This window comes from Dreissena polymorpha, chromosome 1 (assembly GCF_020536995.1).
Source record: "Dreissena polymorpha isolate Duluth1 chromosome 1, UMN_Dpol_1.0, whole genome shotgun sequence".
NCBI lineage: Eukaryota > Metazoa > Mollusca > Bivalvia > Myida > Dreissenidae > Dreissena > Dreissena polymorpha.
In genome coordinates, this window is record NC_068355.1 from 129,187,318 (window position 1) to 129,259,406 (window position 72,089).

At 33.7% G+C, this 72,089-nt stretch overlaps 1 protein-coding gene and 2 long non-coding RNA genes across 5 annotated transcripts; all 3 read right to left on the bottom strand.

Moving 5' to 3' along the window:
* Window positions 1-29,164: 29,164 nt before the first annotated feature.
* On the bottom strand, window positions 29,165-41,359 carry LOC127849555 (uncharacterized). 2 transcript variants are annotated; one of them, XR_008034909.1, is made up of 4 exons: window positions 41,229-41,359; window positions 39,419-39,502; window positions 38,811-38,846; window positions 29,165-29,223 (listed from the first exon to the last, which is right to left on the bottom strand). It is a non-coding gene; the product is annotated as an uncharacterized LOC127849555 (long non-coding RNA). The 2 variants fall into 2 exon arrangements; XR_008034910.1 differs by lacking the exon at window positions 38,811-38,846.
* LOC127849551 (uncharacterized) lies at window positions 32,509-37,313 on the bottom strand. 2 transcript variants are annotated; one of them, XR_008034905.1, is made up of 3 exons: window positions 36,630-37,313; window positions 32,832-32,893; window positions 32,509-32,599 (listed from the first exon to the last, which is right to left on the bottom strand). It is a non-coding gene; the product is annotated as an uncharacterized LOC127849551 (long non-coding RNA). The 2 variants fall into 2 exon arrangements; XR_008034904.1 differs by lacking the exon at window positions 36,630-37,313 and having other exon boundaries at window positions 32,832-33,693.
* Window positions 41,360-42,262: 903 nt separating the features above from the next.
* LOC127851470 (tetraspanin-9-like) lies at window positions 42,263-58,491 on the bottom strand. Its single transcript, XM_052385306.1, has 4 exons — window positions 58,306-58,491; window positions 44,595-44,669; window positions 44,177-44,296; window positions 42,263-42,358 (listed from the first exon to the last, which is right to left on the bottom strand). The coding sequence occupies exons 1-4, from the start codon at window positions 58,390-58,392 to the stop codon at window positions 42,263-42,265; spliced, it is 378 nt and encodes a 125-aa protein (XP_052241266.1). The 5' UTR covers window positions 58,393-58,491.
* Between the last annotated feature and the right edge of the window lie 13,598 nt (window positions 58,492-72,089).

Genomic DNA, 72,089 nt, shown 5'->3' on the forward strand with positions numbered 1-72,089 from the left:
TCTATATTCAATATTCAAAAATTTAAGATCCTTAAAATCTGCACCAGGAAGTGTTCTACAATGGTAGTTATGAATAAAACGTAGCACTTTGTTTTGAGCCACCTGCAGTTTCTCTTTCAACGTTTGTGTAAGACCATAGAACCAGGAAGATGATGCGTAGTCTAGATGGCATTGTATTAAGGAATTACAAAGAGTTTTCTTAAGAGACTTATTTTTAAAAAACTTTGCTGACGATATAAAAATTTAGTTCTTGAATTAACTTTACCTAAAAAACTATCTACAATAGATGTACCTGACAAATCTGCATCTAGAAATGAACCGAGATATTTAACTGTACTTGTAGATTTTATTTCTTGGCCATAACATGAAATAGTAAAATTTTTGATTTTGCTTAACTTTCTCTTGGATCCAAAAAGAATACATTCTGTTTTCCCAAGATGCAAAGAAAGTTTGTTATCAATTAGCCATTTACTACAATTTTCTAGTTCGTTGTCTAGAACATGACTGATGTAAGATGGATCTTTGTGAGAAAACAAAATGGCACTATCGTCTGCATAAATAATAATTTTGCCAAACGAACTAATGCTTGTGCTCATATCATTTATATATGCCAGGAACAATAAAGGCCCAAGAATACTGCCCTGTGGGACACCGCAAACAACCGACCGGAAGTCCGACCATGCATCATTAACGTGAACAGACTGAGTCCTACCAGACAAATATGAGCGGAACCACTCCACCGACTCCACGCCCATCTCCAGGAGCATTCGACAAATTATATCATGGTCCACGGTGTCGAAAGCCTTCTGGAGGTCAAGCATCATCATACCCGTTAACATACCCTTAGAGGTCTGTACACGAATGTGATCTGTAAGATGGATACGGCAGGAGTCGGTAGAGTACCTCCCTCTAAACCCACTTTGATATCGTACAAAATGTTGTTTCTGACGAAAACAGACTCCAGCTGGTTGTATACGGCGCGCTCAAGAATTTTTGAAACTATCGTTAATATTCAGTGCCCCAGATAAGCTGCGTATCAGCGTCTTTCACCCTATTAAAATGTTTAAAAACGCAAAGAAATACAATATCATGCGTATTGAAAACGCACCCGATTTGCCTTTTACGCACATTCGTCTTATTTGATGCGTACGATACAATAGCTTAGATCGAAAATACTTTGCTAATTTTCGGTATTTTTTGTGATTATTTTCATTACGCGGCGACGCTTTTATTCAGCAAGCGCCTGGATGACGGAGCAATAAAACAGTCAAAGCTATTCAAACGCTCTGCGGACTAGATTTCATAGTTAAATAAAGCGGCTGACCAAATTATTAACGACGACATACATGTGTTTTCAATCTGACTTAATCCGTCGTTCATTGTGCATGTATTTGTAAAGTGTCTGTACTTTCAGTTTCTAATACGATGCGTAATAAAAATGTCTAAGAGAAAGACGTCCGCAATTGTTGCGCCAAAATATTAGTCGATCGCCTACTTTTTCGAACCAAGAAAGCAAGAGCCAATAAGTGCCGAATCATTCGTGTTATCGATTTTTTTTAAGTTTAAAGTTTATATTATTGACAGTTTCAAGGATTAAAGATGTTATGAAACATCAGGTTATTAAAGTTAATTATATAAGTTTACAGTTTTATTGAATTAATACAAGTGTGTGCAGCTTCAACAGAAGTAAAGCAGCAATTGTTTTACTGTATGCATCTTATAACTCATTTCACCCTATTCCAAGAATGAAATCACCCTATTTTTCAAAATCAGTGGGTGAAAACCCTATTTCCGAAATAATTATCTAGGGCACTGTTAATATACTAACTGGTCTATAATAAAAAAACATCAGACCTATCATTCTTTAAAAAAAGAGGCTTAACTTTGGCACTTTTCATAGCTTCTGGAACAGAATAATTTACAATAGAGCTATTTATTAAGAAAGTAATATGAAGTTTAATAAAAGATGATGAGTCTTTTAAAAATCGAACAGGTACATCAGCTAAACCCGTTCTTTTCGAACAATTTAACTTACGTAAATCCTTGTAAACAAATTGTTCGGAAACTGTACGCAGTTTAAATGACTTTGACTCAGGATTTTTTGTGTGTAAAAAGCTTTAAAAGCATCAGAGGCTACATGAAAACAATTTGGAGCAGCTGGAAGTTTGCCGCTACCGTATATATTTTTAGCTTCAAAACAAAGACGGTCATATATTTTGAGGAAAACATTTGGTGAAGATTTTCTTGTGTCACTTTATCCTAACGATTTTAAATGAGCCCAGAGTGATTTGGATTTACTTTCTTCTAGCTGCTCGTGGATATAGGTTGCGTTTGCCTTTTTAACTGCCTTTTGGACTTTATTTCGATAAAATCAAAATTGTTTATAAAAATCTTTTTCACCATATTTTTGTATTTATAAATAAATTGATCTCTATTTTTATTAGATCTAAAATGTTTGAGTCAACCCAGGGTTCTGTTCGTTGTTTTAAGCGCACTTCTTTAATTTGAGCAATCTTATTCAAAACTGATACAAAAGTGTCTCTAAATATTATCCAAGACTTTTGTATGGATTCAGAAGTAATTATTTTATCCCAATCCCTTTGTTTCAACTTTGTATGTTTACTTTCAAGATAAAGAAACGCAGATGTGAACATTTGATTTTTGAACAAAAATCAAGGAGTTCAGAAGTGCTGGCATCAGTGCGACTTAAAGATAGAGGTAACGTTGAAAAATGCTGGTCCTCTGAGGGCAAAATCTACGCGCTTTTCAAAGGAAACCAACACGCCACACAGATAGCTTACGCGAATTACAAAAACTGGTTAACAAAGCCTTGGCCACGAAAGTCTCAATCTCTCAACACCTCCTCCCAGGCGAACTCTAGACGGCCAACAAAAGGCAATAATTGACAGTTTAAACCGATGTGAATGATATATTGATGTCAAATGAATGTATAATTGCACTGAATTTATGAAAATGTAATCTTTTGCATTCTTTTTCTCAAACAGGTGTTACGTTCATATTGAACGAAAATCAAGTATAGTTATAAGCTGTTCTACTATACATAATGCGGTCGTCTTTTTGTAAAATAATAAAAATATAATTCTTTCATTTTTTACCAATTGCACTTATGTTGTAGCTATGCCCTAGCTTTCCGAGCACTACTTATCAACACCGTAACTTCCCTTGTAATCAGACGTGTCAGATTATCATTAAGTTATTCAGTATAAAAAATTGATGATACAATTAATTATGTTTCTTTTATAAACAAATACTGCGTTGTTTGCACTCTACGTTTTTCTCTATCTTGTTATATACAATAAGCATGGTCAAAACACAAAAATATACTTGTAAATATGTACATTTACATATTGGATTTTTCGTATAAATATTGATCACAACCCTGTATGTATTGAGTATTGTTTTAGGTGTTAATTTACTGGAAATATAAACAGGATCGGCTGCCTCTTGTTGTTTCCCCTCTCACTGTTTAAACATGAGGCAGAAACAAATAATTACTTTTCTAGTTTATCTGTATTATATTATATAGATATATCATGTAAATTCCCGTATATACTTGTGTTTTAATATGTATTGATATCAAATTTATGATATTTAAAATGCATCATTCATTAACATTTTGCCACAATACTGCTTCTTTTTGTCTTCCGTTTACAGGGGCGGATCCAGGATTTCTGGTTAGGGGGGCCGGGATATTGAATGATTTGCTGGGGGTCCAGGGGCCGCTAGGGCCCCTGGTGGGTGCAGCGCAAAGCCCTGCTAGGGAGTCTAGGGGGGGGGGGGGCGAAGCCCCCGTAAGCTCCACCATTTTAGTGATTTTGAAGGCTTTGAAACCACTTCTCGAGCATGTCACGCTATGGCAAGCGGTTCGACGCATAATCCCAAGAAACTAGGTTTCTCATGAGAACCTAGGTTCTCAGAATGAGAACCTAGGTTCTCATTTGAACCTAGGTTTTCAAATGAGAACCTAGGTTCTCATGAGAACCTAGGTTTTCAAATGAGAACCTAGGTTCTTTTGAAAACCTAGGATACCAAACGAGAACTTAAGTTCTCAGAATGAGAACCTAGGTTCTCATGAGAACCTAGGTTCTCATGAGAACCTAAGTTCTATGTGTCTATGAGAACCTAGGTTCTCATGAAAAACCTAGTTTCTCATGAGAACCTAGGTTCTCAAGCGTAAACCAAGGTTTTCAAATGAGAACCTAGGTTCTCATGAGAAACCTGGTTTCTTGGGATTTCATAAACCTTGGTTCTCATGAGAACCTAGGTTCTCATGAGAACCTAGGTTCTCGTGAGAAACCTGGTTTCTTGGGATTTCAATAACCTAGGTTCTCATGAGAACCTAGGTTCTCGGAGAACCTAGGTTCTCAGAGAACCTAGGTTTTCAGAGAACCTACGTTCTCTGAGAAACCTAGTTTCTTGGGATTATGCGTCGAACCGCGTGCCATAATTAACCTCCAGTTGTCTCCCATTGCTTGGTACACGCTGGCGGCATATGTGTAACATGAATAGAAATAGGCGTGAAACCGTGAATGTTTCTCCCCAAGAGCATTTTCTGAACAATGTTCAGACAATGCTCAGTAATATTCTACGAAACTTATCTGTTGAATATTTGTGACCACCGGCATTAGCCGTCAGTGACCGCCTCTTGTTCATGTTTCCGTGCATGGGTGTTATTTAGGAATGAAATTAGTAAAGTAATCGGTCGACATTGGTCTGAACACGTTAATAAAAAATTGAACTGTTTATGGAATACATCTTTAATTGTAAATATTATTTTGAGACTAAAAATTCAGATCAATCGTTACATAATATATTGTTACAGCATTAAATGAGTTTCAAATATTAAATTCCCTTGTTCGGGCCTCAAACGACTGTACGGTACAGTTTTCTATTTTAAGTATGTCTGTGACCTACATGTAGGAAGCAATCATTATGGTATAAAATACAAGTTTTATCCCTATTGATTATGTGTAATAATGTATTATTCAATAGTAAGATATCGGCAACACTGCAAGAAAACTTTATGCGCTAAAGACTTTGCAAACATATTTCAATAACTTGAGATATCTGCAAAAATAAAGTTCTTAACGGCGTGTTTTCATTCTGTCCAGCCCGTGTGTAATCATATGTGAACCCCATTGATCCTGCGCCCTGAATAATATGTGTCCCGTATTCCAAACGAGCAAGTTTACGCCGTCCGACGCGTAATTATGAAAACCTATGTTCTCTGAGAACCTAGGTTCTCAGAGAACCTAGGTTTTCAGAGAACCTAGGTTTTCAGAGAACCTAGGTTCTCAGAGAACCTAGGTTTTCAAAGAACCTAGGTTCTCAAGAGATCCTGGGTTCTATGAGAATCTTGGTTCTCATAATGAGAACCTAGGTTCTCATGAGAACCTAGGTTTTCTGAAAACCTAGGTTCTCAGAGAACCTAGGTTCTCAGAGAACCTATGGTTCCCAAATGAAAACCACGGATATGGCAAGCAGTTCGACGCATAATCCCAAGAAACTAGGTTTTTCATGAGAACCTAGGTTCTCATGAAAACCTAGGTTTTCAAATGAGAACCTAGGTTCTCATGAGAACCTAGGTTTTCAAATGAGAACCTAGGTTTTCATGAAAACCTAGGTTCTCGTTGGAAAACTTTGGTTCTTGACGCCATGTGCAATCTTCAAGCGAAAACCTAGGTTCTCATTCTGAGAACCTAGGTTCTCATTCTGAGAACTTAGGTTCTCATGAGAAACCTAGTTTCTTGGGATTATGCGTCGAACCGCTTGCCATATCACGCCTTATATACTTTCATCAAAGTACCTTCTTATAATGCCAAAAAAGTTCAAAGTTTATCGTTTAGGGGGTCCGAAGCTTCACGACTTTAATTATTTTGAAGGCTTTGACAACCCCTTTTCGAGCATGTCAAGCCGTATATATTTTCATCAAAGTACCTTCTTATAATTCCAAAAAAGTGCATAGTTTATAGTTTTGGGGGTCCAGGGGGGCAAAGCCCCCCGGAAGCTCCACGATTTAAGTGATTTTAAAGGCCTTGACAAGTTTAAATAGGTGATTTAGATCTAGTTAAGTGTGAAACACCAAATGAATTGACTTTACTTTGGCGCTTTTAGGGGTGGGGCGTACGCCGCGTCCGACCCCCCCCCCCTGGATTCGCCTATGCGTCTATGTAGTTTCAAGTAATCAAGAAAGAAATATAAATTCTATTTCTATTTAGTATGTAATGCAGAACATGTAGAGTCTGGTTAAATATTGTTGAAACAAAAAATACACAATCAAAGCGGCGCAATAGGGGGCATTGTGTTTCACAAACACAGCTCTTGTTTAAACTAGTTTGGTATGCAGGCGTTTAAAACTTTATGTGAACAGCTCATACATAATCAAAGCACTGAAGGCACTGAAGTTGTTCGCTGTTGTCGTACATGATTAGCTTGTGCGCATTGCACAGGCTAATCAGTGTGCACAGGCTTATCTTATTTGAAATGTATTAAACCCCGTTTTCCCTGAAAGCAGCTTATATGTACAGATTTCAATGATAAACACTAGACTGGCCAATGTCGTCTTACAAGCTGGTAAGTACACTCACTGAGTAGTAGAGCAGACGCTCCTAAGCATTCTTATATGCAGTGCAGACAGACAGCGGTAATCGTTCCAAGCATAGTGGGTTACGGTTCTTAGCGTAGCTAAGGCTTCTAAGCACATACTGATTTGCACAACATGGTCTGTACATTTAGTCGGCCGCTAACGCGACCAACTAAAAACATTCAATCTTTCCTATATCAGTAGTTTATTAACATAACGCCCAATAAACGATAACATAAATAACATAAATGTTTGTGAAAACATATTGGATTATATACTTCATTCGTGTAAGTACTATTCGTCAGGACTATTTTGGGATAGATGTCAAAAAATATTTATGATTTTTTAAGATACTTTAACTGTAATAAAAAGTAAACGTAAACACAAGCTACGCTAAAATATGTACAAGTACTATTTAAAGCTGTACTGACAGTTTTTTAAAGCGGGTATATACGATTTTGTCAAATATCTATGAATTTATATAAACTGTGTAAAAAACTTATTATAAATATATTTCAATATAAATTAAAATAAAAGTTAAGAAGAACATATGTCGAAAAATGCAAAATAAGCCAGATATTTAATTCTGAAATTGAAAACGGCTGTACAGCCGAATTCGCCAGCATGTATACCATACATGTACGATGTGCATCTAAACTTAGTTTAACGGTTTATTTGAATTCCTGCAACGATATCTATTCATACGACACACGAACACTATCTCCGATCCTAATACAAAGACGAATGCTTCGGTTATTGTAGGAAAATATGTACGTCACTATCGGCTCGGGGCGCTAATTTGTCTTTGCTGCATTTTATGAAATTCGGCTTTAATGTATAATTTTTCTTGCCTATTTTGTGTTATTGTAACATATTTTATCAATATATTACAATTAAACACATATAAAAAATCGTATATACCCGCTTTAGCGCCCCGAGCCGATAGTGACTTACATATTTTCCTACAATAACCGAAGCATTCGTCTTTGTATTAGGATCGGAGATAGTGTTCGTGTGTCGTATGAATAGATATCGTTGCAGGAATTCAAATAAACCGTTAAACTAAGTTTAGATGCACATCGTACATGTATGGTATACATGCTGGCGAATTCGGCTGTACAGCCGTTTTCAATTTCAGAATTAAATATCTGGCTTATTTTGCATTTTTCGACATATGTTCTTCTTAACTTTTATTTTAATTTATATTGAAATATATTTATAATAAGTTTTTTACACAGTTTATATAAATTCATAGATATTTGACAAAATCGTATATACCCGCTTTAAACGCACGGTACATCAACCAACAATTATGTACTCTTTCTATTATCTAGAGTAATAAACCGTTCACAGCTAACGGTTAAAACAATCGGAAGTCAGGGAATATGCGAGCTTTTATTATGAGACAGTTGAATGCAAACAGTTGATAATATAATGGGTTATGTGGATCCGTTGGGTAAAAGCATTGTGCGTCTGGTTATAAAACACACGACAGTTGACAGTTGTTATGCTTTGTTTTATGTTTGTGAAATAGTTATATTTTAGTTGTGCAAATAATTTCTGTATGTATATTCTTTTCTTAATTTTGCGACTATTTAGAAAAACAATGTATTTGAGTTTTTTTTATTTATTTATTATCATTTTACGTATGGTACAAGTGTCAGTACAAACCTTTAAAACATATAACTAAAGGAAAAAAAAGTATATGTAAAATACTTAAAGTTTGAACAAATATTATATGAACAAATGTATTTAATTGGTACTAAAAAAAATACCTTAATTATATCTTGAGCGAATGCACCACTCAGGCTGTATGAATATATTACAACTGTAGTTATGCACACATTGTTGTTGTTACGGCTTGTACGTGTTTTTACTTTAATTGTTGCGATTGTAAGAACACATTATTTTTTGCTATATTAGATTATGTTTTATGTAGATCTACAGTAGTCGTGCCAAATTTAATAGTATACTATGTAGTGCAATCCTATTAGATATATAAGATTTCAGGAGATGACAATATGCTATTAGCCCTCAGTAATGATACATTGCATATTTTTTAACAGAAATGGAATCGAATTAAATTTTCACAATGCTTGTCCACTTAAATATACTACTTTTAATGTTAGTTTATCATTTCATATATTCTTTTTATTTTTTTTAGCTTGTCCACTTACATATACTTCTCTCTTAATTTTAGTTTATCATTTCATATATTGGTTTTAGTTAGTTGTTTTTTTGTAATCTTATTACATCATTGATTATATATATATATATATATATATATATATATATATATATATATATATATATATATATATATATATATATATATATATATATATATATATATATATATATATATATATTAGAACACATCCTGTTCTCACTGATAGAAATGAAACAAACCAAGGTCTAAAACATCATAAGGCATATTTCTGTATAATTTGTTAAAACCATTGTTTGCATATGAAAGACATGCATGAATACAATATATACTTTAAATTGAATAAAAAAATTATGCTATTGAGCGTATGCATGTTATAATAAACACAGTCATACACAATTAAGAGCACACGCGCACACACGCGCGGACACATACACGCACTGCCATTTTTGTAACATACATAGACACATCAACTGAACATATTTTTGTAACATACATAGACACATCAACTAAACATATTTTTGTTACATACATAGACACATCCACTAAAAATAGGCCATTATGGCTGTCTAATCTTTCGATTTTCGTGTTTTAGACTGCCAAAGAGTGGCATCTCTTAATACATATTAAACAGTTATAATTATTTTCTTGTTTTGCTTGGTAACCGTAGCGGCAATCTAGCTTGCACTAGGTTGCCACAATGTACGGGATTTTTTTATGAGTGATATTATGGGCATCTAACAGTATATGCTATGCTTATAGGTGTATATCGCAACCCTTGTTTATTTTAAGTGTTTTCACTTCATATACACTTATTTTTGTTAATTTAGCATCAACATACTAAAACAATATCCCGGAAATAGAAAAAATAATTCATTTGAATATCAACCGTACTTTCGTTTTGACAACTGACGACAGAAATTATTCGATGTACGATGTGAGTCAAAATGTAGTTTTCATGCAGATTCGTTCATACGACACAAATACACACTTTTGTTTTACGGATCATTTCGGCTTAGAGGACTGGGTGAGTCATGTAAAATATCGATTCTAACACGGCACGTGACTTGTTTTCTAAAGACAAAGAAGGAAATCAAGCGTGGGTTATTCTGCAATAACTTATGGGCGGAGCTTAAACACTGAAAGCACGCGCTGTAGCAAAACAAAACATGCCGATTCATTTTTCTCCAGCGTAATAATCCGGTATTTTATGAATGTTGTTCACGTGACAAAAGGCGGCCCTGACAAAATACTACGCTATGAACAGAAATGCGTAAAATTGACCCAATTTCCCACGGTGTTTGTCTGCTGCTTCGATACTAAAATGGCTGAAGTTCGAATCGGAGCAATGTGCTCTTATCGCGGATTTTCTTGTAGATGTAACACTCTGGCGTTAATTTAAAGTGTACAATGAAAATAGTTTACGCAAGTTGTTCTTGTTCTTATTTAACCAAACGTGACAAATGAAATGGGTTTTTTTCCATCCAGTTTGGCTGTTATTGAGGGCGGAGATCTGATCGACAGAACAGCCGAAAGCTATTTTTATGGGCGGAGCTTCACATAAAAAAGTATGCAAGAAAAATAAGATACATTCTATAAATCTTTCGTAAATATCGTGTTAGAATCGAAATAATTCGTGTACGTTATAGTTTGTTGTCGAATAACCCACGGCCGGAAGTTTAGATGCGTGGTTTCAAATCACTCGTGCTTCGCACTCGTGATTTAATCCCTACGCATCTAAACTTCCGGCCGTGGGTTATTCGACAACAAACTATAACGTACACGAATTATTTCTTAAATATAATATATATATTTTGTAAACAGGTGGTAGCAAGATGTGTTGTAGATAATTGGTCAGTTACCACATTTTAACTAACTCTTTTGACCTGTTAATTCTTTTCAGCTCAATTCAACAGTGAAAAATGCCCATAATATCATTTTAATGAAATAAAGTTATGCACACATGCATAAACACACGAACATAAAAAATACACTATGATAAATTTAATTGTTAAAACTTCAAATATTACTAAAAAAAGAAATAAATAAGTATATGGTATCTTCAGTTGTTTGGATTGAATATTATCTTGAAATAGTGATTTATGATTATATTTAATGACTTGTATATGGTATTTTTATTCGGTTATTTTCAGATGTCAAAAAGATACCCAAAAATGTTCACCTATTTTTTAATCTCATATTTCTTGTTTTTGATTCCTATTAATTTTTACTATTTTCAGTTCTGTACTTTTGTGTTGTTACTATGTATACAAGTGCTACTTTTAAATTTTCTCTTAGTACTACTTTTCCATGAGAAAGCTTAAAATTTTATCTGTCAACTGCAGAGGTATTCAGGGGAAAAAGAAACAATTACAGGTTTTTCAGTAGCTGAAAGAAACAAAATGTGATATTTACCGCCTTCAAGATACTCTTTTGATTAACGATCAAATTAAATCTATTTACTCCAAATGGTGATCAGAATGCTTCTTAAGTTATGGCTCGTCTAATTCGCGCGGTGTAGCAATACTGTTGTAAAAAAATGAGTATACAATACATAAGGTACGAAGTGACGAATCCAGCAACTATACTTTTGGGGATTTGAATATTGGTGAAACAATACTCACACTGACATCTATATACGGACCGAACTCTGACAGTCCCGAATTTTTTACAAATATTTTTGATATTATTGATACAATGGGAAATGACTCCTACTTAATATGCGGCGACTTTAATTTGGTTCTAGACCCGAATATAGATTATCATAACTATAAATCGATAAACAATGAAAATGCCAGAGATTGTACATAAAACATTTGAACGATCGTGATCTTATCGATCCTTTTAGGATATTATACCCTGATACTAGACGATATACATGGAGAAGAACTAATCCAATACAACAAGCCCGGCTTGATTTTTATCTACTATCATCATTTTTGTTACCGTGTGTTCATGACGTTAGTATAATGCCCAATTACGAATAGGATCACTCAATCGTTATTTTGACATTAACATTTAATGATTTTAAACACGGAAAGTGTCTGTGGAAACATAATAACATGCTTCTAAATGACATCAATTACATTAACACAATTAATGATACAATTACCGAAATAAAAAATATGTTACCTGTTTACAATAAAGATATTATTTGAACAATACCGGACCAAGAATTACAGTTTGTAATAAATGACCAACTTTTTTTAGATACAGTTTTAATGGAAATAAGTGGTAAAGCTATTTCTTATGGTTCGTATAAAACTAAATCCTGTAACAATCGCGAAAATGAAATACAGGTAGAAATTGAACAACACGAGCAATCATTATTACTGAATTAAAGAACTAACTTACCAAAATACAAGAAGAGAAATTAAAAGGCGTTATAATAAGATCGCGAGGGTCGAATGGATTCAATTTGGAGAAAAAAACGCATCAAAACTGGTTTGTAACCATGAGACATCTAACTATACAACAAAAGCTATCACTAACCTAACAAATGACGACGGTCTGTGTCTTATGTCTTAAAAAACATGTCGAACAACAAAAGCCATGGGTCGTCGGGTTTAAATAATGATTTTTTCAAAGTCTTTTGGCCAAAATTAGGCACTTTTGTTTTTAGAGCTTTACATCACGTTTTTGAAAGCAGAAAATTGTCCATAACTCAATGTCAGGGAAGTATTATTTTTATACCTACGGGCGATAAACCCCGACAATTTCTAAAACAAATGGCGTCAAATTACATTGTTAAACAATGTTTATAATAATTGTTCATGGAAGTAGTGCCAATAGATTTAAGAAATATATTAACAAGCTCATTAATAATGACCAAACGGGTTTTATAAAAGGCAGGTTCATAAGTGAAAACACTAGACTAATATATGACATGTGTAAATACACGGAGGAAAATAATATTCCCGGTCTACTCCTTCTAATAGATTTTAAAAAGGCCTATGATTCCTTGTCATGGAGGTTTGTTAACAAAACACTCTCCTTATTTAAATTTGGACCTGACATAAGCAAATAGTTGAATGTTTTATATAAGGATGGCATCTCAGCAGTAACGCAGTGTGGGGTGTTATCAATTTTTTTCCAAATACAACGCGGATGTCGTCAAGGTGATCCCCTCAGTTGTTATATATTTATTTTATGCGCCGAAATATTGTCTCTTAAACTCAGGACAAATCCCAAAACAAAAGGAATAAAGATAAATAATACTGAATATAAGTTAGCGCAATTTGCTGATGACACATCTATTCTCCTGGATGGCTCTGCAGAATCCCTTAATGAAACCTAAGATGAATTGTCGATGTTCACAATGTGCTCTGGTTTAAAGGTAAAATTCGACACAACTAAAGTGGTTTGGATAGGAAAACATAAATTCAGTTCTGATAGTATCAAAACTAGATGGAAGTAACAATGTAACCAACATACTTTGGTTTAATTTTTCATGTTGATCTTGACAAGATGATCGATATTAGCTAAACAGATACATTTTCGATAATTAATACACTGCTTAAAGGCTGGTCCAGAAGAATATTAACTCCTATTGGAAGGATACAAGTAATTAAAACCACTGCTTTGCCAGTTCTTACCCATTTGTTGTTTCACTACCTAATCCACCACACAAAATTAAAAAACTTTGTGTGGAATGGGAGTCCGAAAATTAACAAAAAATACTAATTAAAGAATACAGTCGAAACTGACCTAACGGCCACATGGGAATAACGGTCACCTGCAGACAACGGTCAGTCTGGATTTCCCCCGACGAAAATCACTATACATTACAATTGAGAATAACGGTTCCTGTCCATAACAGTCAACGGCCACTATATTCCACTCCAAAAGTCATCATTGAGCTGAAAAACAACGGCCACGCGAAAGACGTCTTCGAGTCATTAAAATTAAAAACACAGCACATCATTTGTCCGTTAGTTTTGCGGGTAAAACATCTGATAGCGGTAATTGCCTTTGATAGTTTTATGACCGAAAGTCAGGCTTGAACTTAAAACAACTATCACACGTCAGTCGTTTCGAGTTGCGAAAATTAAAAACAAACGCGAAACAAGTACACCAATAAGAATGTGTATAAGTAGCAATTATTGGCTGCATTCATAACGACAAAGCATGGGCGCGCGACGGAATCAATACATCTTTATAGCTGATAAGGTGTTAAAAACAACACAAAGCTGTCGAGTAGTCTGTTATATATCACGGTGTAGATGCATATCGGAGGCCTCTCTGTCAAAATGCTGCTTCTCTGTTCATTCTCGGCTGCCTCTCTGTAATAAACATGAAAAATGAATGATCGTTATTCACAAAACAGATAAAAAAATCTAAAATTAAAACCCGAAAACACATTTTTGCATAAAAAGAGGTGGTCCATGAGTTGAAGCATATATCCAGCTACAGGTTCACAGTATTCCGCAGGTCCAAACACTTATCACAAACTCTATCGAAGATGGAATGATGACGAGGGTGGTGGAACAATCGTACATATATGCCACTTTGATGACTTTTTAACATAGCTTTTCCGTAATATGTCAAATATCTAATGTCATTGATATCATCTTTATGATCAAAACTTTACGTTCAATGTGAGCTATAAAGTAATTTTCGTCAATTTTACTTAAAAAATGCCTACTTTCGCTTTCGTTGTGGCACGGAAAGCCTCTCGATTGGCTCACTTTTCTGGCACGGGAAGCCTATTCGTCGATTATATGTAGCCGAAAGCGTTAGTCCAAATAATAACGTTAAAAGTCCCCTTTCGCCTTTGATATTTACATCTAATATTCTGACATTTAAGTTTTTACTATCAATACTTCTAACAAGTGTTAATCTCATTTTACTTAGAAAAATAACAATGTTAATCGACGACTAGGCTTCCCGTGCCAGAAAAGTGAGCCGATCGAGAGGCTTTCCGTTCCACAACGAAAGCGAAAGTAGGCATTTTTTAAGTAAAATTGACGATAATTACTATATAGCGTACATTGAACGTAAAGTTTTGATTATAAAAATGAAATCAATGATATTAGATTTTTGACATATTACGAAAAGCTATGTTAAAAAGTCATCAAAATGGCATGTATGCACGATTGTTCCACCACCCTCGTCATCATTCCATCTTCGATAAAGTTTGTGATAAGTGTTTGGACCTGCGGAATACCGTGAACCTGTAGCTGGATATATGCTTCAACTCATGGACCACCTCTTTTTATACACAAATGTGTTTACGGGTTTTAATTTTAGATTTTCTTATCTGTTTTGTGAATAACGATCATCCATTTTTCATGTTTATAACAGAGAGGCAGCTGAGAATGAACAGAGAGGCAGCATTTTGACAGAGAGGCCACCGATATGCATCAACACATTGTATATACTGATTATGTTCGGTATGGAGGGGGATGCCCTCGACCCCCACATACCTATTGACGAGGCAAATAAACAAAATAGAACGGAAAAAAATCAGGAAGTTAATTATTGATCAGTGACTGACTAGAAAACCAACTGGATGTAAAGGCGGACTAAGCTCCGTGATTTCGGTAACTTTTTCAGAAAATTCAGTAGCAGTAGTTGGAGGCTGAGTTGTAGTTGTCGTATTAGTCGTGGTTGTAATAATAGTCGTGGTACTTTCAAAAAAACATTATATTCACAGAATACTGATTCATTCAGCCAAAATATGTCAAATCAACGTTAATTACTCTATTATTTCATTGTGTTCCGTGGGAAGCATGGTTGACACAATTTCATTTTAATGAATACCGGGTATGTGTGAGCAAAAGAAATGCGTTAACGATTTACTTTTAAATCCTGTGAATTAAGTATTGGAAGCAAAGATCATTTGTATGGATTATGGATATTGTGACAAAGCGACCATGCACCGCGTTCATGTTTTATTATTGATGTTATTTTACCCATTTTAATCATTTGTATACCCATATGTATATCGCATATTCTATAACTCAATAAAATAAAAATAATAACCACATGTTTCTATGTAATAACGCGCCGTTTCTTTGGTTGATAGTTGTCCTGCAGAATTGAACCAAAGATGCCTCACTAATTTATAATGCATACGCAATTTTGCTAGGATAATCCCTACGGTCGGTCAATAATCATATGTGTACGTATCCGGTGAAGAAGAAATTTTTCTTAAAAGTACATTTTAAAGAAAAAATAACAGACGCTACCCATACCGGATTAATGTAATAGTGTTATGCCTTTTAAACAAACATTGTTTGTAATAACATGTAGTATGTCTTCTTTCTGCGAAACATTTGCAAGGTATTTGCAAGGAAAAGCATTTTGTTCAACAACAAAAAGTAGATTGGCGGTAAAGCAAATTTTTTGCGCTATCAAAGTGCGTTTAAACCATGAACAATAAACAAAAACTGTAAAGCATAGCAAAAAGTATTTAGGAGCAAAACAGTTTAGCCGTGAAAAAAAGTATATCAATGCACAATAGTATAGCAGAGCACAACAGTACAGCAGAGCAAAACAGTAAAGCACAGCAACATGGTATAGCAGACCAAAACAGTATAACATAGCAAAACAGTTTAGCAGAGAAAAACAAACATGCAGAGAAAAAATGTATTGCAGAGCAAATCAGTTTAGCAGAGCAAAAAGTATAGCAGAGCAAAACAGTATAGCAGAGCAAAACATACATGCAGAGCAAAACAGTATAGAAAAGCAAAACAGTAAAGCAGATCAATACATCATTGCAGAGCAAAGCAGAATAGCACAGCAAAACAGTATAGCAGAGCTAGCAGTACACCAGAGCAAAACAGTTTAGCTGCGTAAAACAAACTTGAAGAGCAAAACAGTATAGCAGAGCAAACAGTAAAGCAGAACAATACAGTATTGCAGAAAAAAACAGTTTAGCAGAGAAAAACAGTAAAAAAGAGCGAAACAGTATATCAGAACAAAAATACATGCAGAGCAAAACAGTATTTCAGAGCAAACCAGTACAGCATTAATACATCATTGCATAGCAAAACAGTTAAGCAGAGCAAAAACAGTATAACAGGGCAAAACAGTATAAAAGAGCAAAACAGTATAGCAGAGCAAAACAGTTTAACAGAGCAAAACAGAATAGCAGAGCAAAACAGTATAGCAGAGCAAAACAGTATAGAATAGCAAATCAGTATAGAAGAGTAAAACAGTATAGCAGAGCAAAACAGAATAACAGAGCAAAACAGTATAACAGAGCAAAACACTATAACAGAGGAAAACAGTATAGCAGAGAAAAACAGTATAGCAGAGAAAACAGTATATTAGAGCAAAACAGAATGATAGAGCAAAACAGTTTATCAGAGCAAAACATACTTGCCAAGCAAAACAGTATAGCAGAGCAAAACAGTAAAGCAAAACAATACGGTATTGCAGAGCAAAGCAGTTTAGCAGAGAAAAACAGTAAAGCAGAGCAAAAACAGTAAAGCAGATCAATACATAATTGCAGAGCAAACCAGTTTACCAGATCAAAACATTTTAGTAGACCAAAAAAGAATATCAGGACAAAAACGAATAGCATAGTAAAATGGTATAGCAGAGCAAACAATCATTGCAGAACAAAAAGTCATCAAAGACAAAAACCAGAATAGCATAGCAAAATGGTTTAGCCGAACAAAACAGTATTGCAGAGGAAAACAGGATGGCAGAGCAAAACAGTATTGCAGAGATAAACATAATAGCAAAGCAAAATGGTAAAGCAGAGCAAAATAGTATTGCTGAGAAAAACAGTATGGGAGAGGAAAAAAGGATAGCAGAGAACAACATACTGGCAGAGCAAAACAGTATAGCAGAGCAAAGAAATATTACAGAGCAAAACAGTATAGCAGAGCTAAACAGAATAGCAGAGCAAAACAGTATTTCAGAGCAAAACAGTATCGCAGAGAAAAACGATATGCAATAGCAAAACAGTATAGCAGATTAAAACAGAATAGAAGAGCTAAACAGTACAGCACAGTAAAACAGTATAGCAGAGTAAAACATTACTGCAGTACAAAATATAATTGCAGACCATAACATCATTGCAGAGCTAAACAGTATAACAGAGCAAAACTAAATTGCACAAAAAACAGTATGACAGAGAAAAACATCATTGTAGAGCAACACAGTATAGCAAAACAAAACATACTTGCAGAGCCAAACAGTATAGCAATGCAAAACAGTATAGAAGACAAAAACAGAATAGCAGATCAAAACAGTATAGCAGAACAAAACAGTATTGCGGAGCAAAACGGTTTTGAAGAGCAAAACAGTATAGCAGAGCGAAACAGTGTAGTAGAGCAAAACAGTAAAGCAGGAGAAAACACAATTGCATAGCAAAACATCATTGCTGAGCTAATCCGTATAGCAAAGCAAATCAGTATTGCAGAGCAAAACAGTATGGCAGAACAAAGCAGGAAGGCAGAGCAAAACAGTATAAAAGAGCAACGATGTATAGCAGAGCAAAACATTATTTAGTTCAGGGTACTCACAGCTTTGTAAAATGATCATTAAATGAGCCTTTTCACAGATTCCGGCGTGAATTGAAGTTTGTCATTAAGGAATGTTGCGGCAGTTTATTAAACCAAGGATATATTTGTAGCAACACCGCATCGCTATTATCACAACGCGACATTTGTTTGTAATTGATACATATTCGGATTTTCGATCTTAAACTGTATACATTTTCTTAAGTTTATTTTTACGTGACCTTTTAATGATGCCACGCAGAATTGGCAAATTTGTAGCGCAAAAAACGTTTAAAACTAGAAGTTTTGCCATACGATCGCCTGAAGACCTTGTTGACAGATAGTAGACGAACAACGGACAATGTCCAACATAATGACACAGTTTCGGATATTATTATTTCGGATACAATAAGTAATATCGAGAAAGAACTTGAACTAGTGTCAGAGACAGTTATAATGGAGTCTTCTGCTGAAACATCCGTACCATTGGGAAGATTAATCGTAGAGCTTGCATATATTGTTAAGCAGTTAAATACATGTTGCAAGTGTGGTTCCAAATTAAATTTGACTAATACAATTCGTGAGAGATCGATATGGAATTGGGTCAGAAATATCAGTCATGTGCCGGACCTGTAGGACAATTAATAAAATATACACAAGCAAACGGCATCGACATGATGGCTGCACTCATATCTTTATTCAAGGCACCACACAAAGGTCTTGAAAAATATTCCCAAGTTTACCTTGTGAGTTAACTACTCTAAGACCAGTATTCTGCACACAATTAAAAGAACTAAAAAGGTTACCATCAACTGGGCTAGAACCACTAACCACTGGAGTAAAAGTCTATCGCTTAGACCACTCGGCCATCCGTGCTTATACAGTATTGCTGTATGTTATACTTTATATAAGCAATCCTCGTAGTGTCACAAAATATACGACAACAACAGAACTGTCCAAATTATTCAATCGTTTTTCGTTGCAACGCTTTATGATTTTCAGGTTTTTGCATCGTCAAAAGATGCATATAATGGATACTTTAAAGCATGGTTAATGTTCAGTATTACCGTTTCCTTACAAATATCATTACTACAACGACAATTTGCGAATCTGAAACATTTTGTTTTAATTTTGTCGATTTACCAAAACGTGAAAAGACTATTCAATAACATATCCGATAGATGAATGATTTTTTTATATAACATAAAAATGCGATCGAAGCATCGTATTTAAAAGAAAATGTATGCATGCGATCATGCATTGACTTAAATTGTATGTAATTAATGCATTGCTTAAGAAGTTATTCTAACAAATATAAACGTTTTAACTAGATGTGCAATACCTGATATTCAAACGAAATTGCAATACTCACAGACCTTATGACAAGGTCGCCTTTCCTCAACTGCGAATGCGCAAACCATCAAACAACACAAGAAGATGATGCAAAAAAAATAATTAACTAATAAATTAAAAGCTATATGAGCAGTTTTTGTGAGATCATAGTTGGATGTTTAAAAAGCGTGCATATTGTAAATCAAATATAAAATGTAAAAACATCAAGAAAGATTTAAGTCAGTGAAACCACTGTTGGAACGTAGGGAAACCCTATAATATGTTGGTTTAAAGCCTACATGCGAAGAAGGATAGCTATATATTTTTTAACGCATCATCTTTATTTTACACTCATATTTGCGCGATTCGGCCGTGCTTATCCATATTTGCACGAGCAACCAATGCTTATAAATTCCCAATAGTTCCGCGAACATTTGTTTAAATTGTAAAGCATGTAAATACTGAATAACATTCAGGTAACAATAAGGGCTTCAACGGGAACCCGGAAATATTCAAATTCGTAGGTTGAAAACAAGAAAATCCGGCTCAACGTTTTCAGTTTTCACTAACGATGAAGTCGGGTTGCTAGTTAATTAACGGAAATAATCAGGATTAAATATTGTCAATATATTTACAAGTTCATTGAATGTGTTTTCAAAATATTTTTTATCACTGTTAAATTCTAAATCAACATAAATTAAGATAACATACATGCCAACGCATGTAAGTCCAAGTGTTTTTCATCTTTCATCAAAATCTGCAAATGGTATACATTTCTTTCAAACGCAAGACGCATTTCTAAAAAGTGCGTATAAAACGTTTTAAATGGCATTCAGAATTAAACAAAGAATGTGACTTCTTCATCGAAAACTAAGAGAGCGTTTGTGTTTGACCTTTTTGCTATTTAATTCTTACGTTAGCGGATTTCTTTTACGAATATGATTTATATTTATAGTTATAATATGTTCAATTTTTATCTCATAAATTCATTATTTTTACTTTTTATAATATTAAAAAGCCTTATTTCTGATGTGAAACACAGTTGAAGATATCATGCGCTATTGGAATCTGGGTATAACTGATTTGGTTCTAAATCAAACTCGATCCGATTTGTATTACTTTTTTTTCCCCGCCGACCCGACCCGAAGAACGGGTTCGACTCGTCTGAGCTGTACTTAAGAAAATAAAAACCTGTAAACGCTCGCATTCGAATTTATTACGTGCTCAATTGTGTATTGTTATATTATTAAATATAGGTTTTCTGACCGGAGATATACGCACAACTTAGTATGAACGTTTATATTACCGGTAAATTTATACGTTTAGAAGATTCAATCATAAAATGTTAATATCACACATCCCATACCCGGGAGGGGGGGGGGGCGTTGGGTGCGTTCGCTCCCAATCTTTTTTGACGAGTAAAAAAAGTACTCTAAGTTGCAACCAACTTTATTTGATGCAAAAACGGTTATTTATTTTTTCAGGAACCAAGTGAGTCTTCGTATTTAAGCGTTAAAATAATGTTGTATTCAATATGCAACCGACAGGTCACCATAACATTAATTTCTCGATTTATTCATTCCCAAGATAGCGCGTGATTTTTATTTACAATTTTTAACCGTAGAATTGTTAAAAGCAACCGAAGTTTTGACGGCAAAATTTGAGAAGATCTAGAAAGCCGGTCCCCGCAAAATGGAATTGGAATCTTTGTTATAAATGGATATTTGTTTTTTGTATAATGCATAATTATTAACCTGGCACTCTAATCCGTATAAAATCGATACTTATTTTCAGATATTTGATACTAAATTATTGTTCTGTAACTTTGGTCATCTTTATTAATGTCTGTTAAAGCCATAACTTTAATATATATCATAACAAAATGATGAAACCACGACTTATAACAATTAAACATTGTGCACAGCATTTTCGGCAGACTGCGTTGTTTTTTGTTATATCCCCGTACAACCATTTTCGGATCTCCTAAATGGTTTTACAGCAACAAAAATATCAGCTATGCTCAAAACAGGCCAATGTTGTTGTTGAATGACAAGAAAACAAATCATTTCTACAAAGCAGTGTAGCTTTTTTTGTAGTTTACCAATACTTAATGGCATCTGCTTCACATACATAACTTTCCACAATGTTTAATTATGTAAAACTTTACACTAGGAATGTCCTACTCTCAAACAGTTGTTATAATGAATTTAACACGTTAAAACATATGATCAGGTGGACGTTAACGTTTAATGTCCATCAACTGTGACGGATCTTGGGCAAATAAGTACTTTTTTTTTCTTCGAAGTCCTGGTATACATTGTTAATGACTTTGATCCCATAGGACCAGTAGTTTGTGGTTATAGTGTCTTAATGAAGCCTTAAGTGTTATATTTTACTAAAATGCGTTTAGAAAAAGATAACTTATTTGTTAAAAATAGTTTAAAACAAATTAAAGTAACCAGTCATACCATTTTGATTTCTTTTTAGTATTGATGCAGATTAGAGAAGACCCAGTTTTGTAAATCAGTGTCTGTTGTAAAATACACTATAAGCACGTTTAAAGCAATGCTAACCCTCTGGTACTATCCATAGTAGCAGAAAAAATTGTTTTGAAAAAAGTCAAATATTTACATTTAATTTGCTCGATTTATGAATAGTAGAATGCTGGAATGGTGAAACACACCAATTTTATCAAGATTCCAATAAATAATGATATTTTATGCCTTTCTTATTGTTTGAATTAACATTCTATAAATGTGTTGTTGCATAGGTGAACAAAGTGTGTGCGCGCATACTAGTGTCGGTTTAAACACCGTATAAAATTATGTATATCCGCGACTGATCAAAAAAGGTGGTTATTGAAAAAAGTGGGGGGAAAACAAGTATGTTATATCATATTCATGTCGATCAGTCACTGAGTATGGTCATTGAAAGTGAAATTTCATATAAAAATGCTCTATAACTTCAGTCTCTAAATACAGTTAAAAAGTGATCAGAATGCAGTAGTTTACGTTTCATTTTCAAAATTTTCTAGGGGAGGACCTCCAAAGCCCCCGAGTGCAGGCGGGGGACATCTCCTCCCGCACATTCCTCCTTCGCCACTTTGTTGGTCAAAAACAATCGTCGATGGAAAAAATTCGCACGCCCCTTTTCAAAACCCTTGCTACGGGCATGCATCCTGGATGTTCTTTTCTTGATAACGAATATTTATTCCATTCCAATGTTACGGATAGGCGCGTGTTTCAATTTTACCAGCAAGTAATCCGGTTTTGTTATTAAAGGGACCTTTTCACGTTTTGGTAAATTGACAAAATTTAAAAAAGTTGTTTCAGATTCGCAAATTTTCGATTTAGTTATGATATTTGTGAGGAACAGTAATACTGAACATTTACCATGCTCTAATATAGCCATTAAATGCATCTTTTTTTACGATTTAAAAACCTGAAAATTATAAAGCGTTGCAACGCGAAACGATTGAATAATTTGAAAAATTATACATTGAAGACGAATTTCATAAAATGCAGCAAAGACAAATTAGCGCCCCGAGCCGATTGTGACGAAGATATTTCGTACATATTTTCCTACAATAAACGAAGCATTTGTCTTTTTATTGAGATCAGAGTTAGTGTTCGTGTGTCGAAAATATGAAAATATGTCGTTGCAAGAATTTAAAATGAACCGTTAAACTAAATTTTGAATCACATCGTTCATGCATGATATACATGCTGGCGATTTCGACTGTACAGGCAATTTCGATTTCAGAATCAAATATCTGGCTTATTTAGCATTTTTCGACATATATATATATATATATATATATATATATATATATATATATATATATATATATATATATATGTATATTTTTTTACACATTTTATATAAATTCATGAATATTTGACAAAATCGCTTAATCTCGGTTTAAAAATATCCATGATATGCAATCTTTTGACGATTTAAAAGCCGGAACATTAAAAAGCTTTACAATCGCGAAACGATTGAATAATTTGGAAAGTTCATTCATTTTTATATTTGGTGGCATTACGAGGATTGTTTATATTAAGTATAAAATACATGCGAGTCAGAACGGTTGGCCGAGTGGTTTGCGCGCTACAATTTTACTAAAAGAGCAAGTTATTCGAGACCAGGTGTGGAATATTTTTTTCACGTTCTTTTATTTTATTTGTAATATATATTGCAACGCTTTAGTTCCAATGCTTACATATACCAATTTAAAGCATTTAATAACAAATTCTTAAATCTGCGAAAATGTCCCTTTACATTAACTGTGACTTAACCATACTTTTCAAAAAACGTTTATGAGAAGGTAAATATTGTTTGTTTTTAGTTATTTTCTCTTTTTTCGAGATTGGCTGTAAATGATGTATATAAAATGAAAATTAATGAAGAAAATTAAACTGATTTGCATTTTATATTATTCAGGAACACACTGATAATCAAAATCCTAAAGATTTTACAGGAATTAACTTCTCACTGCAGTAACCACTTCAGGGTACGTAACTGTTGCGAGGTGTTTGACAAAAGGGGTGCCGATACCGTAACACAGATTTTTTTTAATGCCGAAGATTGTCAAAATAGGCATTTTGAACGACAGTCTTCTAGTTTGGAATATTTCTTCCGTTTTGCAATCTTGACAAATTACTACCCTAATCGAACGACAATATGCGCGTTTATGTTTATACCAAATAAATATGAACACTTATAAAATTGTATCCCGATAACGATGTACGTCCAATTGAAAACTTGACATAAACTACATATTTCTCACACATATACATGTACATATTTGCAGTAGCAAAATTTTGACCGGAACTCAATGAATCTTGACCAAGTAATGAGACTTTAAAAAATTGAAATCCGTTAACATTTTGATGGGACTTCTTGAATACATGGAATCTACTAATTTGTGTATATTGAAACATGAAAATGGCATAAAAAAATGGTTACAGAAATAACTGGCTCATAATTGTCGTCTCCATCTTGTCTGTTCCGTGCTTACCCCTCACCGAGTAAATACCAGCCCAATAAAGAAAAAAGTTTGTTAAAATAAACAATTTGAAGTACACACACAAACATGTAAAAAAATCAGTAAATGAATTACATGTCAAGTAATTTACACGTTCCAGTCAGTTCGTTCGTAAGTAATGTACGTGTGGTTTGATTTTGGTCGTCATTAGAAGGTTAGCGACTTTTATAAGCTTATTTATTGTCTAGTGTTTTTTTTCATAACTGAGATATCGATGAATTCTTCTGTTTAAGCAAAGTTTAGTATAACAAACTTGAAACATTTCTGGGTAACTTCACTCACATGTAAGTATTAGTTAATGTTCAAATACTATTGGAAACACATGCAGTTCATGTATATTAAACTAGTATTAAATTAGTGAACTAATACACTCATATCTCTGATTTATGCTAGATGTTTGGATGGCATTGGCTGCAATTATTCTGAACGTGTTGTATCGCAATGTATTTCCGTCCAGATAAAACTGCATATATATTGTGTTGGATGCAATTGGGAGATAGTATACAAATCAATACACAATTCTAATAGTTAAAGTGGAGGCCTTTTATTTGTGTTCTAGGTCCGGGCACTGCACGTGTCAGTGGATGTACTTTATTAATATTGGAAGCTTATCAGTCCTAACACGTAACTAACTCAATAGTTTGTGCCTTGCGAATTTTAAATTGTGTTTCTATAGACTTCCATATCTCTAAATTCATTGAGGTGGAGTTCAGCTCAACAATTAAATATGTTAAGAGCATGCATTTCTCACAAGTACCCAGAGGAGATCTTTTTTTAATCCAATTGCATTGCTTTGTAAAGATCCAATCAGAATCCAATAATGAACTTGTGTTCTTTTCAATTACATATCCTTTATCTGGGATAATAGACGTGATTTTTTACATATATTGCACGTACAGCACAGTACAAGATTTCTCACTGGTGCAAATGATTGCAAACTTGCATTAAACCGATCACAACCACATATTGGCTATTTATTCACAATATACCGGTATTCAAAAGTAAAAGGTAAAAACATGATAATATAAATGAAGCATTTACATAAAAGACTACAAGTGTAAACCTATACATACATACACATATATACCTATACAAAAATACACTAGTCAAAAGTTCACTAAAATAATGGAGTTTGGTGTTAATCTCTATGGTCATGTTCACAGACAAAACTTGATCAAAGATCTAATAAAAATACTTTCCATTTCTTATTATATATATGAACTCTATGTGTCTCAATACAGGAAACTCAGAAGGACCACATAATTCAATAAAAATCAATATCCTTCAATTAAAGGCACTAAAATAAACTAAAATAAGTTCTAAACATCTTCTTCGTTGCGGATATTGTTCTACACATCTAAAAGGGAGCATTTTAAATCATTAGCTTCTAAAAAATAATAGTCATACACAACCTTTGAATTTCAACTAGGACCAAAACCACAGAAAAAAGTAAGTGTATGGAATGCATTCAATGGAACCAGGATAATACATGCAATTAAATACAATCAACAAGCAAAGCATTAAACAACATGATGTTAAACTTTCCATACTTGAAATGTATCATTCAATGCAACTTATGTTCAGAACAAAATGTTCTCAAATTTAAATCAAACTGTAAGCCTGTTCTGAAGTTAACATACTTAAAAAATACACAATTTACATATGACAAGAAAATTAACAATATCCAGGTCGTACTTGTTTCCTAAACATATCTTCAGTCCTGAGTGCACTCACATATCCTAGAACCGTTTTTACAGCAATCACGAAATGCAATTATCTAATAAACACTAAAATTCAAATTATGCACAAATGCTTTATTCACACACAAAATGTTTTGAAAAAAAGCTGTTTCCATACATGGCACAATATGATATGTGTTCAGTCATGATATGTTAAAATAACTTTTGTGTTTTAATTTATTTATTGCATCACCATATAACATCTTATAAATAATAGCAATGGTTAATGGTAATAATTTACATTATACATGCATAAGAATATTAAACATATTACCTAATATATCTGTAAAAGTTAAAAAAATTTTATACATGTATGAATATAACCTGTTTTTCTACTCTTTAAATGGTACTGCTTTACAATATGAAACAATTGTTTTTATTAAATTTTGGTACTTAACCACTTTTTACTGTAAAAAATAAGTAGTTATTGCAATAATACAAGTAACTTTTCGCGTTTAATATCATACAATTGTTATACCAGTATTTAAGGTAACTATTGTCCTTTAATTATTAAAAAAGAAATCTCAAAACCACTAAAAATGCTAAATTAAAAATCTAAATAGTTTTGTTTGTGCATTTCACACATATACATACATTATATTGAATAAAAAGACAAAATAAATACAAATACAATGTTAACTATAAGCAACCACATAGAAAGAAATCACAAATGATATTAAAATGAAAATTCCAACAAACTTACATACGTGAATATCCAATCTCAGATCATTCTTTTGTATTATGATGTGAACATATGAGAAATATTCAAGCCCATTATTCAATAAAATAGTAAAAAAGTAAAATAACATGTTTAAAAATACCTTTATCGAATTTTAATAAAAATATTGTTCCATTAAAAATATGTTTCTACTGTATTAAAGATATGAGTCAACCAAAACTGCACTGGAATATTTGCCACTATTAAATTGTAATATTTCTTAAAAAAATCACTTTGTGTAATTAATCAATATATCTGTAATGGAATGCAGCCATATCAATATAAACATGAGCTATTTCCTCCAAAAAGGCACACAATATTTGCCGTGTACAATGTGAATTAGGCCCAATATCAACACTAAAATGGGCCTTGCTCTAGGAAAACGGGGCCCAATGCATGTTTGTAGTGTTCTCCCTTGTTAGCCATGCTGTACGCAACGGTCAATCTGACAGGAAGACCATTTGCTGCTTTAGGAATATTCGTTTAATAAAAGTCTCGTATAAACACATATCCAGTCAATGCAGAAAGTGTTGTCCCTTAAAAGCCTGTATGGACAGCACAGGCTAAGCAAAGATGACTGTCACACTTCACACACTTTCATTGAGCCCTATTTTACAAAAGCAAGACTCAACTATTTGAAAGTCCTAAATTGACTCACATGTTCTTTAAAATAATAGACTGATCATTAAAACAAACTTCCCATGGAGTAACATTACGAAATCTATGAACCTAACATAGACAACTAAGGCATGCATACTTATAATGAACATTCATGTCAACACGAAACATGTTTTGAATGATGAACATTTTGAACACTAGATTTATAAAACATAATGCATACTCTGTGATGTTCGGTGTTCCTTATCTAGAACCCTTTCGGGAGGCGCTTCGTCTCTTCACTTTCCGCTCATTACTTATCGTTACTTAAACTGCTTTGGGCGGTTTGGCCTCGCCTTCGTGTTCGTTACACCGTATGGCGATTACTCAACACTATTCACAATTGTTTTTCGTTTATCGCCAATTATGGTGTGAGTTTTGGTCGTTTTCGTTATTTTGTATAATTCCCTACTTTACAATAGTATATTTTTTTCTGTCATCACTCCTACTGTGTACAATCCCGTCATTTTAGTTTTGGCGAATCATTCGCACTCTGTCATTCTCGTACCTAGCTTTATTAGAATTTCTTGTTTATTAAGATTGCTTTAGTTCAGATTTAACATAGAATGTTGTATACTTTTTCAAAGTAAAAGTATATATTACTCATTAATTACTGTCTTCGTAATTCAGTATATTTTCCGACAGGATAAGCATTAATATGTCTAGTCATAAAGTGTTTAAGAGTTCAATTTTGATATGTTTCTATGTTGTAATAAGTATTCTGTCTAGTCACGTATAGTATTATACATTTTTTTCCAGTATTTTACCATCAAGTTGGAGCAAAAATATTCGTAAATTTCGAATTAGAAATCGTATTGTTCTTCTATCGCCCCAGCACTGGTAAGCTATCTGGAGGCTTTCGTATGCAAAATCCAGAATATACTCCTGAAATTTTTTAAAACTATTTGTGCTTAAAACAGCACATTGCTTAAGCCCTTGGTGTACTGTAACATATATAAACACATGCAAATAGATTTGTATGGAATGTTTAATTTTGCATGTGTATGCTTAAAATATTGCTGCCAGAAATTGAGGTCACACAAAACTTAATTGCAGTAGGAAACTCCCAATGCATGGATTTTCCATCACTCGCTGTTTTACTCAGAATAAAAAGCTTTTAAAAAAGGCTGTAACTCTTTACATTGATTCCAAATAAAAATCCTTTTTTTCAAATTTCTAAATGGTTTGTATCATAATTCTGAAATAAATCAACTTGTATTTAATCTTCAAATCTTATAGCAATTGGTTAACAAATTCCTTTTTCGTTCTACTTCTATTGTGATATCTATTATTATTATGGTGATACAAATTATTATTATTCTCTGTCAGCCATACCCACGTTATAATCCCCTTGGTCACTTTCTTTCAACTTCAAGATAAATATAACGCCCATCACAATACCAGCAATCTGAAAGAAAAGCTTTCACCATCATACTTAGTATTCCATTTCCCCTGTCTCACCCAACTTACGGATAAACAAAACTCCAACCACAACACCAGTAATCTGAAAAAGATGAACAAATCACAATATAACATTCTGCAGTTGATGCATAAAATATAAAGCCTGGTTCACTGGGAAAACAGGGCTTAATCCATGTGCATTAAAAGTGTCATGACATATAACCTGCGCAGTCTACACATGCTTATCAGGGATAACACTTAGACTTTCGCGGATTTTTTGTTTTACGTATTTTCTTATAAAAATCCAGTCTAGGCGGAAAGTGTTGTCCTTTATTGCAAAGGCTAATCTCGGTTGACCTTTTGCGCACATGCATGAAGCACTGTTTTTTCAAGAACAAAGCTAAAATGATCAGTTACCGATACACTAGCATCGAAAATGACATAAATAAACTGTAAAGAAAAAGTTCAAGTTCAATTTATTACATACGTATTAAACAGGATTTCAAGATTTATTAGATATCATGTAAATAAAGGCCTCCGTCTAAAAATACAGCATTCATTAACAATTACAGTATAAAATGATAAATGGCATCTTGTATAAATTGTGGTTTTACACTTGTGTTTTGACAAATACACATTTTCAAAACTATACAAAATCCTTGTTACTTGTAAATTTCACTTGAGTGCGTTGTTGCTATTGATGTGTATCAATTTTATGGATTATAATACATACTAATGCATAACCTTCAAATATCTAGTTAAAACAGGTATTTCATTTCAATAACAATAATACAGATAGACCAATGATAGCAGTGCATACACGTATATAGTTCCAATATTCATATAAGAGAGACTAAAAATTATTATTTTTCGGCATTTTGTGACAATAGTAGAGTCTTTCTTTGAGACTATTTTACAACAAAAAATATAACTAAAGAAAAATAAACACATCTTCTATCAATGAAAGGGGGATTACTTGAAATTTACAAAACGAGCCCCTTCAGTTTTCAAATGAGTTGTAAACTTAACTCTTTCAGTACTGGAACCGAATTTTGAAGGCCTTTGCAAACAGTTTGGAACGTGGCATCAGAATCCAAACTGTTTGCTATTCTGTTGTATTCTTTTAAAAAAATCGAGGAAAATGCTTATTTTAGAAATTCAGCAGACGACATTTTAGCAGACTACAAATTTCCCAGCATGCAAAGGGTTAATACCTGTGGTTTTTTATATGAATGTTTGTTGTAATATGTCTGAGAAACATTAATTGTACAAAACACATTTACAAAAACAGAGTTGTTTTCAATTTTAAAGAGATATAACAGTGTAAGTCAGGGTGTGAATTTTATAAAAAGTATAAATGGTAGATGATTTCTAAAAAATGAAATTTGGTCCAATTATTCTAACATTTCCCCAAATACAGGTATGTATAAATTAAACTACTGTTTTAAAACCAGACAGAGGCAAAGCATTATTTCAGAAATTACTATGTGTAAGAAAGATGAAGAAAAAAATAGTACAAATAGTGCCAAGTACCCGAACTTTCTTTTCATAAAGAAAGCACTCAAGAGAAAACTCGGAAAACTTCTATCAGATTAAGATGGTTAGTTAAGCGAATCCCACATCTCTTTTTTGGTTATTATATGAAATAATCACTTATAACTTTAGATCCAAATATATATATATATATATATATATATATATATATATATATATATATATATATATATATATATATATATATATATATAATATATATATATAATAATATATATAATTACTTTGAGTAAAAATTATTTATTATTTCAAGTATTATGTATTTAAGCATCTTAATTATTAACATAATTATACAATGGAAATAAAGGCTTTAAATATGTTTAATAAACTAGTACAGCAAATCTCATAGTTAATCTCATAACCACAACAACATAATAGTTATAATATATATAGACAAGTGTCAAATTCCAATTGTTTGCAATTATTACCCCCACAATAATAAATTGATGAATAGAAAACGAGACTTGCGACATAAAGTCATTGGTTTATACAGTTTGCATAGTGAACATGATATGTATTTCAATTTTATTTCAGTCTCATCCATTTACATGTACAACATATTATTTACAAGACATAAAACACATGTATAACAACATCTGTAAATGGCCATTCAAATTTTGATTATAAAAGACTATAAAAAAGTCTAAATATAATACAGATAACACATTAATGGTAAAAGATAGTACATGTATTTCGTGAGTGAATGAGTGAGTGTTATTGTGTGAATTAGAGTTGTATGAGTGGGGCTTAGTAGGTGATATGAATACGCGTGAATGAGTGAGTGAGTGAGTGAGTGAGTGAGTGAGTGAGTGAGTGAGTGAGTGAGTGAGTGAGTGAGTGAGTGTAGGTAGATGTAAAGCTGTTGAGTATAAGCTAGTAATGGCAGTAGAGGGTTTATTGAGCTATAATGAATTACGTTTTATTCAGTGACAAAGCCAGTGGTTGACAACCTAAGATGAGAATAATGAGTATGTTTTAATTCAATTGTCTTGTTTGTACCCTAGTGTATTGGTAGATCAACTGCCATTAAACCTATGTATGCAATATAAATGTTTTATCTTGATATATGTAGATGTATCTGACATTTCAACAACATGATTACTGAATTACTGAATAGAGTATATACATAATGCATTCATAAATGAAACAACTGTACAGTTAACTAAAAGCCATATTAGTAGTGCTAATCTTATCTTTCATTTAAACTGCCTTAAAACAAGAATTTTAAGATACTTAAATGAAATATTGTGACTTTTTCCAAAAATTTGATAAGTTTAATACCTATAATTTTTTTTTATAGATTTTACTTATTTCCAAGAAAATTCAATAATTATGTTATAGTGCGATTGACAGGTGATTTTCCATGTTATTGAGCAAACATAAATATTAAGCTCGTCCTGGAACATAATTAAAAGAGAACGACAGGTAACTTCTGATCGTTTTGTAATATTTTAGGCAAGGCTTAAAATACAGATGATGGCGAGGCTTGGCAATCCGTTATTTTATTCTTGCCGAGCCTGATAAATTACAAAAGATCAGGCAGTAATATGTTTTTCTGTTTATCATACCTCTACGTCCCTCCATTGTATAAGAAAAATTCTAACACGGCACGTGACTTGTTTTCTATAGACAAAGAAGGAAATCAAGCGTGGGTTATTCTGCAATAACTTATTGGCGGAGCTTATACACTGAAAGCACGCGCTGTAGCAAAACAAAACATGCCGATACATTTTTCACCAGCGTTATAATCCGGTATTTTATGAATGAAAGTCACGTGGCAAAATGTAACCTCCTGTCACGCGGGGTATTTCTAATTACTTGTACTCGTAACAAGCAAGTTACAATATACTTTATTCACTGAATACAATCAATATTCATATAGCTTAAGCCTTGTTTATAGGAAGTCAGTAGTAGAAGATGACGTCCTGAAAATATACAACACAACATACATTTATTAAAACATGTGTGGTTCCTCTCAAGAGTATACAATACGCATACACACAAGAATCAAAGCACTATAATTAATATTAAAACAAGTTAAAACAATAAATCATCTTGCACAGATATAAATTCCTACACATACTGCATCATACAATGATACAAACATACAACATGAACAAATACATACAAATGACTAACTTAACACAAGTTACTCACTGAATATGTGCTATTCAGGACCTGCTGTTCCTATATATGGCTGGTGGGGTTAGTTCTGCTAGCTGAAATATTAATTATTGCAAAGTGAAAGTGATCATTCATAACAACATATTTTTACCGATAGCCCGATAGTTTGAGTAAAGAAATAAAAGAATAGAAGAAAGAATCGGGGATGATAAACACAAATACAAAAGCAGTAATACCTCTTAATGTTATGACTTACTTATCATTTACTGATTCCTAATGAAATATATAAAACTAACTGGATTTCTATTTCTTTCTCCAAATCTGTTCTATGAAAAAGTGACAAGCGAATGACTTCCGCTTGGGACAAACCAAAACATTATTAACCGCAACCTTAATGTACAGGTTACACTATACTAAGTTTTACGCCTAGTTACATTCTCCCCCTCTCCGAAAATCAAGTCGTCCCGACTTGAAATGTACCAAATAAAACAACCTCGTACTTCAAATACAACTACACTAACTATGTTAGTGTTACTAATAACTACTTAAATACTTAAGTCAAGACTTTCAGTACTAAATAAAAATACATTTAGCAAATATCAAATATATTGGATAGTTTGCTCCGGATTGCCTCTTACCTGCAATAAAAATTAACTATGAATTAGTAAAAAACAAATAGATAAACAGAATATTTATCTGCATATTAAAATACCAAACATGACGCCACTGGCTAACAAATCTTCTAAATGTTTCCTCACTTCTTCTATCATTGATGGTGGAATACGTCTATATCTTTCTTTGAAAGGGGTTTTGTCGATTAATTCTATTCTGTGTTTCATAATATCACAACTTCCTATGTCTGTCTCTGATGTTGAGAATATGCCTTTGTGTACTTCCAGAATTTTCATAAGCTCCTCATGGTGTGATGGATTCAAGTCTTGATCAATATTAATTTGGTTGAGCACCGTTGTATCGTTATCAGTTGGCATTTTGTTCTTTTCTTCATAAATGGTAACTAGTTGTAATTCAGCTACTACAGCTCTCGGTGAAATTTTTACTGTAGATTGTGTAGTATTATTTATATTCACTACAACTTCTTGTTTCTTACCAGAGTAGTGTATAATTGCCGGTGTTATTTGTGTAAAATTGGGCAAATTAGATTGTCTAGTCTCCTGTATTAATGCACATGTGGGATAATGCCTCAATTCTCTGTCAGTTGAACATTTAAGGTTTATAGACTGGTTTGGCCCTAATGAAACAGTGCGAGTTAGAGCAGACCTCACGATAGCTAATGTGTAGTTATTCTTCTTTATTTCCTTTTCTCTTAGAATCATGCATCTGAATGCTAAGTACCATGGTACATGTAATTTTGAGTTTTGGAGAAATTTCTCGCCAAATATTTCCTTACAGTCCTTAATTAATTCTGTCAAAATATTTGTTCCCAAAAGAATAGGTGTACCTTTATTATATTCAGTGTCTGGAACTATAAGAAACAAGCATTTCTGTTCAATATCTCCAGGAAAACCACAAGCTTTCAAAGAAGTTTCTACATATCCCTTGTATGGTAGCTCATTTCCGTCTGCACACTCAATTTTCAACAAGTTGTTAAGAGGTTTTAACTCTATTTCTCTTAAATTTTCTAAGTAAAACTTTTCAGAACAAGTGGATACACATGAACCTGTGTCGCAAAGTGCATTGGTCATTATATTATTGATAAATACCCTGACTTCAGCTGCTTCACCAATCAATTTGGGGTCATACGTACTTGATGTGTCACTATACTGACCCGACATAGCAACACTCACTCGTTTAAAGGGCACTCGCTAGCAAAGTGTCCATACTCGTTGCAGCTGTAACACTGAATATGAGGTTTGAACATATTGCTTCCAAAAGGGCGTTTCGGTCTGTAACTTTCTGTTCCTCGACCTTGACCTCGAAATGGACGTCTTCCTTGAAACTGGTCTCTAATACCTCTGAAGTGTCTAGGTCCTCTTTGTCCTCTTATATGGTAACCTCTGTCTGAACCTCTTGTCTGTGGATTTGCTTTGGTTTCACCTGGATTCTCTCTTCTGTTCTGTGGGTACTGTTGCATAACATTAGTCTGACCTTTCTCCTTCTCTAACACTTCTATTCTAGCATTCATCTTTTCCAGCAGACTTTTAATTTCTCCTAATTCTGAGTTTTCGGGCTTCAAAGTGGTAGCTTGGCATTGTTTTGATTTACCTGTAGATTTTCTACTCTGAAATTCCTGTTCTAGTTTCCTAATCTCTGCCTTGAACATATTATAATCCGACGTAGTCTCATATTTAAATGCAGATGCAATTTTTAATTCGACATTTAGGCCTTCATAGAAGACACTTTTCAAAAGGATTTGCTGTGTTCTTGCAAGTGCTCCTAATTCTACTGCTCTAGAGAACATTTCTTCGACTCTACTTGCATATTTTACGACAGGCTCATTTTCTCCTTGCTCACAAGCATGAAACTTTTTCAAAGTGGACTCTGGACTTTCAATATTACCAAATGAGCTTTGAAACAATTCTAGGATTTCTTCTACTTTAGCTTCTTCTCTTAGCCTCATTACCATGTCTGCTGCCTCACCTCGCAATGATCTCCTTATGCCCAGTAGCATACTTGCATGTGAATATGTTTTGTCCTTGATCAGACAATTCACCTCATACCTCCAGGCTCTATACGACACTTCTCCTTTCCCTGGTTCCCCATAAAATAAGGAAATTCGAGGAAATTTAAGTGAATCCTTTTCCTGGTACTTTACTTCTTGTTTCATGCTTTTCTTAGTTAGCACATCTTCTAACTGTTCAGGGTCATCGAGTTTCATTTTCTTCAATACTTTGAGGAGAGCAATCTCTTCTTCACTAATGCTTTGAGCCATTTTCCTTGTATACAGACACTTATTTTATGTTACAATTTACAAATGATAGTTTTAACACTGAACAAGTTCTGTATACTAATAACTATAAAACTATGATGTACACTAGTTTACCACTACCTTATTTTAACACTAATATAAGTGGTGGGCCCACTAATCTAACTAAATTACCTTTAAAGTAACTTACATTACCTAACTTGTGTAAGAACAAGTTCAGTGTTTTCACAATAATAAAATCATATTAAAAGTTTTAATAAAACACCATAAATTTTATAACAATTTCTCCTCCTTTTCCTAATCAATGTGTACCATAATAAATCTTCCTGCGTTATTTTTTTGGTTGGGGTAAGAGACACCTGGACACGGACAATTATTGATCACAACTCGAAGCTTGTCTGGTAAATCTTTTTACCAGAAGAGCTAAAAATATACAAGTTTTCACAATAAGCATCTACCAATGTACCTGAATCCCATTCAGCAATCTGGTTCCCGAACTGCTATTCAGCAGTAATTCCCAGTACCTAATAGAAAACTGCACTGAAATAAATCTTGTTATTCAAGGAAAGAATCATGTATTATAAGTAAAGTCTTGACTTGTGACTGTTAATATCTACTTAATGCTATTATTCTTCATAAATTAGTACCATAAACACTAAAACTCTACTATCTGTACTCTTAATCACGTGAGAAGGAAGGTAGTCAGATAGAATGAACAGAATTCCTGGGCTTATACCGGTACACTTCAGATCTCAAGTGAAACGTGAACGTTAAGTTGCAGATTAATTTTCTTTATATGTATAATGCATGCTTGTTAATTACCCAGTCACCACATGTTAAAGTAGTGTTATTCAGAAATTATATGCTTATCAGAAAAAATAATCAAACGGTATTAAAACAAAAAATAAAAATGTTCACTTAATTTTTTATCTAACACTATCACTCACCACCTATATCAACACTTAGAGGAACCACACAGCACAAGTCAGTCTATTGAGTTCATGAGTCCTTGTATGTCCTTCGTGTGTCCTTCCTTGATCCTGTTTCAGCCTCAGGTGCCGGCACTGTTTTAACGACAAAGTGTGTGATCACAAGAAAAAAAAATGGTACCAAATTAAACACAACTCGAGTCGGTCTTCCTGTCAATCCTGGTGTTACGTAACCTATCTTTATCGCTGCAACTCTCCGGGGTTCTCACCCTATCCGGTATGTCAGAGCCCTCATTCGAGGGCCCCACGTTGGGCGCCAATTTGTAACCTCCTGTCACGCGGGGTATTTCTTATTACTTGTACTCGTAACAAGCAAGTTACAATATACTTTATTCACTGAATACAATCAATATTCATATAGCTTAAGCCTTGTTTATAGGAAGTCAGTAGTAGAAGAAGACGTCTGAATATGTGCTATTCAGGACCTGCTGTTCCTATATATGGCTGGTGGGGTTAGTTCTGCTAGTTATCATGTACTGATTCCTAATGAAATATATAAAACTAACTGGATTTCTATTTCTTTCTCCAAATCTGTTCTATGAAAAAGTGACAAGCGAATGACTTCCGCTTGGGACAAACCAAAACATTATTAACCGCAACCTTAATGTACAGGTTACACTATACTAAGTTTTACGCCTAGTTACAAAAATACTACGCTATGAACAGAAATGCGTAAAATTGACCAAATTTCCCACGGTGTTCGTCTGCTGCTTCGATACTAAAATGGCTGAAGTTCGAATCGGAGCAATGTGCTCTTATCGCGGATTTTCTTGTAGATGTAACACTCTTGCGTTAATTTAAAGTGTACAATGAAAACATGTTAGTTAACGCAAGTTGTTGTTGTTCTTATTTAACCAAACGTGTGAAATGAAATGGGTTTTTTCCATCCAGTTTGGCTGTTATTGAGGGCGGAGATCTGATCGACAGAACAGCCGAAAGCTATTTTTTATGGGTGGAGCTTCACATTAAAAAGTATGCAAGAAAAATAAGATACATTCTATAAATCTTTCGTAAAAATCGTGTTAGAATCGAAATAATTCGTGTACGTTATAGTTTGTTGTCGAATAACCCACGGCCGGAAGTTTAGATGCGTGGTTTCAAATCACTCGTGCTTCGCACTCGTGATTTAATCCCTACGCATCTAAACTTCCGGCCGTGGGTTATTCGACAACAAACTATAAAGTACACGAATTATTTCTTAAGTAAATTATCGCTAAGACACTGCATTTTTTGCGGGAATGATTATGATTATTGACATTTGATGTGTTAACAATGACATAATGAGTACTTACGCTGAATATTTGTAAAATATGTTGTTTATGCTATTTTATTTTTATGTTGCTTTTTTGTATAAAATATATAACATCTTGGTATCAAATTGTTTGTCCTGTTGAATATGATTCTATCTAAACAAAAAATATAACTTTATAGGTGATTCTGATTAATATGAACTACCTCCAAACATTGACAGATATAACAACTTCCTGTTGAACTGATATCTACCTCCAAACATTGACAGATATAACAACTTCCTGTAGAACTGATATCTACCTCCAAACATTGACAGATATAACAACTTCCTGTTGAACTGATATCTACCTCCAAACATTGACAGATATAACAACTTCCTGTTGAACTGATATCTACCTCCAAACATTGACAGATATAACAACTTCCTGTTGAACTGATATCTACCTCCAAACAATGACAGGTATAACAACTTCCTGTTGAACTGATATCTACCTCCAAACATTGACAGATATAACAACTTCCTGTTGAACTGATATCTACCTCCAAACGTTGACAGATGTAACAACTTCCTGTTGAACTGATATCTACCTCCAAACATTGACAGATATAACAACTTCCTGTTGAACTAATATCTACCTCCAAACATTGACATACATAACAACTTCCTGTTGAACGGATATCTACCTCCAAACATTTACAGATATAACAACTTCCTGTTGAACTGATATCTACCTCCAAACATTGACAGATATAACAACTTCCTGTTGAACTGATATCAGGCAGCTTTATATCAGACACATATCAATGTAGCGGTATGATAACTTACAGGACAAGCAAACAAATGCAATTTTCAAGCCCCAACATGAATTCGCTTTCTATCATACATACCATGTAAACAGTTTTTAAGTAACTAAAACTGTTCAACTTTTTAACAACAACAAAAATCAAAACGTATTGAATTATAAACATTTTAACCACTTCACATTATCAACTTAACATTGACAGTATGGCCATTATCTTGTCAGTATCGTTTTGCATTCTTTTTTATCAAAAGTGACAATTCCTGTGCTAAAATACTTTGGGAAGGGGAAAAACATCAATTCAAAATATAATCAGATATCTAACTCAACTCAAATTTATCCAAATAATGTTTATCTTTAATTCCCTAACATATTAAAGCGTTGATTCTAATATTGAATTCTGCCATCGCATGAACGGCAATGTATGGCAATATAACATATGAACCTCGCTGTGGGAAAACGGGGCTTAATGCATATGTGCATCAATTGCCGTCCTAGATTAGCCCGAGCAGTCTGCAAAGGCTCAGGGCAAAAACATTCTGCTTTTTTGACATTGTTTGTTTGAAGGAAGTCTATTCTCAGCAAAAAAAAGTTCAAGCAGAATAATGTCGACTGGGACAACGCTTTATGCAGATGCATTTAGCTCCTTTTTCTTTAGAGAGTGGCTCATTATGTTTTATTATTGCGATTTCTTACCAGAAATACGCAGAACGAGAATACGATGCCGATAACAAGATTTGCCTGTTTAATGACAATCTCTCTTGCAGCAGAGTAACAACCCTGAAATGGATACATAAGTTGCGATTTATGCATTTACCAAAACGTACACACACACAATTTAACAATAAACAACAGCTAAACTTTCTTAAACAAACTTGGCCTATGGATCCCAGGGTAAGTAGAATAGCTCGTCTTTTCTTAAGTCAAACTAAAACATAAACTATGAAACCATGCATACAAAAAGGGATGAATGAGTTAACTGTTTAATCTACCAAAACGATCGGTTTCATTGTTTTAGTAAAAGTTGACATATTTTTTTTGTCATGGATAAGTAGTTCGATTTTACTTTTCTAGTGCAACATTATGCCGACTTATGCTGGCGTCTAATTAAAACATTACACACCAACGACGGCAATAAATAACGTGTCAACACAGTAATAAAGCAATAAATCAGCACCTTTATAATTACAAACAAAGGATATGTTTTGATGATTGACAATATTGTTTTGTTTTACTCGCAAACATTTAAGTTGCAAACAGCAGGGAGAGGGGCCTTTTAGCATGGACACAATGGACTCATTTATTTAACTCAAGATACAAATCAGTTGAGACGTTGGACAAATTATATTGATGTTTTGTTTAACAATATCCAACACTGATAGTTTGGGAAAATAAATTGTTTATAAGCAACAAGCATCAAGATGAGAATTTGATGTAAAAACTTGACCAGTTAACGTCGTTTTAGTTTATTCTGAATTTAATATTATTAGCAGTAATTTACCTCATCGACGATGCCACCACAAACATATGACAAAAGTTTTCATTAAAAAAGTAAATTATTTAACTTATTGTATTACAAAACAACAATAAAGCGGTTTTTATAAAATAAAATCATGAAATTTATTATTAATGTAATTGCTTGACTTAATGAGCGAACGAACGAACACAATTTTGTGGTAAGCGATATGACTCAACTGTAGCATAAACAGCCCCAACAAAAAATTAACAATGACCCATTAAAACTTACATTATGTAGCTATATAACATTTTACTCATTTACCCAATATGCATATAGACTTTAAACATTCAATATTTTACATACAAAAATGGTTATATTTTTATGAATAGATTTTTTGTTGGTTTATGCAATTGTACTGCAGTATTTTGTATATAATACGTGCTTTCACTTACTTTTTACTGAACACGAAAGATGTCAATGCAAGCTCATTGTTGACTGAAGTTTACTTCGAAAAATGTTCCTCATATATGTACTCTCTATAGAAAATAAAGTAATTTAAGATAGCTTGTGTGGATTACATAAGCTGCCCGATCAGTTTTTTAATAAAATGTATTACTACATGCATTTAAATAATTGTGTAAATGACCGCTTGACTTTGAATTTATTTTTCCTACGTTAAATCGTATGGGTAAAAAGATATAAGCTCCACAATGTCTTATGGCCTTTATCATTCAAGAACTCTTTCAAACGTGACAAAACCTTGAGCTGGAGTTGTGATAAGTAACATTGAAGTTATCAATGTGATCAAGGACTTAGGACATGGTTAATCTCACAATAGTTGAACCTCACTCTGGGAAAACTGGGATTAGTGCATGTTTGTAGTGTCGTCGCTGATAAGGCTGTGAAGCTTGCACAGGCTAATCAGGTTCAACACTTTCCGATTATTTGGTATTGTTTGCTTAAAGTTTACAGACTGCACCGGCTAATCTGGGACGACACTTTACACAGTCATTATGCCGCTTTTTTCCAGAGCTAGGCTTTATTTACCCTGTAATGAAGAGCGTTATTCTGCGCCCCAGTTTGCATTCTTGGTGGGCCAAATGCGAATGACTGACATTTTTGCAGGTTCAGATACTGGCCCACTCTGTTTTCATATACACAGCAACTGGGTGGCACAAATTCCCCTGCAAAATTAAAACAAATGAAATATGAGTAATAAACAAGTGAAACATGAGCAATAAACTAGTGAAACATGAGCAATAAACAAGTGAAACATGAGCAATATTTATGGAAATCTCACATGACTCAGTATGAAAAATTACTAGAAGAGAGTTCGTTTTTATATATGAATATCTAAACATACATAGCAATCATAGTGAATTAAAAATGATACAATCCAAGAATTTTCCACATTTGCGATTCAGAACAAAACTTCGTTGTTACAAAAATAAACCAGTCACTAAAAAATTTCAGGTAAAGAATAGAGAAAGTCTCAATAAATTTCTCTCATTGTTTGTTTGACCTTAAATTGTGACCTTTGCCTTCTACCTACGGACTTGGTTGTAGTGTGTGCAGTTCAGTGTGCTTGTAACTTTTGCAAAGTTATTTTAAAGAAATTAAATTCCTGCATTTCAAAATCCTTAATTTGATCAATGTAATGATCGTATTTGTGATGTTGACATTAGACCTATTTACCTGGGTTTACACCTGACATTCCGCCTCATCTTGTTGATCAATTTTGCTTTTTAACGTTTTTGAAAATCCAGCCATGCTGGATAAGGTTATTTCCACAATTTGACCATTTACATTGGACCAAGGTGGTTAAAGCGTATACCTGCATTGTAACCTTGACATTGGACCTAGGGACCATCTTGCTGATAATTTATGCCAAGTCATTTCAAACACAAACCATGCTAGACAAAGTTATGCTCCAGAAAAATATTTCCCTTCGCCCACCTGCCCCCATCCCCCACATCTGTTTTTCAAACAGATGTATGCTTAAATTTATATTGAAATAAATCAGGTCATATACAATGCATATTATGGAAATCTGACACATCAAAATATCATCAAATACACCCTTATACATGCGCACTTTGAATATAAGAATGCTCGTAGAACCAGTTGGACTCCTGGTACAGACCCCAGCCCTCATCATTGACAGCGCAGCATCGCAACTGGAACAATAACATTGGGATAAAGTTGGTAAACTGCTGTATAAAAAAAATTAAACATGGCATGCTTCAGCACATATATGTTTTTGAATATACTGTGTCTATGTTTAAGGGGGAAAATATGTTGTAGTTGAGGTTATGAAAATACATATAGTCTAGATTAGAATATTGTGCAAGTAATGAATTAAAATCTGTAATCTATATGCACCCAACAAATTTTTTATATGTTATATTGCCAATGAGGGTACATGTACATGGTTTGAGAAAGGTACGGGAGTTTGATGTTCGGTATGTTAAAGGGATGAACAATGTTTTTATCCTTTCTCTGTTGCAAACACTGACCTAATAAAGTACGGTAAAAAATAGTTGATTTCCAGCAGTAACTCGCGTGACCACGATCTAATCGTTAGTTCGTATTCCTACGCGCCGATTAACATGTTTGACCTTTTACAAAATGTACATGCCAAGTTCCTGCAAAATGTTTAGTAAAAAAAAAGATAGTAAAAGTGATAAATGTGTATTGGATTTAAGTAAACATATGTCAATGAAGTTATCCATTTCGCCTTTAAATTTATTTACTCATAACCTAATATACGGCGTAAATTTATATAAATAGAAAGGTAACACTCCACAAATTCACACTTATTTTCGGTGGTTTGCATTTTATTTTTCAATGAAATATCAATAAATCGAACAAAATAACACTATGTGGAAGACATATTTTAAAATGAAGCAGGATAAATCAAATACATGGTTAGTGCAGATATGGAGAAAGTTTATCTGGTTCGGCCGGAAAGGAAATAGGACTCGCTAAAGCTCGCCCTAATTTCTTTGTATAAGCATCACTCGATAAAGTCTCTCCATCTTGGAACTCACCATATATAATCTATAATCTTGAGCTACTGTCTTGTTAAGTAGAGATGCTTCAAAAAGCTTGTAATGAACCTTATAAACATACACATACAATTATTTGAAAAAAACGTATTTGAATATCTAGCGGCTAAGATTAGCATCAGACTACTATAAAATATTGTGTTGCCTATTTTTGTGACACACATTCCATTTTTAGCTCAAGCTGGTATTTTGTGCAATGGAAGCGAACCTTTCTGGACGATGTTTGCAAACGACCAACAAATATAAATGCGTATTAAATTGTTTGATAAGACGAAAACAGTTTTTAATCGTGCCTTTTTTAAGCTTAAGCAGCCATTTTTCAGTGAAATGGCACCATTCAAATAATCGATTTTAAGTTCAAACAACCATTTTATACATTTTTTCATTACCTTATTGTTAAATTTGCAAATAAGTCAACACAAATATTATTTAAGTAGGAACCTTTTGCCAAAAAATCCTACTTAAATAACATGTGTGTGAAATTGTTTGTCCCCCAGTCTATACTAGTTTTGTAAACTATAGTAAGAAACGTTTTTATTCCTCTCATAATTACAAATTGTCTTTGCTAAACGTCATGATATTTTACACAAGTGTTCCTTGGAGGGTCCTGTACCAAACATGGATACGATTCCGCTTCACAGCATACTATGGCCAATAAAGGAAAAAAATATAATTTATATGTATTAACATTATGGTTAATGGGGGACATAAAAGTACAACTTACTATTGTGTACACTTCTGTCACAGCCAATGACAATTGTTAAAACATGTCAACATTTTTTCATGAACAAACCTAGAGGTAATGTAAAGTGGGAGACATAGAAAGATAAAGTGTATGAGATTTATCTGTAAAATTTATAATTGTAGCACCCATTGCAACAAATAAAACTAGGACATTGGGATAAAGTATAGTCCTTTTCAATTTACCCGTTGTTGCAACATATCCCAGGACTCTGTTATATCCTTGTTACTATCGTCTATATGAAGATTGTTGCCGTACTGAGTTATGATGCTATACTTCATGTCCTCTTTAATGTTGTCTTCAACCTGACAAGCATAACATATAATGGTCAACAAAAACAGAAACCTTCAAAAATTAATACTCATAAAATTAGTGTGAGAAATGATGTAAAACTGAGTTCATGTTGTGGCGTTTTTTTTTACCAGAAAGCATTCTTCTTAGTACATGTTAATATCTCAAAAGATCAATTATTTCAAAGAGCTGTAAACGGCTTACAAAAGGGGCATACATTAACCAGCTATAATTGATTGAACACACTGTTTGTAACAAAAATATTACTCCAAAACCCTGACACTTGAGGAGCCATACAAGAGCCTCACTTACATTTTCCCTTAAGACAGCAGCCGAAATGGCGGCTCCAAAATGGAGCACAAACATCAACCCAATCACTGCTACAAACTGAAATTAAAAAACAGTGACAGTAATTCAAAGCATAGTCAAACTTATTCAACCCTATGTTCCTTGTTAGTACAAGAGTCATTGGGCTAAAATATTACAAAGCGAAGATTTATTTCTTTAAACATTCCTGAAAAATATGGGTTGGTAGGTAGCTTTTTGTTTTTTTAAATGAATGCGAGACATAAATTTACAATAGTGAAATGAAAATTTGACGATTTGTATGCCTCTATTCAGGGTGCATGTTTATGCTGCTTATGGCAATATATTACTTTATTTAATAAGAATGTGTTCTTGTTCAAAAATTCTATGCGTACTGCATTCAATCATACCGTTATGCTTCACGCAACGTGAAATTTTGTCACCGATTTCAGATGTATTAAAGGATTTATTTTTATACCTTAAAATATCAGCACAAACTACGGGAAACACTGTCTCTTATATACTACAGATGTTTGCAAATAAATTTGAATTTCTTGAGATATTTGCAAAAAAAAGTTCTTAATGGTTTGTTTACATTCTGTCCAGCCCGTGTGTAAACCCCTGAAACCCTGTTGATTCTGCACCCTAATCAATAAAACTACAATGCAGATCTGATGTACCACAATCAGTTATTTTTCCCATCATTAATGTCCAATACACCATGAATATGCTGTGGATCAAGTTCACACACTTCTTTCTATTATCAAACCTTGAAATAGTAACTAAATTGATTTTCTTCATGCATTTATGCCAAATCATTATACACTACAATCACACTACTAGTGCGACAAGAATTAAATTGACTTCACCAAATAACATCATCTTACATTATGTATGCATTATTTACGTTGTCCTTAAAACGTAATTACAACTCACTTATGTTTGATACTAAAAAGTATTGATTTGTAAAAATAATGATTTTGCACTTAATTCTGACAAAAACTTAAGCATTGTAATTTTCTAACATAACAACCTGAAACACGCCATTTTTTTGTTCAGGCCTTACAACGCATGAACATAAACTGCATGGTGGTCAGATGCAACATCCGCCCCTCTCTTTACTTTAGCATCCTGTAATGATTTCCTAAATCTCTTTGAAATGCAAAAAAATGATATATCTGGTTTTCGGTCACATGATCTGGCGAAACCCAGGTGGCCTTGTGGATCCTCTTGTGGGAATATGCTCCCTCCTATTACTTGATTATTCATCGCACAAGTCTCCAGAAACCTCTCTCCATTGTCATAATGTTGTCCTTGTCCATGTGTTCCCATCACTTCCTCATATCCTGTATTATCCGTTCCTATCTTCGCATTAAAGTCCCCCATCAAGATTGTCATATCTTTCCCTGCATATTTCTCAAGAATGCCTTGCAGTTTGTTGTGAAACTATTCCTTTTCTTTCTCTTCTTTATCATTGGTTAGCGAGTAGCATTGGATGACATTCACATTAATCTTTCTTTTCTTTGTTTTGAATGTGGCTGTGATAATCCTTGGTTCATGTGCTTCCAATCCTATCAGCGCTTTTTGTGCTTGTCCTGACAACATGAGTCCTACTCCTTGTGTGTGGGGTGCGTTATCTTCCTCATGGCCTGAGTAGAGTAGCAACTCTCCAGTCATCAGTCTTTTCTGTCCAGATTGAATCCATCTCGTTTCGCTGATTCCTAGCAGAGCGAGTTGATAGTTTCTCAGCTCTGCTGCAACTTGCGCTGTCCTTCCTGTCTCATACATGTTCCTTACGTTCCATGTTCCGACATTAATTATCCTGTTTGACAGAAGGGGTGTCAGCCCTGTGGTGTCCTTTTGGCTTTTCCCACCTGGCGTCATAAGTCTTCTTGTTGAAGTCCCTTTATCTCTCACGACGGTGAGTTGTTGGTTGTTAGTTGTTGACATGTCTGTAGCGGTGTGTGTGTTTTACAGGGTTGGGGTTCTGGCCCTACGCCAAACCCTTCTCCTTTCTCATCCGGGCTTGGGACCGGCCATGGCGGAGTTCTTTTCACAGAGCGCGACTCATATTCATTACTCGTTCAAAATTATTTGCAAATTAACAGCTTCTTTTTTTGTACTTTTGAAACCGAGTTGAAACAAAATAATTGTTTTCGCAATTCAGTCCATAGCTAAATAATATAATAGAAGACTTCTGCACGTCAATCTACTTTAATTGTGTCTATTTATAAATCGAGTGACAGGTTTCGATCAAGGAGCGGTAAAAGTACGTTTTACCTTTGTTTAAAAGTAGTATTTACACATTAGGCCTGTTAAAACAACGTTAATGTGTGCACATGAGCTTGGGAAAAATGCTGCTTTTGGAAAGATAAATTTGTTGTGACGAATAAATAATTGTCAATATTGTTCGTAGACATCATGAACACACGAATGTTACAGTATTGTATGATTTATTCATTCATTGTAAACTCATTTAAAATTATCTAAAAACATCAACATTATGTATTAATTATTCTTTTTCAACGAGTTTTAACGAAACAACTGTTTTCAATCCTTGAAATTATGGCCTAAAATTTCAAAGATAGTCTGCACGGAGCCTATACCACGTGGCTTTTAAAGATATGTGTGGGGAGTAAAATATCAACAAAAGCGCGACGCAGGTAACATTTTTAAGGATAACTTTTTTAATATTTCACCATTTTTAATCCGATAAAGTTGAGAGCCCGCTCGTTCATGAGAGTTTTCTATAGGTATCATGATTTTATAATACAGATAAGTATGTTTACAGTAAAGTGCAACCGCGCGTTTGAACGGTTAGAAAAAGGTAGGTTCAGTGTGGGGACATTATTTTATTTTGACACAGAAACATCACCTCTGGTGAAATTATACAATAAATTTTATGAGCGGAGCTCACACAGTATCATTTTGCATTCCTTTTCAGGTTTCTTTGATATATTTATGGGGAAAAAATCAAGAAAAATATTCTTACAGTAATATGATCTGTGTGGTATACGTGTTTAGAAGGATCTGTGTGGTATCCGTGTTGCTATAATTGAAATAATAACGACCATATATATTTTTGAATTTAATTTCAATTATTTCAATACAACTACTACTACGACTACTATTACTACTACTACTACTACTACTACTACTACTACTACTACTACTACTACTACTACTACTTCTACTACTACTACTACTACTACTACTACTACTACTACTACTACTACTACTACTACTACTACTACTACTACTACTACTACTACTACTACTACGTCTACTACTTCTACTACGTCTACTACTAGTATTAGTTGTTGTTGTTGTTTTAGTAGTAGGAGTAGTAGCAGCAGATCTATTATTATTATTTACAAATTGATTCATTTCAGTTACCACCTATTTGACACTAGTGAACGGAAAAGTGTTTAGGGAAAAAAGTGGAAACAGTTTCACGAGACAGGAATGCTATACAGAAGGGGACACAAGGAGTAAGGTGGGAGCAGGCGAGACAAAACAGGGGTTTTTCAGAACTGTCTGCGCCTCCGGAAAACGGAGGCATTCCCAAAGAAAACGGACCCGACCCCAAACCGAAAACAAATATATCCCAATTTAAAAAAAACACTTTTTTTTAGAAAGAAGTGTCTTATGACTTATAATTATTAGATTATGAGAAAGAAGTGTCTTATGACTTATGATTATTAAATTATTATTAACCTGCTGTGTTCCACATTACCACACAAACCAAACTTACTCATCTGATGCGTACACTTTGTACCTGCATTGAAGGTCCTAGACATGAATGACAAAACATTGGAAGAGCTGTGTGATGCTTTCAAAGACAGAAAGGGGAGAAAAATTATGCTGTAACTTGTGTGACTAACCAATGTTTGTTTTGGTAAAAAATATCCGCTATAAGTTTTTGACTGTACAGTTCTTATCTCAGAGTGTAACTGAAACTGAAAGACAAAATTGCAGTACTTATGCTGTAACTTGTGTGACTAACAAGTGTTTGTTTTGGTAAAAAATATCCGCTATAAGTTTTTGACTGTACAGTTCTTATCTCAGAGTGTAACTGAAACTGAAAGACAAAATTGCAGTACTTGAAAATGTTGAACAACCCCAACATTGCATGTGTTTATATAAAAAGACAAAATAACAAATAAACACAAATTTATTTGTAAACCACTGACTTATTTAAGCATGATAAATTTTCAATGTTTTCCCAAAATGAGCCGTTTCATCGAAGCAAAAATTCCCAAAATGGACAATTGTGTCGATAAAAAATTCTCAATTTGGTCAGACTCCTTTTCACAAAATAGGCAGAAAAAACCCTGCGAAACGATAGCAAACTGTTGCCAACAATAAAACGGGGATAGACGAACAAAAATGAAATTTTAACATATTTTAAAGAATGCATTACCGTGCATATCATAAAAAAGAATCCACCATACGTATTGGTTTGTCATGGATTTCAAAGTGCCTTGCATCATTTTGAAGAAACTTATAACGACAAAAAATGTTATATTGTCGACATTATTTTCTATTTGATGTTATTTACAGTTTAAGGTAACCGGTATGATTTACTAAAACTAAAATAATGGTCATAGTAGAAACATATATATATATGTGTGTGAATGTGTTCAATTTTCATATGTGGAATTCATATTGTTGCATTAATTTATTACGTAGTATAGTGATTGACAATCATTCGCCATGTGTTGGTGTTAATGTCATGTATGTCGTTTTATTCAGTGTACCACGTGCATGCTTATATTTAGCATTAATTATTTTGAAGAGAATATAAGAAGAAATTGTAAAAATATTATATTTAATGAGTATATATGTACGATTCTCCCCTTGTGTTGTGATGGGATGCAGCTGTGAGGAATGTCAAGACATATTTCGAATTAAGAAGTATTGGTTTGTATACACAACCTCAATGCACACATTGTTTACTGTCAATTACCACGGGCTAGAATAAGTATCAGCAGGCAGTTAATTATGTAACTCAATCGTGAAAATCACTACTATTAGGAAACCTGGCTGCTTATGATTATCGAACTAGCTCGTGACAGCGGTATATAAAATTGAATTCGACGAAAAAACATCGCAAAATTTTAATCAAGTTATAATTAAAAAGAATCACTGATTCGATAACACAAATCACAGATGCGATATTTTAATGAATAACTTAAATCCAAATTATTGCACAATTATTTGAGAATGATTTCAAAAGAAACACACAAACGAACTAAACGAAACATAAAAACTAATCAAATTCGGATAACTTTAGAATTATTTTGAAACGTACAGTTAAAATAAAACAACGAATAAAATAACGTAAAACGATAATCAAGTGTCACAGACTAAATGTACATTATTATGATTATTAATTAATCAGTATTCACGGATTTATGTGAGATCATCGCGTGTCGAGAAAGGTTTGTTTTGCGTTTGTACGTTTTGAAAAACTCCTCACACATGTAACACTTGTCAGGCATGTGGGTCTCGACGTGCTCTTTGAGGCCATTCTCATTCTCAACTGCCAACCCACACTGGTCACACTTCACCAATCTCTCTTTTTTTAACTTTTCTCGTGAGCCGCGAGTAGGTACTTTTCCGCAAAGCTCCTGCCGCACTGTACACACACGTGGCATTTGGGTTCTTCGTGCTTTGAGGCCCCATGCCTTCTGAGATGGTAGGCATCCTGAGAAAAAACTATTTTATACACGTGACATTTCAATGCGTTAACACGCTATTTAAAAAATGTTAGTATCAGAGGACACGCGTTCGTTATTTTTTAATTACCAACGATTTGACGATTATTGAGATATTTAAAAAACGCGCGGTTGCACTTTACTGAAAAGATACCGCACTGATCCCACCTTTTTCTAACCGTTCAAACGCGCGGTTGCACTTTACTGAAAAAATACTTTATAAAAATCATGATACCTATAGAAAACTCTCATGAATGCGCGGGCTCTCCACATGATTCCATTAAAAATGGTGAAATATTTAAAAAGTAATCCTTAAAAAAGTTACCTACGTCGCGCTTTTGTTGACGATGCTGGAACAGCATCGTCCAAGGTTTGATAACCATATAAAAAAAATCACAATGGCGACCTATGTAAAAGACCGATCCAGTCCGATTGAGATAACTCGATTTTTTAGGTTACTTCCCTTTTGCATTCGCCACTGCGTAGGAGATTGCTCGTCATTGATAACATTCTCCTAGCAGAGTTGTCGTTCGTTTTTCAACATTCAACAATGGACGCCCCCGTGAGAGTCTCGATTCAAAACTTTCTTACTGCATAAATAGGCTTGTTTCGCTATTTAGAAGCTGTCATTTAGGATATATGAATTATTTATTCACTAAATCTCCGCTTATGACAACAATAGTTGGAATTCGAAGGATATATACTCGATGTGAATGAAGGACTTTCTGGATCGTAACAGCTTGACACGGCAAAACTGGCATACTGGTATTTTTAGTTATCGATATAAGTCACATTGTGCTTTATAAATTGTATTCGAGCATTTTGCGACTTATTGAATGACTATGATACCCGATATCAACATTTTATCGGGGATCTGCAGATCACCGAGCTGTCCTGAAATTCAACATTGATTTCAAACTCTTTACTGGTCTGTAATATTTCTTAGTGTTAGTACTTTTTATCATTTTAAAGTTAAATGAACTGTGTCACAGTAAAAGAGACATTAAGGCGATTGTGGCCAGTTTGCATCTAGATCAGCCTGCAGTCGCTTGAAAGCTGTTTGCTTACAAGCGTTTTTTTGACAATAACAAATAATTTAATTGGACACTGATTTGACTGCGCTTTTCCTGTGACCTGGCTCAAATAATAGAATTGTCATTAATCAAATTATTTATTTCGAACATTAATCAATTGTTTTTCTTGTCCCTCGGGATCAATGACTCCAGCACTTTCCTGTTGAGAATTGAATACGGCTAAAGGCGATGCTAGGGGGCGTGAGAGATGTTGCACCTTCCAGTTTCGCTCGATTGTTCATTGTCGGCTCGGGTACTACGTACATGTACCCCGGGTACTCTTAAGTATACTTACATGTATCCCGGGTACGGTAAATATACTAAAATGTACCCGGGAAATTTAACCCTAAATCAGTCGTTGTCAACTATTTTTTTGTAATAATTATATATACACATTTATGTCAATTTCCTGCAGAATGACCTCTATATTATCGGAACACATACTCAAAAAGCATGTTGATGCAGTGTTTTTTGAAGAGAAGTGTGTTTAAGATAATCGGTTGCGCGTTTTACGACATCGGATTTTGGGCGCGAATACAACTCGGGTACAGTCTAATATGGACCGAGTACAATTATGTTTATTTACCGTACCTGGGGTACATGTAACTATACTTAGAGTACCCAGGGTACATGTAAGTATACTTAAGAGTACCCATGGTACATGTAAGTAGTACCAGAGCCGACAATGACCAATCAAGTTCCATTATCCCTCATGAACCGACTCAAAAAACCGAGTCGGCAATATTTGACTTAATTTTTGGTTTGGTTGCTCTCGAGGGATCGAAAATTTCAGAATCTTCCTAAAAGCCCTACGGGTTTGATCCCCAGAAGCGACATTGAAAACTAGCATACTTTGTTATCTAAAAGGCTGCTATACCTGATATACAATGAAAATGTGAATTTTCTCTCACATGATGTTCATCGGTCATATTATATAAAAACTTACAGCAGTAGTAAACATCTGGACAATAATTAATGAACGCATCTTTCATTTGTCTTTGACACTTTGATTTTGACATGGCCTAGATTTAAATATGTGACTGGACTTTACCAGCACTCTTGTAACAGAGCTAAAGTTTAAATTTACCATTGAAGATCACCTTAATATAGATTTGCTATTATAGACGTGTGAAAAGTTTTAAGGGTGTGACAAGTAAGCAAAAATTTGTCATTACCGAGAGGCCACAACTGATCTATGACTGTATTAAAACAAGAAAAATCAGTGCCTGATTTAGATTTCCTTAGATAGTTCAATAAAAACTAATTTCATAAGCCTGGTAACAGTTTAACGGTAATGCTACCAATGTGTCACAGCAGGGCCTTGAATTTGAAATCTAGGACATGCATGGTCATTTCTTCATGAAATCAGGACACAAAATTTTATTTTAAGTCCTTAATTGACCTGGCTATAGTTCTCAGATTATTATAAGCTCAATCAGTCTATTTATATCATTATTTATGCTTTGTGTATTGTAAACATATACACAATCATGCAGTTACAGGATAGCAATAAATAATATCGAAGCTACCCATACTATAAAGGTCATTGACAAAGCCTATGGTCAAAATGTTAACACATTGAGTGTAATCGCCCTCTCGTGCCAGCAAAAACAACACGTTGACAGGTTGTCATTTTTGACAGTTCTACTTTCACTTTCATTTTGTGATATCAAACTATTAACAATTATGTGGCTGAGAAAAATATCGCCATTGCTTTTTATGCCCCCGGTAGGGTGGCCTATATCAGTTGAACTGTCAGTCAGTCAGTCAGCAAGTGTGTCAGTCTGTCCGTCCGTCCGAAAACTTTAATGGCCATAACTTTTTTAATATTGAACATAGCAACTTGATATTTGGCATACATGTGCATCTCATGGAGCTGCACATTTTCAGTTGTGAAAGGTGAAGGTGAAGTTCATCCTTCAAGGTCAAATGTCAAATATAAAGCGTCTGTCTGTCTGTCCGAAAACTTTAACATTGGCCATAACTTTTTCAATATTGGCGTGCATGCGTATCTCATAGAGCTGCACATATTGATTGGTGAAAGGTCAAGGTCATCCTTCAAGGTCAAGGTCAAAGATCAAATTTTGCAATATTGAAGATAGCAACTCCATATTCGGCATGCATGTGTATGTCATGGAGCTGCACATTTTGAGTGATGAAAGGTCAAGGTCATCCTTCAAGGTCAAAGGTAAAATAAATGGCTTCAAAGCTGCGCAGCAGGGGGCATTGTGTTTCACAAACACAGCTCTTGTTTAATATATTTTCTGCACATTTCTTAAAAAAACTTACATCAATACACGATTTTCTTCGTTAATTCAATCATTCCTGACAGACTTGTGTACATATTTCGCTTACGTTTTGACGCGCGTATGTAGGACCGCATTACCGCTTCTGAAATGTGTATTCATACTATTGCCTTCGAGGAACTTATCTGATGTTTGACGGAAAGGGCCGAAAATGTGCGAGTGTGGGTCAAGTTCCCCACAGGTACTACTTTCCCGTTTCCCCAATTTTTTTTCCGTACCTAAAATATTTCGTACCCAATTTTTTTTCTTACCCAATTTTTTTTTCGTACCCAATTTTTTTTTCATCCCCAATTTTTTGTTCGTACTCAAAAATTTTTCGGTCCCAATTTTTTTGTTCCCAAATAAATATTTGTTCGTACCCAAATTTGTTTTCATACCCAAATTCTTTTCGCAAAATTTGTGAACCAAATTTTTTTTTCGTACTAACATACACAATTGTGGTGATTGTGGTGATGTAGATAAACTTAACTTGATGCTTTTATATCCATCCTCTCAAAAGCATCGTCACACCAGTACTGTCAGTACTTTGATTGATATTTTACTCCCCAAACAGATCTTTAAAAAAAACACGTGGTATAGGCACCGTGGTCTGCTCTTTACGTTAAATCATGATCTATCTTAACAGAAGCGCCCTTCGTGTCTCCGTTTTATGAAATTAAAAAATGTTAAACGAGAATACAAACTTTATTTCTAATTTGTAAAAATTTATTTTGGTTTCATAACGATATAATAATTATTAGATCGTTACAAAATATAAAGAAACATTTATATTTCTGCAATATTTTGTTTTCGTTAATCAATAATCGAAATACGAAGTAATATCTTTAGTTTTACATGTTTCGATTTGTAGGACGAAAAATAAAAAAAAAGCAGGTGTTATTGTTAGTTCGATGTTATATTTATAATCTTAGATGTCTAATGTGTTTAATTATATAATATATGCTAATATATTTAGCATAATTATACGTATGTATTGACATTCATATGTTATACATGATGTATTGTCAACATTTATTTGACAGAATTAAACTGTATCTTTAAACACATGAGAAGCGAGGTGTCTGCGTGTAAATTGTATTATGTATACGATTTATTACTGTATTATCACTTTCTTTTGTCGCATGACCTTTTTGATATGTTTAATATAAAATGGTTAAGAATAACGATGTCATAAGAACACGTCGTGATAAATATCAGTTCTAAACTGTTTATTTCTGTGTTGTTTCTATTTGTCCCCAAGGAAGAAATGCTTCCAAACATATATACCGTAAATATCCCAATTATTACGACAACTACAACAATAAAACAGACGCAACGTTTGTTTGGTTTTCACAAATTCCTCGTTTATATTGCATGTCGTTCTTTACTCATTGCCATTTATACAATGGGCAACTGGTTACTTGTCTTAATTAAATGACATGCGGGCATTAATAAGAATAAATTTATCTACGATGTTTGTAAAGTGTGATCATTTCTCCATATTTCGCACCCTCTGTTAGACTCTTTTTTTCTTTTCAATACAGTTTGTGAACATGCCTCTTTAAAGAAAACGAGTAATATGTAAACAGGTTTTTCATTGTTGGCCCATGATAAATTGTATAAAGGTCAACACTGCAAAACCAGGCATAAACCAGAGATCACAGGTAGGACAGCTTAAAGCTTCAGTTATTTAATTTATGTAGTCGTTTTGGCCTGAGGCGTAGCCCCAAGGCCATATTTATGATACTAATTTCTGGAGCCTATCCGAATTGGCTGGCTGCCAAAAACCAAATTCCCAAAAATCCGATTAACCACTTAATTCATGCTCACTAATAAAGTTCTTCGCAGATCTCAATAACCCGCCTTGTAAATACAGAACATCACTATATAACATGACAGTGTCATAAACATGTAAAAATATATTGAAGCAAAATTGCTAAGCATTGGCTACGACATAGTTTTTATTGTTTGCATATTCATGCGAGAATAAGTTCCTCACTTGACGGTCTAGGCCGAAAAGATACGAGTGTTTACGGAGACAGTAAGAAGAGTTTTTTGTTAGACATTTTTGAAGACATTATATTTGGTATTAATACACATATTTTAAAATATTGTATTTTTTGCGTTAACAAGACATTCCAGAAATAAGAAAATGACAAAAATAAATATTCACGATCATTCTCGGAAACAGTCGAAGTATCCGGATATGGTATTTCACTGCGCAGATCGAGCGCGAAAAGTTCTACGTGAGACAAAGTACACAATCTGTACATCGTTCTTTATTAGGGTAAGTGGATTTTCTTTTGTATACACATTACAAAGGAAGTATGAGTGTTTTCCTGATCTGTTTATAACGTAATAAAAAGCGATTTTTATAGGCTATTGAAAGTGATTTATTTGACGCCAACAATAACAGTTTTTTGCGACCATGTTGTTGTAGATGTTGTTTATCTTCACCGCTTATGTAGACGAACCTCTAACAGATTTGTAGAGTTGAACAAAAGGTTATTGTTCCCACCACCAGTATCGTGTAGTCCTCCACCGTATATGTAACACTTTAGTATATACACAAATATTGTCTTTTCTTACCGTCTCTGAGTTTCTGCACTCAACCGCTAGGGTCAATCCGTATAAAATCGGACAAAGGGAGAAATTCGGACAATACTTCCTAAATGCATTTTACGTCACACTAAATCTAGCCCCAGGCCTTCAGCGCCTACAGCGCTTTGATTATTTTTGTAATTGTGTATTTTGTAATTAAGTGATTGATCGCATGAGTGTTTAAGCAGCAGACAAGCATTTGTTCATTTAATTCGTTCGGCAATATTCGCAAGCGACAAAGTATTTTTGGAATCGAATAAATATTAATGTTGTAAATGTATTTTATTTTATTTACCGTTTTTTAATGTTTTTTATTTGATATATATTATTATCGTATCAATACAGACATTGCGTGCATACCACTAAATCTACTATGCCTTTCGTTATATTAAAAAAAATGGATACATATATTTATTGAATATAAATAACATAAACGTTTACAATTGATAATAAAATACTCATATATCTGTTTATGGCATGCTTTCCGATGTATGCAGTCTGATATTTAGTATGTTAGTATATGTGGTAATGCAGTAAATAAAAATATACACACCTCTAATGATATTGAAGACCAACATATGACCCCCCCAGTACCGGTCATTGAACTTTTTTGTTCTCTATTGTTAACTAATACAAGAAGATGACATTACTATCAAATAATATTAATTAAGTATTCTTTGAGAGATATAACTGCACTTTAGTTACAACACAAGATTTCGGTTCAAAACCAAATTACTTTTGTTAGGTTTAATCATGCCGCTTAAAATCTCATTTGCATATCCTATTTATTTATAACAAAGTTCTATTCTGAAACTGCGATTTATCAGCTGTTACAGTGTTTATAAGTAACGCATTACTCTCAGTTGTTTGCTTATTGGTAACTCAATGGCAAAGTTTATGAAATTAACTCCCTTCCCGCTAAAATTAATATAGTAACGTCGGTAAATAGATTGAATTGTGAGTTGCTTTACAGACAGTAATACTTTTTGTCAATAAGCACGAAAACTGTCCTAGTTTAACGCTTATAGACATATAGACAACTATCGTTCATATATATTTGTATTATGTGTGTTTTTATTTCATGCTTACAACAAATCGAACCGAAGCCAAAGTGTTTGTTACGATGTACAATAAGTACAAGAACAATGTATAACAAAGTATGTATTGTTCCCATAACAACATTCTTTTCTAACGAGCGGAAATAAAAATCGCGATTCAACCACAACATGATGAATTTGTTGAGACAGTTGTTGACGGATTGAATTGTTTGCGTCATTAAAGTATCCTTTATTTTTATGAAATTGAATGTCAATTTACTTCAATGTACGAACGACCCCTTGTTTAAATTAATAATGTGAAAATCATGCAACCACATTGTTAATTAACATTATGTAACTAAGCCTATGTTTTGTTGTAAAAGTAATTTTATACTCTCGTTTGTAAGAAAACAAACTTTGGACTTCTATTCTTAAATGTTGATGGCGCTAAATTAACACTAACATGTGTGAAGCATAAGAGGTAACAAGTAATAGGACTGTGTAGATTGTAATATTTTCTAAATGAACATATGTACTAGTACATTAAATAGAGGATATTTGTTAGATTCGGTGGATTATCGACTTGAATTCACGAGTGATCATTGAAAAAAAATATTTTTTCTATGATCACGAGTGAATTTAAATCGATATTCTACCGATTCCAACAAATTTTCTGTTATGCTTTTTTCACAGTTTATATACATTGTTAAAGAGTTAACCTAAAGAATTTTGCTGGGATAATGACCTCATTTCGTCAAAAATGAGGTCATTTCACAGTAAACAGTGATCTATAATTTTCACTGTTAATTTTCACTGTTTGAAACCGTGTAATCATCAGTTTTAATTCACTGATATTTCTCTATAAACCACCGAAAAACATAAAATAAAACAAAATATCATGCTATATAATGTACTGTCCAATAAGACAATATTGAATTGATGTGTCGGTTATAACAAATGCGATTGACATGTCAGAAAACATTTTTTTTTTGTAAACTTACCGCGGTAACCATGCATTTGTTGCTGACCACTGCGCCACCAAATCCAATAAATGTTGTCACTATAATACACGCTCCTACTACCAACATGATGTAGGATGCAGAGTTGATCAGAGATCTCCCTATAATATTTGATATGAAAATTTGTTGGAATATAGCCCAGATTCCAATTCCCAGTATAATGGCTCCACAAATCTGTAACCAGCAAAATATACATTAAATTTTGATAGAGTTATAATAATTATACCGGAGACACACGAGTCTTAGACAAAGGGCCATACTCAGCCAAAACTGAATGCAGCTGTAATCCTATATATGATCATCTTCAATTTGGTTACTGAATGCTAAAACGCCATTTTTGCATCATTTGTGTCGGAATGAACAAGAAACAAAGATAATCACTATAAACTTGTTGCTCACCTCACCAAAAATCTGTTAATTTCAATTTAATTTTATAAGAGTCAAGTTATTGCTGAAAACAGATGGTTAGGATGATTCCTTTCTTAAATCCAGTGTTATGATTAAAATTAAATCTGGATGTGTATTGTGTAAATTAACAGGGCCGTACGCAGAAATTTTTGACCGGGGCCAAACCAGGAGGGGTGCACGAGGGGTCTCCCCACCGATTTTTTTTTTAATTTGGCACTTTTCAATGTGAATGTTAATTCTTAAAAAACTTATTTTGTGATACAATTTTACAAGCTTATAACATTTGTGTGAAATTCACAATTATGTGTAAAGCTTTAGATTTCAGAAACGTATGATGTTTGGTGAAGAAGGAAAACACACTTAATAAAAAACCTTTATAAAAAATAGTATTGTCTCTTTGAATGCGAACCACCTCTACAGTTTAAAAGCAAATTCCTAAAAAATGTTAACCATCTACTACGCATTTTATTTTCACCATCATCAACACAGATACACCATCAAAATCGTCTACAACTCCTACATTAGATTGGACTCAGAAATTATGAAATGTCTATATAATAACCGTTTTCCGGAGTGTTTTTATGCAATGCTTTCAGATATTTAGCTAATTTTTGGTATGTGAGTCTACCTACATGACCTACAGATGAAGTGTGAAATTCGTTCCGGTCCATTGATTTTTGGCGATGTTATGGGCCTTGGATTTTTTAATTTCATTTACAATAACCGTTTTTCCCGAGGCTTTTTACGCAACTCTTTCATACATTGAGCTGGTTTTGCTGCGCCCGATAGAATGGCAAAAAGCAGTTGGACTCTCCGTCAATTTGTCCATCCGGCATTTCATTTTTAGGAACTATTTTTAAAACGCTTTAAGATATTGACCTGGTATTAAGTGTGTGAGTCTATCTACATTACTTACAAATGAAGCATGATTTTCGTTACATCAACCATCGATAGATGAAGCATTCAGGATCACAAGGGGTAATTGACTGGTGGGGGAAGTGATTAAAAGGCGATAAGAAAACATTGCCTTGTGGCGTATCTCCACTGGCAAACGCTAATCCACGTGTTTATCAGGGAAAATAAAAACACATCTGCTATTTTGTATTGAAGGAATGTGTTTTGTTTGCTGTTTTATGACAGAAGAAGGCCTATTATTAAATAAAAATCCTTACTCAACAGCCAGCTGGGGGCCGGGCCCCAGGGCCCATGGCCTGGGTACAGACATGATAACATATGTATAAACATTTACACACCTGTTTGTTAAATACTAACCAAGTGACTTTAACACTGATCATGAACTGTCTAGGTTTAAATGAAATTCCCTCATCCTTTCAATAATTATAACTGACCACTTCAGTAACATTAGTTTAGTCTGTATGTTATAACAAACGGAACAGAATATGCATACATCATAATAGACATATCAAGTGACATCTTAATCAAAGAATGATACTTGCCAACTTAAGTTAATTGAGCATGTGCACACTTAATTAAATGAAAAGTGCAAACTACTTACGAATAGTAACACATTTATCATCAGCAGGAATGCTTTACACGCTTTCTTGGACACCATGATTATTGATCCTTGTCTTTACAGCTGAAATAGAAAAATGATATTAAAACATACCGGTACCCCACCCACCTCAGAAATGATATAGGCAAGCTACAGGTAAATACTCCAACTGATTGTAATTTGTATATCTCCAAAATGAACTCACAAATGTAATACATGTGTGCATGTATAAATTGTTAATTAACTATTTATACGAAAAACTTACTGTTTTATTTTGTAAAAAGCGTTACTTACTGCCTTAGCGTACTGAAAATTAAACATAATTTCTACTATTCAAACTGATGTGATGATTAAACGCAGAAGTTACTTGACTAGGATACGACTAAATTTTATGTTAACACGCCAGTCGACTGAAGGACGGGAACCAGTCGTTTTTACCTGGATGAATAAATAATACTATGTATTTTACATTGTGTCACACCGGTCTTTCTGACAATAACGTAGTGACGTCACCATTTATGTATAGAATGATGTATTTTAGTGTGATAAATGTACGGTGGCTTAGAGGTGACATTCACTTCTCTTTTTAAAACTGCTCTCCTCTTTTTTTCTTTTTCGTGGCCACGAGTTAGCTATGTCGTGGCCACGAGAATGAAAAAAGAGGAGTGCAAAACTAAATAAAAGCGGCGTACAATTAAAAAAAGAGCGGTGCAGTAAATAAAGACAGAGCGCATTAAATAAAAGAGGAGAGAATGTTCGTCATCTCGAGATCCCGAGTTAGTCAACATAAATATTTTCCTGTCCGTGCGTTGGTGGCTTTGTGTTTTGAGATTCCCGACTGTTTTTTTACCTCTCTACCATACTGTTCGCAAACAAATGGCATTCTACAAGTAAACAAAATATGAATATAAATTCTCGACAATCATGATAATTTTGAGTAACATGAACGTCGTGATTTTCATATTTTAAGCGCACAAAACAGTATCAACCTTTGATCAACTTTTGTTATTTAGACTGACTTAAAATATGATTGACATTTATGTCAATCTTTCGATTCTCTAGTTTAGTCTGTATACCACACATAGCTTTTCAAAAATGTGTCTCACACATAGCATTATTACATTTTTTACACACACTCCGAATCAGGTGTATTTGTGCAAACATACAATGTACATATCTTCTCTATGAAGAATTACAATGCCCGCCCTATTTTTTGAAACCGTCGACAATATTATAATGAGCGTTTTTGTTGATTGAATAAAAAAAAAATACCACATATAGCATTTCACTTCGTGTGTTTTCAAACACGCGATTGCACTTTTTTGGAAAACTACTTAATTAATGTTGCGCAAACTTAACAAAGTTGTGTATTTTGACAATGGCCGGGCACTCATCTTTGTTGTTTTTTTTATAAATGGTTTTGACTTAATAAAGAAATTATCAAAAACGTTACCTGAAGCGATGTTTTGTTGACTACCGATGGTCCCATACATAGCCGAAAAAGTCACGTGGTATAGATACCTTGGTGGTTGTGTACAAACATTTATCCCACGAGTGAAGAAAGGGTTACATGGCGAGGCTTGACGAGCCTTGTAAGACTTTCTGAGACGAGTCGGACAAATTTTGGTACTCAACCACACTGACATAGTATTCTATTTATCCTACAATATTTTTTAATTTAATGTATTCCTGATGCAATCATAATAGCAGTCTTTAATTGATAAAATAAAAGCAACACGAGATGTGTCTGTCAGAAACACAATACCCCCTACTGCGCCGCTTTGGTTTATTATTTTTTTATCATTTGGCAGGTACAGATAAGTATCTCCCTTTAAAGCTTAGTACTTCCCTTCGATTTGTTTTTAAACCTTTTACCTTGATGAATGACCTTGACCTTTCACCACTCAAAATGTGCGGCTCCATGAGATTCACATGCATGCCAAATATCAAGTTACTATCTTCAATATTGCAAAAATTATGACCAAGTTTAAAGTTTTGGGACAGACACACACACACACACACACACGCAAACACACACGCACACACACACGCACGCACGCACGCGCGCGCGCGCGCGCACACACACACACACACACACACACACACACACACACAATGACAGACAGGACAAAAACATTATTCACCCGAGCTTTCGACCCCAGGGCGTAAAAACACAAAATTAACTGAATCTAACATTGCGTAGTAATATTAATTGTGATCTTTCCCGTTTACGGAACTCGCAATAGTCCTTAAGAATTCCACGCAAAGAAAAGTAACGAGACAAAATATCGCTATATACGCCTCGATTCAAATTTAATCAGCGTTCCAAACTCAAGTAGAACACAGGCGGTTTTGTTCAAACTACAATTCTTGTTTCACAACTGTAAAATACCGAAAACAAAAATGGCTGCCATTTTGAAATTTACCATTAAAATGTGTAGACAGCTACGTGAAGCATGATTCAGCATTTATCCCCGCCGATATTGTTTATTTAAGTCTATAAACAATTCTTCGTTTTACACACTTTTTACTTACTGACTTAAACAAGTAAAACATCCACTGGTTATTGTTCTACTCACCGAAGTTGTGTAATAACCATGTTTATTTTCGTAAAGTTCAATTTGCTTCCATTACGAGTTCAAATTCTGAACACATTTCTTCATCGCCATCCATCTTTTCCATTTTAAAGCACTGGGTGTAAGCAGGCAATTCTTTATGGATAGACATTCTTTGATCGACAGACAAAGGACCGACGTATTCATCAAAGAAATTACCCTGTTCACTCAACATCGATTTCCTTCGGAAAGTTAAAGAACAATTCACTGACACTTTTCTTAAATTTAATCAATCAATTATTCAACAAAACACCGCGTTATTCGAGTACATTCGACATTTTAACAAAATCGAAAATGTAGTCTCACCAGTTTCATTCCAGTTTTATATCCCAACACTGTTATTCACATTCATAATATTATATTAAATAATCCATCGTAGACACACACACTCGTTTACTCGTTAAACGACTGCGTACCGAATGACCTGAATGACGCAATCAAGTGATTTCGTCAGCTGTGTAGTAAAATATGGTCTTGCGAATTCAAACAGTGTCAGTCTACCACGCGAAAGACCCTAGTTCAATCCCTCGTTGGATCCATTTGTTTTCAAGTTTAATCGTCTACAATATAAAGAAGTGAAACTTCAGCTGCTGGAGCAGTATTGAATTTTCATTAAAAACAATTAGTTGGTCCTTTACAAGGTTTCTTAAAAAATAATAAAAACACAATACCGCCACCAGCCTCTGAAGGCTGAAAAAATAACAACATCGAAGATATGTACGGGGATACACGCTACTGCATCCACGCAGCACACATCAAACTGTTGTGCAATGCAATATAAAGAAGTGAAACTCCAGCTGCTGGAGCAGTATTGAATTTTCATTAAAAACAATTAGTTGGTCCTTTACAAGGTTTCTTAAAAAATAATAAAAACACAATACCGCCACCAGCCTCTGAAGGCTGAAAATATAACAACATCGAAGATATGTACGGGGATACACGCTACTGCATCCACGCAGCACACATCAAACTGTTGTGCAATGCAATATAAAGAAGTGAAACTCCAGCTGCTGGAGCAGTATTGAATTTTTATTAAAAACAATTAGTTGGTCCTTTACAAGGTTTCATAAAAAATAATAAAAACACAATACCGCCACCAGCCTCTGAAGGCTGAAAATATAACAACATCGAAGATATGTACGGGGATACACGCTACTGCATCCACGCAGCACACATAAAACTGTTGTGCAATGCAATATAAAGAAGTGAAACTCCAGCTAAAGTCTTAACTGCATTTTGCCTTTAACCAGGGGTGAAAGGCCAAAAAGGTAGTCCCTATGTACATGTTCTAAAAATAACTGTGGGATAAAGCTATGTGTGAGATAAACCTTATCTTTTCTGTATGGGTCCTTTTATGTTCAATAAAATCATGTAGCTGAAAGAAAAAAAACCTGTTCATTCATGCTAAAATTGATTTTAAAGTGATTTTATTCCAAGTAAATTACCCTGTCTGATTAACATTTCCTCTGATTATATAAAGTTGAATGACAAATCAATTTTTCTGCAATAAATTCATTCGTTTAAATGAAATAATGGCAAACATGTGAAGCACATCCAATAAAACTTAGTTTTTATAATATTTATAATATTATTATTTTTTATTTATTATATGCATGGACATTACATATGCAACCTTGGGTCACGTAATTCGAAGGGATTACAATTCATACACAAGTCCGATGAAGTGTTCATTTAGATTTTATTCTGCTAATTAACAAGTCCTTAAATATTCAAATAAATAAGATACATTCAGTAACTTTCGAGATCGTTAAATATTGAAGTCCAATAATTAAAATTACGGCGGGCGGCATGACCCTTACGGGCCTGCTCCGCGATTCACAAGCTAATTTCAAAATGCGTTGAACTGAAGTACATAAACACATGGCCATTTTTATATTTAAAACCACAAATCTACGTGGCTACTAAATATAATACTGTGCGACCCACTACATATGTATATAAATCCTGTTATTAATATTATTATATTTTTACATAAAAACTGACATTTTCTTGTTCGAAGTCAAAACTTATCTACATAACTAATGTCGATTTCCCAACCATTTATATATTATCATATGATGACTATGTATAAATGAATAAATGTTTGGTGACAATAACAGGTGATTTTAACATGCTTTCAATAAATTTAATTCTGTTATTTAATACAAGTCGAAACTAAACAACTGTGGCTTTCTATTATGGTCAAATTTGTAATTATTATCTAAACTATTCATTAATAAATGTAAGGACCTCTCATTTCGTTGTTTATATCAACTGTGAAAGTCTTATGTATGCAACCTTAAAGGCTTATGTTGAGTGAAGTCTTAAATTGTTAAATTTTCCCCTGATGGACATCTTTTCACTTTAGCATATGTTTACTTCGTAATTCGATACTGTCTAACTTTTCTTAAATTCTTATGATAGAACTTTGCAATCGTGATACATCGGCTATCTCGGATTCCGCCGTAAGATAGGCCTCGTGGCTAACGGTCGCCATATTGCCTTGTATTACTACTTTACTACCCAAAAGGTTGTCAGTCTATTGTTATGAGGCTGTATACGATGCGCGTTGAACTAGCGCCAAACTTTTTACCGAAACTTTGATATTAATAGCACTATTAACGTTCATTTGTGTTGCATTTTGACCTATTATCCAAGCGATTTACTTTTCCATTATTATTTAATCACCCTATCATCCAATTTTTAAGATGAAATTACGGTGTTTACAAAACCAACCAAACCGAAAGTGAAACTGGATGCATTACGTTTCGCGATGTAAACATTAAATATTTGTTCAGTTTGAGGAAGCGAATCGATAATAGACGTTGGAATATGTATGCAATACAGACTATCATTGCCGATTGTAATACTGGCTAAAAAATACCTTTTATGACAGGTCATGTATAGAACGTTAATCAAATAGTGACCATAAATCACTACAAATGTCTGGGTTGTTCATTAATATAATTAATGCACGTTTCTGATCTAATTGCCTGTATCTAGTTTTAATTACCATGATATTGATAAAATTAAAACGTTTTTTTTTCATAAATTAACATTACATGTTTTATTTTTATCATTTAGGGAATATATAATTGTATCATTATCATCATTAAATATTCTGAAGATCTAAATTATCATGATTACTTTAAAGTAGAATTTTTAAATTTTACTCATTATTTTTAATGAATTTGCACATTTGCTTGATTCAAAATAAAATGTATTAATAAGGGTTTCAGTTGTTAGTTTTAACCCATTTTTAGTTCGATTAAATTTAAAGTACTAACTACGTACATGTATGTAAAATGCTCTTGAGTTCGTTTCCTGGGCCTAGAACCAGTACTTAGGTGTCTCTTGGAGATTTCTTAAGAATGCTCCCACACTGGGGATCACACCAGTGACCTCCAGAGCATTATACAATTGAGGATGCATCAAGATTAAAAATGGTACATGTATAAATTAATAAAGAATCAATAACAATCAGAAACTGTGCATTTTTTTCAGTATTGTGTGAAAGGATTTGAAGTAATTATGTTTTTTTGAAATATGATTTATGTGAATTTGAATAAATATATAAAATTTAGTGATTTTCTCAGACAAAACTGTTTATTACATACTAAAGTATTCAGAATGTATTATTGTAATATTCATTCAATTTTTTTAGTACAAAAAGCACTTTTCCCTGGCATTTGTATTTATAGTACTTACATATTTTATAATTCTGACAGCATTTATAAACTGTGTTCATGCAAGCATGAAACTGGTTTCATTTTTTGAGTATTTAAACAAGAGGGCCATGATGGCCCTGTATCGCTCCACTGCTGAAAAAAGGTTGAAACAAATTTCTCTGCATGTGCAAATACTTAAATATAGGCCCTATTTAAGCACATGTACACTTTTGTGACCTTCTGGGCTGGGTCAAATTTAACCCCAGGGGCATAATTTGAGAAAACTTTGTAGAGGACTACTATATCTCACTACATACAAAATGTGGTAGCCCTAGGTCCTAGAGTTAAGGACAAGAATATTTTTTAAGTTTTCACAAAATAAGCAAGATATAAGCGTATATAATGTTCAATTTTGTGACATGCGGTTCGGGATCAAATTTGACCCAAAAGGCATAATTTGAACAAACTTGGTAGAGGACTATAAGATGTTACTGCATACCAAATTTGGTAGCCATAGTCCAAATGGTTTTCGACAAGAAGATTTTAAAGATTTCACAAAATAGGCACTTTAAAAGCGTTTATTCAATTTTGTGACCCCCCCCCCGGGGCAGGGTCAAAGTTGACTCCAGAGGCATTATTTGAACAAATTTGGTAGAGGTTTATTAGATGTCACTACATACCAAATTTGGTAGCCCTAGGCCCAATGGTTATGGACAACAAGATTTTTAAAGTTTTCACAAAATAGGCCCCATATAAGTGTTCAGTTGTGTGACCCCGGGCAGGGTCAAATTTGACCCAAGGGGCATAATTTGAACAAACTTGGTAGAGAACTATAACATGTCACTACATACCAAATTTGGTAGCCCTATGCCTTATGGTTAAGGACAAGAAGAGTTTTAAAATGTTCACAAAATAGGCACTATATAAGCATATAATTGATTTTGTGGCCCCCGGGGCAGGGTCAAATTTGACCCCTGGGGCATAATTTGAACAAACTAAGTAGAGGACTATACAATGTCTCTACATACCAAATTGTGTATCCCTAGGCCTAATGGTTATGGACAAGATTTTTTTTAAGTTATCACAAAATAGGTATTATATAAGCATATGTTCAATTTTGTGACCCCCGGGGCAGGGTAAAATTTGACCCTAGGGATTAATTTTGAACAAATTTGGTAGAGGACTATTAGATGTCACTATATACCAAATTTGATAGCCCTAGGCCGGATTGTTATGGACAAGAATTTTTTTGAAGTTTTCACAAAATAGGCCTTATATAAGCATATGTTCAATTTTGTGACCCTCGGGGCAGGGTCAAACTTGACCCCAGGGGCATAATTTGAACAAACTTGGTAGAGGATTATAAGATGCCACTACATACCAAATTTGGTAGCCCTAGGCCCAATGGTTATGGACGAGAAGATTTGTAAAGTTTTCACAAAATATACCCTATATAAGCATATGTTCAATTTTGTGACCCCCGGGGCAGGGTCAAATTTGATCCCAGGGGTATAATTTGAACAAGTTTGGTAGAGGACTATTAGATGTCTCTACATACCAAATTTGATAGCCCTAGGCCCAATGGTTATGGACGGGAGATTTTGAAAGTTTTCACAAAATAGGCCTTATTTAAGCAAATTTTCAATTTTGTGACCCCCAGGGCAGAGTCAAATTTGACCCCAGGGGCATAATTTGAACAAATTTGAAAGAGGTTCACCCCAGGAACATTCCTAAGAAATTTCAGCAGAATTGGACCAGTAGTTTAGGAGAAGATGCTTAAAGGAAAAGTTTATGCATGGATGCACGATGGTCACATGACCTTTGGCCAGTGGAACTAAAAATCAAATTAAACATTTAGTTTTGATGTAAAATCAGTTTTTATATGCAAGTGTCTATTTCACTTATAAATTAAAACAGCATATTATTCATTATTGAAAAGATTATTCCAAGCTTGATGTCATATTTCAACTTTGCATAGTGTAGTTAATTGAACATTGTATTGAACTGTATGGGCAGCTATATTTTTTAATTTATGTATGTTGTATTATACAAAATGCATTATTTCTACCACAAGTAGACCATATAAGGCCTACTGCTACTAAATAGGCACTGGTATGAATTTGACACTGTTTTTGATGCTCATACAAAACTTTAATTATTACAACACTTTAGTATATTAAATATTTTCAAGTTTTTGTTCAACATTTTTTGCAAAAGAAAAGAGTGTCTTAATGCATTTGAAAATATACTTAAAACAAACTAAAAATGCATTTTAACATACCTTTTTCCTGGTAAAGTGTATTTGGGATGATAAAAAATACACTTGAAGAGTATTAATGCTGGAAAAATGCAGAAAAAAATACATTTGTTTCTGTTAGAAGTGTGTCTTGTCTGCATTTTTAAGTGTATTAAATACATCAAATGCAGATAAATACAATGCCAATACTGTTACATGTATTGTAATGGACATAAAATGCACTTGTTCTTGTAATTAAATGCTTTAGTGAATTGAAATAACCTTTTATAACGTTTTAACAATTAATAATACCTTTTTATATAAATTTTCTTTTGAAATATGACACTTAATAGATTTTTGCACCACTAGTAAGAGATATAATTTGTGCTCATAATGCTTTATCATTACACTATATAATATCATTTTTTGTATGAAAATTGCCCGTAAAATTCATGTGAAAGCTCAAGAGATCAATAGCAGCGTGCTATCCCTGCTCCTTTTTACATGACTTGATGGTATTTAGTCCCCAATTCTACATGGCTAAGGGAAAATTAATGTTCAGATTTGACAAATAAGTCTTAACTGGGATCCAATAGGCAGACTTTCATATTACTTGTATTTAATTTAAATCATGATCTGAATTGCTCTTTGGCACATCTTTGTTGGTCACAGTAGTCAACTGAATTTTGTTCACTTTGTAGCGATTATATTTTCTATATTTATCAGACAACATCTTTCTTCAAAAGTTTAACATGATTGCTTGGTTAATTTAGAAACAAGATCAATGCATCATAACATAAAATGAAAATATGTGTAATAGTAAAAATGGCAGCAAAAAAGCACTAGATTATCTGCCTTAAATCTGAGACGATATGTTGATGTATTGGAATTTCTCATAAATAATGTGTTCCATAGTTGTATAATTGTATAGTCGCATGCATGAGTGGTGTCAATGTCACAATACCAAGTAAAGCCTATAATTTACTAAATCAATTTGAAGTTTGATGTGTGTTTTTTTCAAGATCTGTTATATATAATAATATATACATGTATATATATATATTGTTGAAAAGTTAACATGCAAAAAGTTTACTGTAATTAAGTGACAAATAGTTTTACTGATTTGGTTGGATGCATATATGCAGATATATCATGGTTTGTGCAGAGGACAGTAGCAAAAACAAGAGCTGTCTCCGTAGGATGACATACGCCCCCGATAAACGCTTTAATAGAAGTTATGAGCATTTTTCAAAACCTAAACGCTGACCCTAAGTTCAAGGTCAAAGGGGTCAAAATTTGTGTGTGTATGGGAAGGCCTTGTCCATATACACATGCATACCAAATATGAATGTTACATCTGAAGCGACATAGAAGTTATGAGCATTTTTTCGAAACCTAAATGCAAAGTGTGACGGATAGACAGACGGACAGTGCGATCGCTATATGCCCTCCTTTGGGGGCATAAAAATGTGTTTCACATTGTTTTGGTAAATTAGTAATGTAGTTAAATGAGCAGAATCATCAATTATAAAGTTATTGATTATAAAGTGTTGCTGGCATATTTGATGCATTCATCTAGCTATAAGAAGGTCCCTGTTTTATCCCCACTGGCACCGAGTGAGGGTTCTCAAAATCTTTAAACAATATGAATAACTACATATAGGGTCAAGAGCCTTGTTGATATGGGGGCTAAACACCTGAAATCAAAGCGACCCAGGTTAAAGGCCGAGGCAAAATAAATAAACCAGAGGCCGCATGAGCCTGCTATACTCTGAACAAGTATTGTTTCTTCTCAGAAAACTGGCTTAAGTGTCTTACTAAGCTTTAGACTTTGAGTTTCAGTGCACTCAATCTTAAATAAATTGGTGAAATTAAATAATAATTTGTAAAAAAATAACATTCTGCACAAATTCAGTTATGTACTTTACCTGTATGCATGAATCATTTCAGTCTTGATGGTTAGTGAACTATGTCAAAAGCACCATATCTATGAAACACTTGTATTTTGAATAGTGCAATGTTCCACAGAAATGATGCTGATGATAATTCTACACGATGATGAGTTATTAGATATATTTCTAAATTCCATTTCCACCAACAATTCGGTTATTCCACTACCAGTTCACATGCTTCATACACAGTTGAAAATAACACTATTTCACTCAACAACCGTGACACATGTACTAAATTTTTCAACTTTTCGCAATTAAACTTGTCTTCTACTGTTATTGTTGTTGTTGTTCTTTTGAAAGTAGTTCGAAAGATGGCGACCATTAACCCAGAGATTGATTTATGAAATAAATCGTCTGCTGATCCAGAGTGAGAACTTTGTCGATTATGCTACAGAATTTTCAGTTATTTTGTGTTGATTTTCATAAACGATCGAATTTAGCAGTGAACATTTTCAATAATTATTAGCGAATATTAACAAAACACGTGTCGCGAATGCGCATGCGAAACAATAGAGACCCGGAAGGAGATTTACAAACAAAGTCTTTTCACGAAGTATATTCCGGATGTTTTTAAATGGCGAAATAAATGAAGTTGCGATCAGAGGTTCACTGTTTGGTAATTGTCAAAATTGAAAAAAATATTGCAGATTCGCAAAATTTCGTTTTAGTAATGTTATTTGCGTGGAAACAATAATTCTAAACATTTTCCATGCTAAAAAATATCTTTAATATGCCTCTTTTGACGATTTAAAATCTTAAAAATTATAAAGCGTTACAAACGCGAAACGATTGAATAATTTGAAGAGTTCTGTTGTTATCAGTATCGTAATATTTTGTGACCCTTATTTTGTAACAATACCTGGATCTAATAAAAAGTATAAAATACATATTGAAATATAACAGAACAGATAACCGAGTGATTACAGCGCGATTAAGACTTTTATTCCAAGGGTCAGTGGTTTGAATGGATGGTAAGTTAATTCCTTGTTCATACCTTTTTAGAATAAGGAATAAGGAACAGTTCCTCATTCCTCATTCAAGCTTTACATATAATTAGATGCAACGTTTTTAAGAAAATTGTTATATATAATTCTTAAGTTAATCAAAACAAACCAACTCTAATATATTTACTTTATTTTTTACGTTACAAATTCACGTGTCTTCTTCGCGCTAACATACATCTTGTTAAAACCGAAATGACATTTTCAACTTCGAATGCTTATTCACATCAACAAAACCTAACGCCTATAACACAGTTTTACATTTATGTGATACAAAAAATGCAATTAAGTACATTTTAGCATGTTTGTTTTTATTTATAATCCAATTCTTTAAGGGCATCACATTCGTTCACGTCAGCGGGCTGGGTAGGAA

Excerpts from the sequence above, each read along its gene's own strand:
- LOC127851470 (XM_052385306.1), bottom strand. The coding sequence starts at position 58,392 with ATGTTGGTAGTAGGAGCGTGTATTATAGTGACAACATTTATTGGATTT. Across the intron at positions 44,670-58,305 it reads ACAAATGCATGGTTACCGCG|TTTGTAGCAGTGATTGGGTT; the intron begins GTAAGTTTACAA and ends TTTTAATTTCAG. Across the intron at positions 42,359-44,176 it reads GGGATATGTTGCAACAACGG|TTGCGATGCTGCGCTGTCAA; the intron begins GTAAATTGAAAA and ends TTATTGTTCCAG.